This window comes from Astatotilapia calliptera, chromosome 15 (assembly GCF_964374335.1).
Source record: "Astatotilapia calliptera chromosome 15, fAstCal68.1, whole genome shotgun sequence".
NCBI classification, from domain to species: domain Eukaryota; kingdom Metazoa; phylum Chordata; class Actinopteri; order Cichliformes; family Cichlidae; genus Astatotilapia; species Astatotilapia calliptera.
Genome location: NC_137436.1, coordinates 5,532,343 through 5,603,273, shown reverse-complemented (window position 1 = coordinate 5,603,273; position 70,931 = coordinate 5,532,343). Strand labels below are relative to the sequence as shown.

Genomic DNA, 70,931 nt, shown 5'->3' with positions numbered 1-70,931 from the left:
TTTAGCATTTGACAGATATTAACAAAAAAACAAAGTGATGACAGGACGCATTAGGAGCTGCATCGATCGCGCAGAATTGGAACATCCGCATTCGTCTTTGTGCTTCTGAAAAGCTGCTGGTGGCAGCGGCAGTTGCACAGTAACCACTACAAAGTCCCCTGATAGTGCTGCTGTTTTCACACGCGCCACACAGATATTTATGGGCCTGAACGTGGTTTTTATTTACAGCACAGCTATCGCTAAAACAGTACAGACACACCAAACTGGACGATTTAGGCAAAGTGACTGGCACACGGCATGAGAAAAATGTCGCTAAGCCTGAGCTGCACAGTTCACAATTTTAAATGTCCTAAAATTGCTTTTGTATTTATGTCAACTAATGAGAGAGGCTCCACAGCATCCTGCAAAATGAGCTGTGATCAGTGGAATTCATTTCATATTATTAGCTTTTTTCACTTCACACATTTTCTTCATTATTAACATTTCTTGTAGTTTTCTGCTGCTTTGAAGCAAAATGAAAGAAAAAAAAAATGGACTGCTGGACTGTGGCTGTGTGGTTCCACTTAACATAACCACATTTATTTGTTTTCAAACAAAAATAAACCTCCATTCCTGGCGCCAAAGTCAGTATCAATAAATAAATTAAAGTGTCCAGATTTCTGCTTTTTATGACCACGTATATGATTTCATTAAGACTGAAATGTAAACAGGTCTCATATTAAAGCGATATTCATCAAAGCTTGTGCACATTTCAGTGAGAACGTGTGGTACCCCTCAGATATAGGCATGCATATTAAATGTTACACACACTGACCTGTGTGGCTTCCTCAACTACTGCTTTCTTTAGCATGTTGACATCGTCTAGCAGTGGCCCATCTGTCTCCATGTCCATCGGACTCCCTGATCCTATTGAGTCCACATACACGACAAACTGCAGCACAGGAAGAGAAAGAAAAGTTAACCACAAAGAATCGCATTATCCAATATACAGGTTTGTGAGAGGTGCTAGCTTTAAGCAGAACTTTTCTCAATGACTTTAATCCTCAGCTTTTGGACATACATTTCCCCACAATCCATCCTGTAACTTTCCATCTGTTGCTTCCACACATACACAAAAGAAAAAAAGAAGAGAAGAAAAACTAGAAACTCTTTTTCCTTTTTTCCCCTCAGTTGGAGTGTTTGTCAAAACACCAACTGATGTTCATCACCAAAACATCAAACCCTGCTTGATTCGCACTGAGATACCCTGCAAACCACTGAGGGTTGCAGCACTGTGAGAATTGCTAGGTTACTATTTATTTGCTCACCTGTGGGTTTGCCTTTGCTAGATTCTCAATCTTCACCCATGCTTCTTCTCTCTCTTTCCATTTGGCTTTCTCTCTGACACACACAAACACACACAGAGTCCTAAGAGACTTCTTCAAAACAGAGAAGATTTGCTGAAAGATAAACTCATGTTAAAAAAAAAAAAGTTATATACCCAAACTCTTTCAAGTTAAGAGATTGTGGTTTTAGTTTGTATCTACTTAGTCATCTTTTCCACTTCTAATGATGTTTAAACAATGTTTTCCATGACGTTTCTAACACTGTAATGAGAACAAGGAAACTGTAGCTTGCGCTGTATAAATGGGTGTGATGTCTCCCTGCATTACTTACTTGCTTTTTTCTGCCCTGAACTGCTGGGTGCAGTCATCAAACAGTTTCTGGTTCATCTCCATAAAGAGCTTCAGAGCATTGTAAATCAACCCATGAATCGTCCTACAGACACAAAAAGGTTACCACAGGTCACTTGCTTTGCTTACGTACTATCCTCATACACTTCATCATAAAGATAAACAGATAAATGGAGGGGGTGGGGGGGGGAGCCTCACTTGTTCCAGTGGGTTTTGGAATTGCGGTAAAGGGCCGGGAACATGATGGGGAGGATCTTGGCAGCGTTGTCGCTGATCAGGCTCATGATATACTCATTATTCCAGTAGTACAGCGCTCGCTCTGCTACCTGACAACACAGTTTTTCACAGGGTTACGTGCGTACACAGACAAACAGAATGCACACTGTACGATTAACTAAAACACGCATCAAAATAAACAGGGATGTGGTTCAGACCTGAAAGTGCGGGCTTGACACACATTTGGCCAGCTGTCTGAAGAGGGGTTCCATGACTTTGACGAACTCCGAAGGCTCAATGACATCCAGTATCTCCTCCAGTTCGTTGAGGAACATAACTTCTTTTGGACTGTGGGTCTTTGGCCAATACTTTAACAATGCCATTACCGTCTACGCACACAGACAGGATACCAGGCTTATTAAAGAGGAAGCAGGAATGTTTGGACAGCCGATTTTGGTCAGCTATTAATCTGCTGATGGTGGATTACATGAGCTTACATTACAAAAACTATCAGTAGAAGCAGAAACAGTAGTCAACATATTCATAAAGTAGTTTAGTTGATCTCAGGGCCTTAATGCAAGCACACAAAATCCAAAACACCTTCCAGCAGGTTTGTGAGGACTTGTGAGCGCGTTTATGTTTGCTCCGACCTTACCCACCATAAAACAAACAGAGAATACTGTCTTGAGGAGTTTGAATGACGTATGTCTGAAAAGAGCTTGAAGGTCAATCGATAATAAAAAATAAAAAAAAAGCCAAAAAATCAATATCAAAATAAATAAATCTTACCGGTTCTGTAAGGGTGCTATCCTTCTCTAAGAACTGTACCACACAGTAGGCCAGCTGGGAAATAAAAGGGAAAAACAGGAAACGGCATTTGTTTTCATTTTGACAAAATCAGAAGTATCATAAATATTATTGGGAGAGAGATTGCACTCAACAAACTACAGAATCTACATAATAAAGTAACATCAAAGATGGCGGCTGTCCTAAATGTTCTAATCAGGCAAAAAAATGTTGCTGCATTGGCACATGAGCACAGATGTCAGTTTTTGCATGTGTACGCTATTTTTAAACATTAGTTAGGGGTAAAAGGACCAGATTGTTAAGTTGAAATGTGCATTTTTATCTGGTGAACATTGAGAGTTAAAGTTGTGACTAACTCCACATTTTTTATCATTGGATACACGCTTCACTGACAAAATAACTGCTTTGAGGCATTACCTGCATGTCTGCCAAGTGAAAAGACTTTGCTCGAGACATACTTTTGTTACAGCGTTTTGCTTATAGCAGAGGAAGGCAGAGCAAGGCATAAGAAAATTCCTACCTGTGGGTGATACACACTAAGGGACTTGACTTTGTGCAAAGGCAGGAGGACTTTCAGCAGGAATATCTTGTGCTCTTCTTTCAAAGGTAATGCAAATCCATTGATTATGCTGTGAGAAAGACCGTTATTAGAGAAGAAATTACTCCAGTTTACAATAATTCGGCATCTAAATATTAATAAAAGTCTTGAGCCACCACTAATGCTCTTATACATTTCTTCCAAGGAGTCAGCCTGTCATTTTTGAAATGGTCTTGAACAATAGTTCTGCAGGATTTCTGAAGCTCGTTCAAAGACTTTCTTTGGACACTGTTCTTTCACTCATTTTCAGTCCTTGTACTTGAACATTATCAGAGAAATTTTTTTTCAGCACAGACCTACGAACACAAAATAATCTCTCAACTCATGGGATGAACCAGTAATATGTCCATACATAGCAACTTTGCAAATACCATGTGGCCTTTCAGGTGACCCATTATCTGTTTACTGAAGCCTCATTAGAAATGTTCTAATGAAAATGACAAATCACACAAGGACTGGACTGAAATCAGTGGCAACAAGTCTTATGGAGTGATGGCACCGAAATCTGTATCCTCCACAATACAACTCCATCTGGAAAGCATCTGATTGCCAACAGCTTCATTTTTCAATTGCATCCAGAGAAGTGCTTTGAATGTCCTTCAAGAAGCCCGGAGAACTATTTCTGAAGACAACTCAAAGAAATCACAAGAAAGCGCAGGCTGTGTTGAAGGATAAAGGTGGCGTTACTAAATATTGACTCTCAAACTTACTAAAACTATGCAAACTCACTTTTTGCCTCATATACTCTATTTCTACTTAAATTTGCAAATGGTATAAATCACTGCACCCTTTAGCCATTATCCTAGCAAACTACAAAGAAAAAAAGAGGTAGCTCAACACTTTTGCACATACTGTGTGTGTGTGTGTGTGTGTGTGTACGTACACACACATATATATACACACACACATATACACACAGGGGTGTACATAAGTGGTCCGCAGGTGCACTCTCGCTATCAAAATAAAAGACGCGCACCAGATCAGAAGTTGCAACGCACGTTTGCGTGCATAAGATTTTCTGGAGGAGGACAGACATTTGTTTAGAACTCTTAAAGATGTCGAAGAAGCTCCTTTAAGCAATTACTTTGGTGTTCCTTCACCTCCAAAGAAATGTCAGAGGGAGTCCGCAAAAGAAGCGCATATTCTCGGAGAAGTGGTTGGAGGAGGTGAGTTGGCTTCAAACAAATGATGAACGCACAGAGATGTGGTGCAGAATATGCCATGAAAATCCCACTCTAGTGGACCAAAACAGTGCCTTTAATATGTATGCAAACGCATGTTGAAACTTCTTATCTGGTGCGCATCTTTTATTTTGATAGCAAATGCGCACCTGCGGACCACTTGTGTACGTGTATGCGCACACACACACACACACACACACACACACACACACACACACACACACACACACACACACACACACACACACACACACACACACACACACACAAAACAAACCTATATTTTGAGCCCTATACTGCGAACTGCAGCTGCTTTAACAAATCTAAAAGTATCTTACCTGCCTAGTATTTCCAGTAGTTCTGCAATTCCATTATGATGCTCAGTCTCATAAATGAACCTGAAAAAGGGCAAACACACACAAGTTAGCAATAATGTTCCTTTAACCCTCAGGCTTTGTTAAAAATCACCACCCTTTCAGCTTGTTCGTGGCCACAAGTGGCCAGTATAGAGCCCTGAGGGTTAAAGAAAACAAAAAAACAAACAAACAAAAAAAAAAAACCCCATAAACAAAACAAGCACCATTAATGTAGCTATAGAAGACACACACTCACCTATAAAATATGTTATTAATCTGTTTTCTAATGTATGCTCGAAGGCCCAGGAACTTCCCATAGATGCGATGGAGAGTGGTCTTTAAAAAATCTCTTTCTCTGGGGTCTTCACTGTCAAAAAGTTCTAAGAGCTGAAGAAACACACACACACACACACACACAAAAGAAGGTTACTGGGACAATAAAATTAAACGTAACCAAGTACTACATACAATGCTCTTAAGTGGGCATGTTACGGTTTTTATTGTTTTGTCACATTGATACTATTACAGAAATGCAGAAATGCATGCTCATACTAAACATGGCTAAAGCTTCAAACAATGATTTCAGTGTATGTGCAACTAATCTGAAAAAGCCAAAACTTCAGGCCTTAGGCTGCTTTAGTCACTAAACTTCAGACAAACATTGGCCTCAAATGACGTGTAGGAGAGCAGATATCCTCAATATGTTCTTTCCAGGCATCTGTGCGCACAGTCAAAGCTGTACACGCAGATGCCTCACCCACATGCATAAAGGCAGAGGAGCTAAAACAGCTTGTTTTAGACAGTGCACAAACAGAGGGGCTGGACCAAGCACTGGTATGCGATAAACAAGGATTATTTTGAACTATCAATCATGCAAAGCTTGTCTAGTTAAGAATAAAAATATCAAGGTGGAAATGAGCATCATAGCTCCTCTTTACAGAGAAAGAAGCTGTGCTCTAGCAACATGCTCACCTGCAATACAAACCTCTGGTCAATATACTTTTTGGCTATGTTTGGTTGAAAGTCCGGTGACTCTAAGAATCGCAGGAAGAACTCGTAGACGAGCTGTGGAAGAGGGGCAAAGACTTTAAAACAACAGAAATAGGTGAACAGGCTCTTTCTGACTAAACCATGTATGTGGGTGTGATGCATGTACCTGTAGATGCGGCCAAGCAGCTTCTAGAGTGGGTTCATCTTCCTCTGGGTCAAACTCTGCACCCGTGGGGTTGGATGACGGCGGCAATGCCCTAAACATATTCACAGCAAACTGGGAAACAAAAACAGAGGACAGACAATCGGACATGCCAGATAAATATAAACTTGAAAAAGACATTTCCCCCACAGAAATCCAAACCGCTCAAGGAAGCGGTGGCCTCTGCCCTTTTTACTTGCATAAAAACACAATATTTAAAACATCACCATTTCTTTGTTTACGTAGGCTGCCAGTAACCTGTAGTAACAAATAGATCAAATCCATTGGACCATTTACTGTCCAAACTGCCTTTAAAAGACAAGTAAAATATTTCTATCAGCATAAACGTGTTTAAATGTTGCAGAATCCACTTTTTGCCATTTTTTAAAAATTGTCTAGATCCACAAATTATGAGTTGACTACATCCTCTCCTTCCTTTTCCTTCTTGAGCCCTTCGAGGTTAAAACCAACTGAGACGTCAAAACCTGATAAGCACCGCCCCCGGCTGTGAAGGAGACCTGCCTTATTAAATTCAGTATGAGCAGCTGCTGTGGCTAATGTTACCTTTAGGTTTGAGTGTACTCCTACGAGCCACAGTTATGTCAAAATTGGAATGCTGTAATGTAATGAAAATCAGATATTATGAAAAGCAATAAACAAGAACAGAGAACAGAGTGTAGGTTACTGTGTTTCATTTTTAATCAGCCTTTAGATTTGTTTGCTTCTCTCTGTTCTCTGAGCTCGTATCTTCCTCTTTTTAATATTTCATACATTTAACTACGATGAATGTGTGTATCTGTGGACTGACTGTGCTTTGAAATGTATCCATTTTTCATGCTACATCCACAGCACATATTAGGTATACTAGGCAAAACAAGGCAGTGAGCGTTGATTTGGGGATTGGTGTATATTCGTTTCTTCAGATTAAGAGCAGTGCTGTGAAACTGATTCATCACCAAAAATGTGCAATATGGATAAGTTAATATCTGCAAAATACAGCAGACTCTGTAAGGGGCAAAGACGTTAAAATGTTGTGGAAAGAAAGACCAGTGAAGTATTTTGAGATTACATTTTAAATACACATTGTGCAAACATATCAGACTTAAACTGTTTTTTAACAAGTTCAGTGTAATACATCAACTTTGAGGTATTGTTTGTATTAAAGAATTAATAAAAAGGTGGTAGGTGAGTGGATATCAACAGTCTCTTGCGCTAGTTGTCCATACTGGCCTATTTCTGTGACTGTACAGACCCCAGACTGTGAAGAATCTATTTTGCCTCTGAGACGGCGCATTCAGAACTCCTTTGGGATTCCAGTCGATCAGAGGTCAAAACACTCATTCACCATCAGGTTATTATTCCAAGCAGAAATCACTCCTTACTTTCAACAAATAGATCAGGACAACGAAACCACTGTTACAGTGCCATGTAGTGCAAATAATGCCTGTTTAAATAATGATGCTTGAACACTGAGATGTCAAAAATGCTCTGAAATACAGAAACCTTACGGAAGTAAATAATGTGCAAAGTTTTAGCATCAGAATACACTTTATTACCATAAAGGAAAATGTCGTGTCACTCTTTACTTACTTTGATCATAAAAGCCATCAGTGGACTTCAAAGAGCCCTTGTCTTTAAGGGGGTACGGGGACAGGCGCTGCCAGGAGTAAGAGTATATTTTTATGCTGATTTGACAGCTCAGTTGCATTTTCTGCCGCATTGATCAAATAAAGCCCAGGCAAAGGAGGATGGGGGGAAATTTGCACATTGATCATCTGCAGTTTACCATGTGGCATTGAGGCCGGCCTTTGATTAACATCAAAGGCTTTTTTAATTTGGCTTGGGAAAGCAAATCTGGCACCAGGAACACATTGAGACCACGACCTAAGAGGAACACCTCTCCAATCTACAGCAGGAGCTCCAACACAGCTGCACTGGCAACACCCTGATTAAATGAGCAGTTTTCAGACCTACACCATTGAGGGGTACAAACAATTTAGGGTGTGCAATACACGAACAATCTTTAGACGAATTCAAACAAGAGACATGCTGAAGAAAACAAACAGATCACCTGGTTGCATACGAATTATTTAAATGATCTTAAAAGATTTGTGGCAAAAAAAAAAAAAACTACCAAAATAAAAACTAAAATGGGTCAAGTGAAAACCACAAAATGTTCGTTCCATGCTGCGAAAATGAAACTGAAGAAAACAAATCAGCTTCATCACAAACATGAAAAAAAGAAAGAAAAGGGAATCTACCGGGTGAGATGGCTCTCCGAGGCCATGTGGCTTCCACTGAGCCTTTTTTCACAATTACAACTTACACAATTTTACAGTAAGAGAAGTGACACGTGACATCTCGCTAACACGAAATAAAGCAATTATAAAGGAACAATGCAGAGTTTGTGTAAGTGAATATTTTTAGACCTAAACTACTAAAACATTCCCCAAACCATATTACACATTGCATATTCTATGGGATAAAAAGCTTTATGAGAAATATCATCAGCTATAGAACCACAGCACTAGTACATCACAGGACATTACAGATTTTAATGTTCTATTCTAAATCATTTAAAGCTTTCATTCATGGAAACACTGGTGGCAGAGTTTCCTCACACTTAAACCTGACTTGGGTGGGAGTCCCATGTATCTTGGCAACATACTTTGCATTTTCTTCTAATTTTTTCCTCCATCTCCGACAATGATGTGACCTATTTACAACTGGAAAATTCCCTTACTCTTATTTTGAAAGTTAAGTTGACATAAGATGTAGCCTTTCGAGACAGAAAGTCCACACATACTTTTGCAATATGAGTAACCAAATCGCTTTTTATGCAAGGCTTTACTTTTTTCCAGGAGTTGAGTGATACAAAGTACAAAGATGGCTAACTAAGTTTAGTTAATTATGTTCACTTATACTCTCTACTTATTAAACATTTGCCAGGTCAAAATAAAATAATAAAATAAAAACAACTGGTCCAAGCTTCTCATTTCCACTGTTTACTGTAACACTGACCATGTGAACCACTTCTGGGTAGATCGGTTCGGTGATGACGTTCCTGTTGTGGGTGATGTACTCCACCATCTCGCTCAGCGCGGCTCGTTTCACCTCCTTCCATTTCAGGTCACTCAGTGGGTCTGAGACAAAATCGAAGAGAACGCAGCACTGACGCAACTTCTGGATAAACAGCTTCTCCTGCTCTGCAGGGGGAACATCTGTGAAACAGAGAGAAGAAAGGCTGGAATTAAATTCAAATTCTCTTCACAAAGCAAAATGTCAATGATTTTTAACATTAGAGCAGCAATGATACCGACAGGCTGACTTACTTTTAAATGTTTTGCTAAGCAATCTCTTCATTTTACAACCATATTTTATTTTGCTGTGATCCATCACAAAGGACTTATAATGTTATAGACTGCAAGGCATGTCTCTGAATAACTTTAGGTTTACTGAGCTGTGCTGTGCTTGTTTGAGACAGAACGGTTGCAGCTTTTGTGTGTGCGTTTTCATTTATTTGATAGTTCAGGAAATGCTGGATTTCCTACTGAAAACTCTTTAATAAAAACACCAGATACACATATTTTGTGCTTCTCCAGAGGAAAGAACATTTCGACTTGCTGGCTTTATTCTGGGCACGACTGCATTGTTTCTACAGACTTCACTGGAACTGTGAATTTGTGCACAGCAGCTCAGCTGTTTGCTTGGAGATAAGCATTTTGGTTGATAAAGCAGAATATATCCGGGTGGCACGTCACATGATAGATAATGAAGTTACCAGTGCCCCATGCATCAACTGTGCACAGCAGCTCTCTCTGTGCTGCCAGTGTACCCGGTGATGAAAGCCTGCTGACAGCCAAATAACAAATCACAGCTGCTTAAAGCAATAACCAATCACAGAGTAGAGCAGCCCTGCAGCTGACGTATCCGTGCGCCAACTGTTGTGAAATCCTTTGGTAAAAAATGAAAACTGTTCATCCAAATGATTTCAAACTCAACTCTGCACACACATACACACGTTCCTCTAGTTATTAAAGCAAAAAGCAACCAATTCAACTTAGTGAGGTAATGACTGCTATGTTATCGCCACATCAATGATGCAAAAGATCTAAATCACCCTCTGGGAATGTGGGGCCACACCTACCTGTGTATCATTATTAGCTTGCAATTAAAAAAAATTACATGTTTTTGCAGCCAATGAATTTTGCACAATGAGCTAACCTCCAATCAGTGTCAGTTTAAATGATTTATAACCACTTGACAGCTTCCTTAAAGATATGAACGATTAGAGAAAAGTATGAAAACATTTTTTGTCTGCAATTAAGTAATTAAGTGACAATAACAAAGCTTCTAAACAGAATTATTATATATTAAAATAGATCATAATTTCAATCAACTTTCTGGACTGCTCAGAGGGAACCTGAACAGAGCTTGAAGGGTTTGCACACTCCATACATCATAAGGTGTGCAACAGTGCAAGGTATGAAAGTACGGACGTTTTTATAAACAAGACCTACTCTAAATCTACAGGTAACCATTTTAGCAATTTTAGAAATAGCTATAATGTGTGCTCTCTCCCTTTATCAGCACTCAGGAAGAAGAGCTCTGAATAAAGTGCAACTTACTTTCACCTTTTTTTGACAAAAGTAGAAAGGACGCATTACTACAAGCAGCCTATATAGCACCAAATAACCCCAGCATTATGCACTCTACTGTGATGGGGCCTTCACTAGGACACAGCTATTTCCCTTTTCTTTACAATGATCAAAACTGTCAGTAGCAGCCTGTAATAAATGACACGAGTCACAGAAAGGAAGCTTCTCCTCTGAATTAGCCTGAGCTCATCCGATTCCCAAGCTCCAGAAAATACCATGAAACCAAGAGAAGTGGATTGGTGCTCATTCATTTTCATCCAACACGGGGATTAGTGTCTTAAAACAGAATGTCACCTTATAAAACCTACCTATGGGGCAGCATTAATCTCTTCATCACAGTCTGTGATTCTTGAGTCTTTCTTTTCTCCCCATTAACAATCTGCATGTGTACCCTACATCACCATGGTGACTGCAGGCAGAGACAGGACTTTGGACCAGGGGGTGACCACTGCTAATCAGAGACGCATGTCTGCTGCTTCTACACTGGAATCAAGAGACCGCTGAATTGCTGATCACATCAGCTATGGCTGAAAAAAGTGTCAGCCAAAGGCATCATGCAAAACATGAATCATGGAGTAAAATAAGTCAGTCAGCACTCCCTGCTACACTCAGTAATCTTACAGATACATTTATAAGCGTCCAGTGGCTTTCTTGAACACTTTGGAATAAAGAGTTAAAACAGCACGGTAATCTGTAATTATATATCTACAGTATTTTCTGTGCAGACCCTGCTTTGCATAAGTTGATACCAGACAAAATGTTAACAGCTGGCACCAATAAAATAGGTCAATTCTAAAAGATTCAGTAATGGAGGCAATGCTCACAGACTAGAACCTCAAATTGCGACTGACAGCACACCTCCACATTAGTCACAGAGGAAACGTTAGCATTTAAAACAGCATGAAACAAAGCTGTCCTTTGAGTTCTTTTAGGTAGACTACCCTTTTGAATCAATAATGTATTTGCTTTATAATTCCCCAACACTGTTACAGTGTCAAAGCTTTGTGGTGAAGCTTCCTTACTTTACTGTTGCTTCCTTTCTTATCTAATAGCTCTTTGTTGGCTCTTGTTTTACATTTGTCTGTTTTTATACAAATAGTTATACATGCCATAAGATATTTGGAAAAAACTGGAAGATTTTTGAATTTATATTTAGAAGACTAACTGCCATATTCAAACTACTATCCGCAAACAGGATCCAATTGAGCACAGTAAAAGGTCAAACATCAGCCAAGCTCTTGAGCTTTTGCCACAACATCCATTTTGTATTTCTGGAGCAAGTTTACATAAGAGTGTCTTCCTTTCCAGTGAGGTGCACTAACTGTGAAAGTAAAACTCACGACCACTTTTTGTGTTCATGACTAATATTCAGCTTGCTTCTGCTTAAGTGCGTACAGTGTGTTTAAAAATATATATATATTAAGCCTTGTTTGGACAGTGAGCACAAATACTTGTCAAAATGATGAACAATCCCCTCTAAATGCATGCAAGTTAATAAAAATATTTATAAGTGTTAAGTTAATATAGTAGCATCTGTTTTACTAGGAAGTCTCAAAATTTTACCCTTAACTCTTTAACGCTTGAAATCCTACAAGGACCCTTTAAGGTCTTTTCTGAATTGAGCTGCTTATAGAACAAAATGACTGGGTGTGCAGATTCGTGAGGGTGGTCTCTGCTTATTCAGCTACCCTTTGAAAAACCCAGAAACTATCATAATGGTCATCAAACAACATCTTTACTGATAAACACTGAGGTGTCAAAACTTGTCATTAAGGGTAGAGGGGAGGTGGTCAAATGTGGTGTTTATAGCGAAAAGAGTAAGATGAATACAGAAAAACGGTTGCTGAGTTATTTGAGGCTTGGTACACCTGCATCAAGTTTTGTTCCTATTACTGTTACAGGCCGACTCATGAGCACCTCGACTCATCAGCCTCTGAGTGCTGAGAGGTCTACCAGCTCCTGTTACACAACAGCAGTAGGGTTTCTGAACAGACCTAAAATATTAAGAGACCTGCTGTGCAACTGCAGACTTCACACACGAGCGTCTCTGCATGGATCAGTGAATAACCTTTACTCATCTAAAAGCTCCAGCATGCATACAGGAAGCCAGCCACGAACACAAATTGCTTTTAAGCACAACTCTTGACTCAGACATTCTGTACTACGGAATATGAAAATAACTGATTAATAAAGTGTCCCTAATGGCAAATGTGGTGCGCTTACCATCTGTCCCTTCAGACACAGGATATCCGAAGGAGGGACCGGTGGCTTTCTGCCATAACTTGCTGTAATTATCACTATGCATATAAATGTCACGAGACCATGTTAACAGCCACATAAGCAACACCATGATACTGACATCACTGTGACAGCAGCAAGCATATGAAATAATTGGCTGCATGTTAAACACACACTGCCACTTCATCTAGAGACAGCTTCCAGCTTCCTTAAGTTTGTCCGAATCAACGTCAACTCAAAAAGAACACTGGAGCTACAACAACATCAAACAACCTTTCTACTTATGTTAGTCACATTGCAACAATACAATACAGACATATACAAACTAACAACAAGCTTTGACCTCACTTTCTATGACATCAATAGTGTTGATGGGGGAGGGGAGACTCAAAACTACCAATCTTACACCCCCCCTAAACTAAAGCTAAGCTTTGCAATGTCTTAGCAGAACCCTTCCTTGCTGACATACAAACACAATCACCTCCTTTCTCTTTCAAAAACCCTCGTGCAAACAACACTAAAAAAAACTCTTAAACTCGCCTCCACAAAAGTAATGATACATATAATATCAAGCTTTTTTTTTTATTTTCTTTTTTTTTTTTTTTTAAATCACCAGCTGTGGCTGCTTAACACTCAAGCCCACCTCCTCTTTAAACAGACCAGTACACAGCAGCAGATTTCCTATTCTCACCTCTAAAATGCATGAGGGCCACAGGCTGGAAAGGCCCATTGGCGCTCGGTCCATCCAGAACCATCCCGCCGGCAGCTCTAGTACATGCCAACATCAGTGAGCTGAGGCAGGAAACAGGAGAGAAGAGGGTAGCCCAGGCTAAGGCGAGGAGCCAGCCTCCATTTTAGCACGAACACTGAGTAGAAAATGAAGCTCCCCTGCTGCTGGAGGGAACCAGCTAGTTAGTGATGTCATCCCACACAGAAGCAACCTGGTTGGTTAGCTGCAATCACATGGGCGGGCTGTCAGAATAAATAAACATGAGGAAAGAGACTGGCTATTGGAGTGGGGAGAAAAGGGGTGGGCCAGTTACTGTGATTGGGCCAAAAGAACCTACATCTGTCAAGGAGTTTTTAAAGCACAAACAACTTGCCTGAATTCCATTTAACCGGTTCTGAAATAACCACAAATGGAATAATAATACCATGGAATACAAATAACTGTACAACATGTAGGTTGCTTGTAAGAAGCAGAGGACAAAGGAAACCATTTATTTCTCTTTTAGTCTTTAACTCCCAACAACACCCACATGGAAAAGAAATAAGAAAAACTTATAAAAGACTTGCATCAGCTTTAGCTTGCTTCATATAGTGAATCATATAACGCTTATATGATATACTCATGAAAGTGGCCACTTTCTCATTACTTTCATATATTGTTTTAGGAAGTATCCAAAACATGGAAGTTTCATTTATATAATTTTTCAAGGGATCTTATATCTGTTTTCACTCTTATATGCTTTTCATACAAGTTTCACACAAGACAGATACAAACTTTAGAAGATTTATATATATCTTTTCCATATTGGCAAACCTAAATAAAACAAAATACAACAAGGTGTTCAATGCTTAATGTCACCTTACACTGGTCATCAACTAGTGGACCTTTTTTTAATGTCTGCTGCCATTTCCAGCATGCGTGCCAACTTTGTGCGCGTGTGTCTGTGTTTGCATGACAGATGGCTCTTCAGCAGCACAGCCTGAGCCCAGGTGTATGTGACAAGAGAAACAGGAAGGCAGGAAGTCTCAATGTGAGCAACACAGGATGTGCATATGCAGAAAGCCACATTTTGAATCAGCAGCACTGGGGAACAAAAGCCTGCACTGTAAACCTTTGCGGGCACATTGGTGACACAGACAATTAAAAGCAAGAAATCCATACTCCCAGTCACTGGCGTAGCACTCCCAAATATAGTAACCACTGCACCCTTAGAATACAATAGGGCTCTGTAAAACTCTGCACACAGACAAACACAATCAGAACATACACCGACATTTTTTTTTTTTGTGCATGCCATATGTGTCATCATACTGAAAGTACAGTAAGCACATACAGACAAGGTGTCGAAACAGTGATTCAGCTAAAGTCATAAGCATTCCTATGCACGAAGAATAACCACGCAAATACAGTGTAGATGGGTGTGAATTAAACAGATTTGGACTACAGTCACATATAATCTAATAATTTTTGCTGCATAAGAAAGCCACCGAGGAGAAAAGACTGCACAAAAAGACTTTGCTTACCCCATTAGAATGAACATTTCATAACCGTAGCTGTGTGACAACCCACAAACATTTCTATTAAAATGTGTGTATGGCATACTAGCCTTCGCAATTACTTCTCTTCTGTGAAGGACAAAAAACGACATTATTTTTTTGCACTATGATTGCTGTCATTTCAGTGATTGGCAGCGTTAGCTAAGATTACATAAAACTGGCCGAGCAACTACAGCAAGGCAACAGGGTTGTTTTTTCTATGCAGTTTCTGCATAATGTGCAAAGAAGGAAGACATTGATATACTCTTGACTGCTTAAAAGTAATTAGGGGAATCATTATTTGTGGATAATATTGTCCAGCAGATGTAACTCTATACAGAGGTTTGGTTAAGCTCGGGGCGATCGTGGCTCAAGAGTTGGGAGTTCGCCTTGTAATCGGAAGGTTGGACAGTCTTGGTCGTTGTGTCCTTGGGCGAGACACTTCACCCGTTGCCTACTGGTGGTGGTCAGAGGGCCCGGTGGCGCCAGTGTCGGGAGCCTCACCTCTGTCAGTGCGCCCCAGGGTGGCTGTGGCTAAATGTAGCTTGCCATCACCAGTGTGTGAATGTGTGTGAGAATGGGTGGATGACTGGATATGTAAAGCGCTTTGGGGTCCTTAGGGACTAGTAAAGCGCTATACAAATAGAGGCCATTTACCATTTAAGCTCAAAAAAGAAAAATAGAATACATAAAGTGTTTTGGAAGTTTCACACTTTCAAAAAAAAACAAACAAACAAAAAAACAAACAAACACTGTTTTAGGCTAATGTAATGTTTGTGCAAAATGCATTTTGTGTGGTATTTCATAAAGCACATAATGGTGTCACGGTTCCTCCCTGTGGGTTTGCACTTCTCCGCTGGAGGTGCAGGAGGTGCGGTGTGGTTCGAGTCCGGCTGCTGTTTGTTCTTGCACACTTCTTGTATTGCCACTGTTGCTCCTGCTACACAACCTTGAGCTTGTATACGTGTTTGTCTGCAGGTTAGAGGATGTAAAAAGTCTTACACTAAAGTCAACTGTACAAAATGGGAACAACTACACCCCTAATGGATGTAATACTTAACATCTAGTTTAGTTGGTCCTAATATATACGATAATGGAGCACTTCATCAGCAGGAACTAATCTGGGCATATAAAGGGCTCTTTCTTGCCATTTTGTACCTTAGGCATAGTGCATCCATGACCATGAGAAGAAAATACTGGATTACTCATTACAAATGCTACTTTGGCACATGCATTCACCAAACTCGAGCTTTCTGCTGTGTCTGTGCTATTTTTTAAATGCGAAGAAACTTGTGAGATTGCTATAACACAAGCATGGTTTCAGAGCTTTTTCTAAACGTATCATTGATATCAGCAGCACTGCCTAAAATACACAACGAAGTGGTTCATTCACAGGTCTGCTGATCTTCAATGTCACGGTCCTCTGTAAACGCTTAAGGCTCAGATCTATTTGGAGAAACAGACTGATCGACGCAGCTGAGGACACAGGCTCTTTCAACAGTGGCTGAACTTAGGCAGCTTCCAATGATAGGGACATCTTTATCAAGATCCAACCTATTTTTTCTTCTTCTCGTAACGCAAAGATGAATCACAAAGCGATGATACATGCTGATCTGTATTAGTCACATTAGAAGCAGATATATTAAGAAACAAAGCCCAGATTTGTTCATTGTGCCACTAAAAATGTTGCACAAGTGGAAAACACCTGTGGCTGATGACTACAAGATAAACACGCTTGGAGATCGCATTTAATGTTGCAGCTTAAACCTGGTAACTTGAGGAATGTGTTATTATAATATGTACAACAGTTTAAAAGCTTAAAACGTTTTTCAAAGTTCAAAAACAAGTTTTAGACCTGCAGATATAGTAAACGTGTGTGAATTAATTAAATACCATTTTCAATATTTACTATTCTTCCAAACAAAAGACCACCAATTCAGATACAGTGTCATGTTTTTTAGTAGGATCCTGTCATTTCTGAATGTTGCTGATGCATAAATGAAATATTCACTGCTTAAATATAGCAATGTGTCTGATTCTCTGACTTCTAGCTACAAAACCCTTCTAGAAGCAATGCTGAAAAGTCCAATCGTGCAAAACCAGTGCACAGCTTGAGCAGTTTTAACACCATGATCACTGCCAGTGACTTTTTTTTGTATTTTTATTCATATGAAATGTCTGACCCAGGAAGTTTCTGTCATGAGTTGTAGGGGCCTTTTTCTGCTCCCACATGTATTCAAAGTTAAAGACGTTTCTCTGACATGACATGACAAATAGTGATTTAACGTTAAGATTACTTCCTGGAAGCTTTAGAATGTAACTAAAAGACAACCACAGTAAAAGCAACATTTCGATTCATAAAAATAAAAACTGACTGACGTACACTTTAGTAGTTTGACTTAGACCTGTGTTTTCTGCTAACAGTCATTGACACCTACTAAACAACTGTATTACAGGTAGCAATAACAGAACTAAACACACAACTTATTTAGTTTTAACATCTTCACGTTTGCTGTCATTATCCTGTCTCCCTAGTGCTAGGCTGAAAAAATGCTTAAAAAAAAAAAACATAACTGCTGACCATATAACTTCTGTCATCTTTACTGTTTATCCCTCAAAATGAAGATGACTGTACACTGAAGAAGTCAAACATAACTAGCTGTTGGCACACAGTGTGACACCAAAAAAAAAAAAAATAGTCAGAACTGTCAGAAGCACTGCAGCTTATTAGACTTGGGACAGCCCACTGTCTCCAGCTGTCCCTGCTCCGTGCTTCGTCATTTGTGTCCATTGTGTCTTTGACTAGTGCTGAAGCCCGTGTACCGTTCTCACTGATAAGATTCATTTCAGACAATTAATAATTTACAATGAACTACGCTCATTCAACAGGAGAAACACAACAACGGGAGAAACATAACAATTTGTGACGCATAAACGAAATCCAAACTACTTTGAATACTAGTAGCTACATGTTTATAAAAGAGCAGAAATGTCCCAACTTAACCTGCGACAATAAAAATAATATTTTAGTACCCACCAGAATCTGCCGTGACATAGGCATTTAGCCTCGTCACTATCTGTAACATTTTACTCTACACAATTTCTCTCTCATCCAACTGTTTACTCAATAAAACATATCTCAGAGTTAGCACGAACTACTGTTCACAGACTAATAAACATTCTCGGTCATTATGATTTCATTATGTTGTTTTTGTAAGGCTTTTCCTGGTGTCCTTCTGTTTAAGTGTTTTATTTTCCTTATGTTTTCTTTTTTACATTGTGTACAATGTTTGCATATCTGCGGTCTGCCGACTGTTAGTTATATCCATTAAAGTGCCCCTTAAAACAGTTTCACATTATAAAGGAACATGGGAAAGTTTTGCATTGCCATTAAGCATAGTCTCATTAAAAAGGTAAGGACTGCAAATTTCATACACTATGTTAACTGTACCCTCAATTTAAAAAAAAAAAAAAAATCAGATTAAAAAGTATTATCTGTTTTTAAACTTTGGTTACAAGTAGATATACTCATGTCCTTCAACATCACCTCTCATATTTGACACTCTAGCCACAAGGTGGCACCAAACCCTGTGAGACCAAGGCTCCATGAAGGAGAGGTCCTGCTTTAAAAGAGAACCCATACAGAGGGAGCAACTGTTGTTGTTCTGTGCTTTTTGGCACATGTATATAACACTTGCAATGAGACAAAGAAAGAGGAATTAATCTCCTGTTTACTTGCCTCAGTCAGACAGATCTCCAGCTGAACATTATGCCAAACACAAAAAAAAACAAGTTTGGATTTGTGTATTTTGTCTTATAAAATCTACACACAAAAAAAAAACGGCAGCTCACCACATCGGGTTTCAACAGAAACCAAACTATCGTCCAAACAAATGCAAAAATTTGAACCATACAGTCAAAGAAAGCACACACGAATCTGGAAGTTCATGGGAAAGGCCTGCTTCTGGTCAGGGTTTTTAAGTCTCGCCTCAACTTTGCGGCTCTGCGGGACAGGCTCACGGACATGTGTTTCCATCAGGAGGTGGTGAACATGCCTGGAATGAAAACAGGCCAAGCGAGGAGCCTGTTTGGACAGGACTAAGTGATAACATCTACTTGGCCACTGTGGGATAATGTTTTGCAGAATGTTATCAAAGCTCTCATTGGGGTGTGGGAAGTGAGCAGGCTGTATCAGAAATGAAGTTAAGCCTATTGGTTTCCTCACACGTTACAAAGGTAACGGCTAGCTAAGATAAAGACACAATCATTTTTTTATGGCAGAGCATAAAGACACAATGAACAATAAATGGCCTGTTATCATGTTGCCACCTTAGGAAATCCAACTTTGCTCTACATGCCAAGGTTTCCATAGACAGAAATAACATTCGTAAATTCTCCTTGAAGAACGCTGCCTTTGCTCTACTGTGAGCTTACAAGCCTCCCACCGATGACGAAAAACAAAAACAAAAGCGCTCTTTTCTGCACACACGGCATCAGTGCCAGAACGTCCACAATATCTTTTACCAAATACAGAAACTTTTGAGCAAGTAACCCAACGAGACTGCATTCACCACCATTCGGGGTTACATCAGTTCCATAAACTTTACACTGCTGTTGCATCAACTGTAAATAATCTAACAATCCAGGAAATATCTGTCCTTGAAAGGAGATGGATAATTCTCCCTACCCACTCTGAAAGTGTCGGGCACATTTCCAATGTCCCAACTTTGTTTCACTTACTAAACAGAATAGTCATCTGGGGACCACTAAAATACCCTTTTCCTACGAGATTCTTATTTTTCCTGAGTCTGAACATTTAGAAAGAAACAGAAACAGTATAACCAATTCCTGTTGTGCCATTGCCACTATCAGTTATAAAATTGTTTTTGAAGTTTAATTACATGATTATTTAACAGCCAACAATGTCAATATAACTGTCTGTAAAGCATACCACTATGTTAGGTAACTATAATTAAAGTACTGAGAAATTATGCGTGCAGTCATCCATGTATACACAGGACAATGCTGACAATATGCATTTATTGTGTCGCAGCAGTGTTTGCTCGTTGCTCTTGGATCTGGCACTGAACTTGGACACTAAATATCCATATACATCTGTAAAGTTCACGAGGAAAGACAGGAGGAGGAATAGTAATAGCTGGCAGACATGTCTTATCTGCTCACTGGCAACATTCAGAAACACAAGGGCCGTGGAATTAAAGCTTTATCTCTGGATTATCACTAAATATAGATGCTTGGGTTAAATCCAGAGCAAAATCCATGCCATGCATGTCCTCTGTTTGTTTCCACATATTGCATAATGTCATGTTCAGCCTGGTATTAAAATGGGGGTGATGCAGCAAGGGATGCTCATGGGAACTTCTGTGGGGAAGGAGTGACTAAATAATTGAGTACGTGCTTGTTAGTACATATTTCTGTGAGGTGTGCACTTATCTAGATCTGCATTTGAGACATTTCTTACATATTAAACATACACAGGCAGACCAGGTAGTTTTCTCCACCTGCCAAATTTGGTTGATTTGATTTTTGAATTCTGTGCAAAACCCTGAAGCGTGAAAACATTACCTCAACTCCGTTCTCTATGAATATATAACAAATGCAAATTCTACCAAATCGAGCGCACTCTGTAGTTCATTATGTGATTACATAAAATGGATTTCAGACTGTCACACAGGTGAATACCTTTAAAAGCAGGAAGTTTCTGCAGTTCCCTGTTGTTGCTCAAGCTGAAGCGAGAGGAGCTCTGCCTCTTGTCCTTTTTGACAGGTGTCTGGGAACCTGGCTGCTTCCCCTTTAGTAGCTGAGTTGTTGGAGGAACACTATTGCTAGCCTTCCTGTTAGAGCTCTGCTGAAACAAGAGAAAACACACATTAGTTACACGGACATAAGAGCAAAGACACACTAAAAAAAAAAGATGCAGGTATAAAATATGGGCGAATGAACCTCTGCAGAAATCTAATAAAAATGTGTGCATGCAGCCACCAGCCAAGGAGCACAACTGGTACTTTTAATTATATACACTGAGTTGCCATCCACTTGACAAAATGCTCATTAAAAAAAACAAACCCGTTTACCAAATGTACAATTACTCTTTACAATAGTGCATCATCCTGATGTGGGATCACCTGAAAGCAGCAAGTTCAACTGATCCAGCCTTCCTACTAGGATCCATTTATCAGTGTGGACCTGATGACACAGAGCTTAATTCACCTGATGCAGCTGTGGAGTCTGAGTCACAAGAGATTTATCAAATTCGCTTAAGACCCAGACAAAGTTGGCCACAGTCTGAGCCACACTACAAGACAGACAATCAGTCTGTGCCACTAGAAAGCTGTTGTGTGAAGTGGAAAATGCCGCTGTGCTGACTTCTGCTATGAACTCGATTACATATTAATGTACTGGAAAGATCTGAATTAACTCATGTAAGTATATTAGGCCAAAGTAGAAACATCTGTCATCTATGGTTCTTCTCATTTAATGCTTCAAATTTTCATTTGTCAGTTATGGTTGCTGACAACAAGCCAAATGAAAGTTACATATATATTACATAACAGCCTTTACAGTTATGCATTTCTGGTTGACAGAGCATATGGGAAAAAAGGAAGGGTGGGGGCAGTGACAACAGCTTGCAGCCCAGCGATTTTAATTTGACACAGGTTGGTGCACTAGCTGATCTAATACATGGCTGCTGACACGCAAGTCTAATGCTGGCAGAGCCTGAAACTTTCAGCTTGAAAAAATAAATAAATAAATAAATAAATAAATAAATAAATAAATTAATAAATTTCAGTAGGTCGGCAAGGATGACTAATATATGTAATTGTTAGCCAGCTGTTAGCCAGCTGTTATTAAAGGACAGGTTTTAAAATAGAACAGATAAGGCCTTTATTGTAATTGTAAATGTACAACGCAAATGTGGAAAATAATAGGGATTATATTAAACTGGTAACTACATAAAGCTCTGAAATAGATATAAAGCTTAATGAAATTATCTGCTAACTGACAAGTGTGGGTTTTATAACTCAATAAACTGGACTGTGTATATAACACAAGGCAATAAAATAGTGTGTTTCCCACAGATTTAGCTTGTACAGTCATGGCCTAAAGTTTTCATTTCATGTTTTTATAATATGGTAAAAACATAATCATAGGCATTTGATAAGCTTTTGTTGTCAGTGTGACATGCTGGATGTCAGCTTCGGGGCTAAGTCCAGAAGCTCATAAAAATGAATCTGATCTCTTGGCACAATAACTCTGAACCAGTGTGAATGACTACTGTAAAAACTCAAGTTGCATATTGTATACAATACAAAATTTGTGCCATGACTATAATCTGTGTGTATGTGTGCCTTTGTGGTTTATATGCAAATTGGACACGGGGGGGGGGGGGGGGGGGGATCTCTTGAAAGGATGAAAAGAAAAATATGTAAATGTTAAAATGAGTCAAGTGTACTCGGACAGACTTCAAAAGACCTTGCCACCTAAACTCAGTCCATCTGTGGTGACACCGGAATACAGCCTGGTTGAGAACATTGTAATCTGTGCAAGAGCAGGACTACCTTTTGCTTTCTAGGCAGCACAAACAGCTGCCAGCTCTCATTCCACACGCGACATAACTGCATTCAAATGCTTGCCTTCCTTTAAAAAAAATTAAAGCGCCTCTAGTTGTTTGAGTTCAGTCATTATCATCATCCCATTTTACTAGTTTTATTAGTACAGGGAGGTCAAATGTAAGGCCAGCAGACCAGAATGAGCATGGCAAAGACTCCAATCCTGCACGCCAGACAGCTTTAGAAAATATGAAGGAGTTCATAGATTCCTATTGATTAATCACTCCCTACTCCCATTCATACTCCTACAAAGCCATTAAGTAAGAGATAAACAATTAAATGACAGAAAGTTCATGTTTTTCCAATATTACAGTAAGTCCACAGTTGTGATGGACTGAGATTTTCAAATTGAGATGGCCAACACAAGTAGTCCATACTCCCATATTTCACTATGGTGTTCATGTGACTCACATCCATCATTAGTTAGCTCGCTACAGCAAATTTGGTCACAAAGAAGAATTTTCCCCTGATGAGTTCAAAGAATCATGAGACCTAAAACAGAATAAGCTTTTCTTGTTCCACTCCACAGGAGGCTTCCTGTCCTTTTGCATGAGTACTTGCTGTCAAGTGAAAAATATACAATTTCTGCACAAGTATATAACATAGGCATCCTGGTTTGTGGAGGCCTTTGTGATGCATTTAAGTATTCTGAATCGGCACTTCAGGAGCAACATTATAAATTGTAATCTGCAAAACACTGAATTGATAACAAGACAATAAACTAGATATACACAATAAAACTTAAGCTTTATCGTGTCCCTCTTCATTTTTTTTAAATTGAAAAAATAAGTTCAGCATGTACGTTCATTTGTATTGCAACCACAATCACTAATACTGGAGACCACTATCATGCAGTAATAATCCAATTATAATGTAATACTCCTCTTGCAAAGCTGGTGTCACTAAATTCCATTTAATTTTAAATGACTTGGAGGTAATTACATCAAGTTGAAAAGGTTATCCCAACCCTTGCGGTCTCTGTTTGATCTGTGATGAGTCTAGGGTGTGTTGGTTTTTTTTAACTGCTTGTTTAGCTTTTAATATATCATTTACAAGTTTCTATTTCCTCTATCTAATCTAATGTTATATATCGCTCTGTGTTTAGGGTCTTTGGTAATGTATATGCTCATTCTATTTGAGTTGTTCTCTTGGGCAGGGGACTATCACAAACGAGATCTGACATCTCAAAAGTCCCAATTTGAGGGTTAAATACATTTTAAATAAAAATAAAGTTATGTGTTCTTAGAGTGGTTTTCCTTGTTAGCATACCTCATGTTCTGAATTCTCCTGTCCTCCACTCTTCCCCACTTTGCCAGACTTGGGAGACTCCTGCAAAAACATTTTCAATCAAAAGATTATAAACTTGATTTAATTAAATGAAGTTTATATTGGTTGACAACATCAGGTGAATGCAATTGGTGAATGCCGCCTTGCACAAATCCAAGCTAAATATAGCACGCCTGCCCACCCAGTCTCGCACTCCTGTTTAACCACACTGTAAAGTCTGCTGTTAGCTAGCTCACGTTACACGACCCGAGGTTTCAGCTTCTAAAAGTCCTTAAATTTACACCAAAATAACACACACGTGCAATGTAAGTATCACTTTAAGATAAGGGTACTCTATTTACATAACACTGCACAACGTGCCAAGTGCTAACATGACGGCAGGATAGGGCTAGCAGGTAATGATTGCAGGCTGGCTAACGTTTGTGTGATGGGACACTGCGCTGGTAGCAAAATGTCGTATTATACACCCGGCACGTTATCAATAAATTCAATGAAATGTAACTCGTGCAAAGTTTGTTCACTATGGACACGGCCTGCTAGCTTTTGTCTAACTCACCTTATCTTTTTTCGTTTTATTCGGCATTGTACAAGCGTAACCGCCCTTGCTCCCCTCACGGATACTCCACAACCAAAACCTTGACAACTCTCAGGACAGCACACTGCAAGGCGGTTCAGTCTGCCCTTACGCTGTGATTGGCTGTTTTCAGTCAGCTGACTCTGGCGCGTCACGCTAACGATGGCCAGTGTAAAGGCACCGAGAGCGCACCCTGCCGGTGACAGGACAGCAACACATAGGATTACAGGCTCCCGATACTTTGGATTACAGCCATCGACAGCATACTTCCTATGGTCATTCGATGGAAAATCAATCAGTGCCTCCCACATGACCCCCTCATAATGAGTTGGCAGTGTATATATATATATTTTTTATTACAGATACATGTTCAGGTACAGTTTTTATTTTACTTATTCCTTTTCATTCAATTTTTCGTCTAAAATCTTTGAGCATCCCAATCCTGGCACATACCATAGTTTCAGGAGCGAATCTGCTAAAAACTCGTCTCCATAGTTGTGTTTCCTTAATGTTTCTCCCAGTGTTTTTGGCTCTTGTTCTTCTAATGTGTTTGAATATGTAGAATTATCTTTAATAAGTGATTTTATCCAAACTGTGAAGCAATTTGTAACTAGGTTTAAAAAATCCTATATAAATAAAGTTGTTATTATTATAGTGGTAGTAGCAGTAGAAGTAGTAGTATTATATACTGCAGAATTTTGGGTAGACTCGGATGGTGAAAACAAATTATAACATTTTATACCAGGCTGAACCATCTTCGTTATGTGTCAAAATAATTTTCCTTTATAGTTATATTTTTGGCTAAATATATTCACGCACCTGTAAAACCAGTGGTAAATGGCCCGTATTTGTATAGCGCTTTTTTTAGTCCCTACGGACCTCAAAGCGCTTTACACTACATTCAGTCGTTCATACACTGGTGTGTGGCAAGCTACACAGCTGCCCTGGGGCGCACTGACAGAGGTGAGGCTCCGCCACCTACCTTCTTCTTTCAGCTGGTTGAGACCCCTACTAGGCCGGAGCTTTCTAGAATATTTGAACAGCTTGGTAGAACCTTCTTTGAATGCACAACGACTGCCATCTACTGGTAGTTAACAGGAACCCACACGTGTAAAATGACTTGGACATATAGGATAAAAGCAGTGCGGAATGCATGAAAATATCTAAATCGATGTTTAAGCTTATGAGTTTAAGTCCAAGGAGCTTGGGAAAAAAAGCGTCTGGACTTCTTTAGGTTGCTTGAAGACGTTTCACTACTCATCCGAGAAGCTTCTTCAGTTATAGGGTAAAATGGTGGAGAGTCCAGACTCTTTTCTTCCCAAGCTCCTTAGACTACAATGACCTGGATGACTGAGAACCTTCACAGACTTATGAGTTAAACATGTGCCTTTCCACAAATAACAAAATGGGTAAGCCTTAATTTGATCATTTGTATCTTAGAAGAAGCTTAAAGATAGATAAGCAGAAAAGTAGAAGAGGAGACAAAAAAAGGAAGTTATTTTTGGATGAATCTGACTACAGCAATGATGTATTATATAAACCTTTCCTTCCTCTTTAGGAGTTTCTCTGTCCACTTTTACTTTTTCAACACAAACATCTATATCCTTGTAGCTTCAATCTGGCAAGAAATATCAGTACTGTGGAAAAGACTTCAGTGAGGTTACGTAAAAATGAACAAATTCCCAAATTATAGCCAAAAAAAGAAGCCTCGAGTTCTTTTGGCTTTTCCCCGTTTGTCTTTCTTTCAATTTGTTCCCAATAAAGGCATAATTATCAGACTTATCTGCTATTTCTTGACTTCCCCTCAAGCATTTTGCTTTTTATTACACAAGATTTTTTGCTTTTTCCATGGAGAAACTAAAAAGGCAACTGGAGAGCAAACAATCTGCCCAAGGGCAATGCTTCATTCATATGAAGCAAAGAAAAAAAAAGGGGTGGTTCTTCTCTTTCTTTCACTCTATGTTTAAGCAAGCATTGGTTTGGTAGCTTATGATTCATAAACAGTGTTGACTTCACTGGTTTTAAATGAAAACAGTACACTTCAAACATGGAAATTACAATGTCACATCATCACTTTATATTTATCAAGATATAAATTTCTGTCAAATGATGGATAAAGAATGTCTTTAAAAAATCCTGGTGAGAAAAAAAAAAAAAGGTTCTAAAATAATGTTTGTACTTCATTTGAGCTGAATTAAGAAACCCTTTTGACATAGCTTTCTACTTGGTGAGAACAAAGTCTAAAGCAGTTCTTCGACTACAAGTGAACACTAAGTTTCATTGATTTTCTCGATAGATAGAAAGATAGATAGACAGATAGACAGAGTGGACAGGTTAACCCACCTGTCCAATCTAAAAATGCAGCATACTATACATAAAACACGAGACTTGTGTTCACTCATCAGTAACAATGACCAAATAGCTTAACATGGTAAACCTTTATTAATGGTTTTTGCACCGTTTCAAATAACAGTATCGTGTTTTGTTATATTTACAATAAAGAACAAACTTTGGAATGTCAAATACAAAAAGAACAAATGCATCAATACAAAAACAAAAATAACAATCTGAAAACTCTAAACATCTAAAGGAATGACTGGACTGCATGTGGTCAACGCAAGTGGAAATAAAGTTACGATGGTCATCAAAAGTGTTTAGGAACAGACATTCCAGGCTCATTTACAACATTTAACATTAATTTTTTTTTTTATAACATTAGTTTTGTTTTGTTTTTTTTAAATCTAAACAGGAAATGGAAGCTGATTAGTCCACCTCTTCCATCCTAGATGTGTCATCATCTTCCCCTTCAAGAGGGGGCATGTCCTCAGTGGGTGCAGAGGTGTTATCGTCAGATGTCACATCATCTTCATCAATACCTGGAAGGAAAATAGGAGCAGATCAGTCAGCAAAGCAGGGTTAACTCGTTTACTGGCAAACATACCACCAAAAGATACAAGATTTAACAGATACTCACCAAGACCTAGTTTGATCATTCTGTAGATGCGGTTGGAGTGGGTCTGTGGGTCATCCAGTGTGAATCCTGAGGAGAGCAGGGCGGTCTCGAAAAGAAGGATGACCAGATCTTTCACAGACTTGTCATTCTTATCGGCCTCTGCCTTCTGCCTCAAGGTCTCCATGATTGGGTGGTCAGGATTGATCTCAAGGTGCTTCTTTGCTGCCATGTATCCCATGGTGGAGTTATCCCTCAGCGCCTGAGCCTTCATGATCCTCTCCATGTTGGCCGTCCATCCATATGTGCTGGTGACAATGCAGCAAGGGGAAGAAACTAGGCGGTTGGAGACTGTGACCTGCAGAGGAAAACAAAAGCCACCGGTATCAATCAGTTGAACAAGAAAACAAATTCCGTTGTTATATTGTCATTTGGTTTCATCAGCTTACCTTTTCAACCTTCTTCTCCAAGATATCCTTCATGATTTTGCATAGGTTCTCAAACTGAGATTTCTTCTCCTCCTGCTTCTTCTTCTCCTCCTCATCCTCAGGCAGCTCCAGGCCTTCCTTGGTTACTGAAACCAAGTTCTTGCCCTCAAACTCCTTCAGCTGCTGGACACAGTACTCGTCGATGGGCTCAATCATGTAGATGACCTCCAGGCCAGCTTTGCGAAGACGCTCCACAAAGGCAGAGTTGGCAACCTGGTCTTTGGTCTCACCTGAAATGCAGGCATGATAATGTTGTTCATTCATGCCATATTGCCCACATGAGACAAGTTTTGTTTGCCGAACGCATGCTTTTGATTGGCAGTTTTAAAAGTGTCCTCACCAGTGATGTAGTAGATGTGTTTCTGGTTGTCCTTCATACGTGTGACATAGTCCTTCAGGGACACCATCTCATCTCCAGAGGCTGATGTGTAGTACCGCAGAAGCTCAGAAAGCTTCTTCCTGTTCTGGGAGTCCTCATGGATGCCAAGCTGTAATAAGGAAAACAGTCAACTGTAATCAACAGTGCAGATTTATTCAGCTGAATGTGCAAAAAAAAATTGCAGGCGCTACCACTGGCTGCATTCAATTGTTGTTAAGCTACTTTATAATATTCATACTGCTAGAGCTAAATTATTCAAGCAAAAGAATTAAAGACAAGATCTGGTAACCTTGCACCTCACTCAGTCAAGGCTGTGGATACTGACCTTGATGTTCTTGGAGAACTGCTCGTAGTACTTCTTGTAGTTGTCCTTGTCCTCAGCCAGTTCTGTGAAAAGCTCCAGGCACTTCTTGACCAGGTTCTTGCGGATGACCTTCAGGATCTTGCTCTGCTGCAGCATCTCTCTGGAGATGTTCAGTGGCAGGTCCTCAGAGTCCACCACACCCTTGATGAAATCTGATAGGAAGCAGAAAGGAAACTGTTAAAACTCTAAAGATTCCATTGTGTCATTTTCATTATGATAATTCTATTATTGTTAGGGAAATTGTAATCCACACTTTAATACTCACTGAGATACTCTGGGATGAGCTCCTCGCAGTTGTCCATGATGAAGACTCTGCGCACGTACAGCTTGATGTTGTTCTTCTTCTTCTTGTTCTCAAAGAGGTCGAAAGGAGCACGCCGAGGCACGAAGAGCAGGGCACGGAATTCAAGCTGACCCTCTACTGAGAAGTGCTGTTAGGCAAAAAAAAAAAAAAAAAAAATTAAAGTGATTATATATTGGACTACATTATATCAGACATAATTTTCCTCCTATAAAGTACTGCTACATTTTTAGGTATTTTTAAAATAACATCTCAAAAGCCCAACCTTAACAGCCAAGTGGTCCTCCCAGTCATTGGTGAGACTCTTGTAGAACTCTCCATATTCCTCATTCGTGATGTCATCTGGGTTTCGGGTCCACAGGGGTTTGGTCTTGTTCAATTCTTCCTGGTCAATGTACTTTTCCTTGATCTTCTTCTTCTTCTTCTTTTTGTCCGACTTGTCATGGTCATGTTCTTCATCTGATCCAACATCCTCAATCTCAGGTTTGTCCTCATCCTTCTCCTCATCTTTCTCCTTCTCCTCCTTCTCTTTCTCCTCCTCTGCCTCGTCGTCACTCACCTCCTTGTCCCTCTCTTTCTCCACCTGAAGGAAAATACATTTGGTCACACACTAAAGAATTTCCCTACACCTTAGCCTTAGGCATAGCTGGACAGGCCATCAGGCATACAGGGCATTTGCTTGGTGGGCCGATGGTGATTTTTCGTTTTTATGGGCCGATGATTTTTTATTTTTTTTTTTTTTAATAACAGTATAAACAATGAAAGGTGATGGATTGGCCAGATGCTGGCAGATGTGTAAAAAGAACTCAGTTGTTTGGTGGTGGCTATGGCGGAGCTGCCACAAGAGGCCAGGTGGATGAGGGAAAGGGGAGGCAGGAGGAGCAGAGACCCGAGGCGGCCGCCCGTCCGAGTGTCAGGTGAACTGAACTTCAGGTAAGAAGTTATGACCTGCAGTCTATCTGGATCAGATATAATCCAAGTTTAGGTGGAGTTTATTTTCGTTGTGCTGAGTTTTTACCGTCAGTTACAATAACTTGTACTGCGTACTAGCTAGCATGACGGAGTTTCTACAGCTGAGTGGGTGCTATGTTACTGATAGTGAACTTTATTCTATTCATAAGGTTAGTTAGTAGAGTTGCCAACCGTCCCCTGAAAAATGGAATTGTCCCGTATTCAGAGAAAATATCACGCGTTTCGTATTGAGCTGAAAAGGAACAGTTTGTCCCGGACTTCAGCTAGAATGGAAAAAGACACAAAGCTGGAGTTTTTCTGTCTTTACGCTGTCAGCTGTCTCTTCAGCTACCTTCACACTGCAGGTCTTAATGCTCAATTCCGATTTTTTGATCAAATCCCGATTTTTTTTGTCTGCTCGTTCACACTACAAATAAAATGCGACAGCGAACGCGCTCTAGTGTGAACGTTCAAAGTGGCCCGCATGCGCAAAAGAAGATGTCACACACAACGCGCTCTGTTTAGACACAGAGCAAACAATATCGTTTGACTGATGGCCCTTAATATAAAGACTTCGGACTTCATGTTTCCCAATTTTTGCTTTAAGTTATTTTGTTATTTCCATAATAATGTAAATAACTTAATCATTATCCTTATTGCTGTTTTAGAGGAGCGGTGCTTCAAGGGATAGTTGCAGATTTCTGTCAGAATCTGAAGATTATGCAGTACAAATAAAATGTTCACGTTTCTCCAACGTTGTCTTCCCAGCAGTTTCACCGGATGGCCAGGAAGCGTTCGCGATGTCTTATCGGGCGCTTCTCCGGCACTGATAATTGGCGTCTGTCTTGTGTCAGTGACGTAAAAGACGGATTTAATGTGACTTGACCGTTCACACAGCAGTCGCTTTCTGAAACATCGGATGTGTATCGGATTCAGTACCACATATGAAAGTGACCCAGATCGGATTTGAAAATATCGGATTTGTGCCGTTCACACTGTCATACCATGATCGGATATGGGTCGCATAGGGTCAAAAAAAAAAAAAAAAAAAAAAAAAAAAAAAAATATCGGATTTGATGCGCTTTCGCCTGCAGTGTGAACGTAGCCTTCTTCTCTCATTCAATCGTGAAACTGATCAATGATCAGCTGATCGGCTCTCTTGCTTGTTTATCGCCCACTTTGCGCCAGAAAGAGGAAACCAGCAGATGTCGCACTAAGCAACAGCAGCATGTTTAAGCTTGATCAGCTGTTGTTAGAATTTATTTAATATTAATTTCTAGTATCAGCTGATGTTTGCTGGAGTCACAGCTGTAAAAGCTGCTGGTCATTATGTCGGTTTGGTTATCTGGGGAGAGGGAAGCATGAAGTTGAAACCAGGAGATGTCCTTACTGAATCATCAGAGCTGAACAGGGGATGGAGAAACAGGTTTACCTTTTAGGTGACATGAATGAGTTGAAGTTATGAACTGTTTCTGAGAGACAAATAACACCAGGTTCCTTTTCTAAGTAGCTGACAGCTGGTAACTGTGCAGGGGCGGGTCTAGCAAAGCTTTGCCAGGGGCCCAGGTGGGGCATTAACAGGGAGAGGGGGGCACAAAGAAATACTTTTCTTTCTTATTCTCATTTAAAATATCTAGCTTTTATTAAATAATTATCTGAATCTTACAACCAAAGTTTTTATCTGATGTACAACGTATTGAAATCATACATATACCAACAAGACAGTGTACATCACTGTCACAACAGCGTTTGTTTTCATTCAAAGGCTTTATGGTTTTTCCTATAATACCTGGTGGGCCGGTCTGTAGTCAAAATGCCCGGGCCAATTTTTTGTCCCAATCCAGCCCTGGCCTTAGGGAGTCACTATTTTATAATATCAGTGTTTCCGAGATTAATTGAGCAACTTTCTCAGAAGTCTTAAGTGCAGAAGCTATCTGCAATAGTTACAAATTTAATTCTTCTATGGGATCATTAAATATGACTTAAGTACTTACAAATAGCGTAATAGGGTAGCCAATGAACTGTGAGTGCTTCTTAACAATCTCTTTGACCCTTCGCTCTTCAAGGTATTCTGTCTGGTCTTCTTTCAGGTGCAGGATCACTTTAGTTCCACGTCCCAGTGGTTCAGCTGTAGAGGAAGACTATAGGTCAGTATACTTTATAACCACTGGGTTAAATGATTAATAATTCACTTCAAATTCGGGGTTATATCACTTACAGTTGTCTACTTTAACTGTGAATGAGCCACCAGCAGATGATTCCCAGGCGTACTGCTCGTCATCGTTGTGCTTGGTAATGACTGTCACCTTCTCGGCTACCAGGTAGGCAGAGTAGAAACCCACACCGAACTGACCGATCATGGAAATGTCAGCTCCAGCCTGCAGAGCCTCCATGAACGCTTTGGTGCCGGACTTTGCAATTGTGCCCAAGTTGTTGATCAGGTCGGCTTTGGTCATGCCAATACCTGTGTCAACTAGGGTTAGAGTACGCTCCTCTTTGTTGGGAATGATCTCAATTTTGAGGTCTTTGCCAGTTTCCAGCTTGGAAGGATCTGTGAGACTCTCATAGCGGATTTTGTCCAGTGCCTGACAGAGCAAAACAAAATGTTAATTGTTTAAACAAATTCCAGAATTTATTCTGTATTGATAATAATATAATTAAATTTCTTAAGTGAAAAAAAGCATGTAATTTAATTAATTATTTTTTTTAAATAATAAACACAGCAACACAGACTAATATTGAAAACCTACATCTGAGGAGTTGGAAATAAGTTCCCTAAGGAAGATCTCTTTGTTGGAATAGAAAGTGTTGATGATCAGGGACATAAGCTGAGCAATCTCAGCCTGGAATGCGAAGGTCTCTGCCTCCTCCTCCATTGGTTGGTCATGCATTTCAGGCATCTGAGTGAAGACGGAGAACAAATATTGTTTTTTAGAAAACACATTGACTAAAGTGACTGGAACACAATATAAAATACTATTTTTATAACACTAAATGTTTGCATCCCAGCAATGTACACTTGAAAAACACTGCCAATCCTTCTTATGTAAGATGTTGCAGTTACAGCTTATCCTTATTAAGTAGCCTCGATGTTACATTAAGGAATTAACAGCAGTCAAACGAAAGCAAATTCTCTGTAGATGTGTAGTATATAGTGACTTTCCCGGGTTTCTTTCTTGCTTACTTTCATAATTTTGTATTAAAAAGGTACAAGGACCTTTTTTTCCCCCTTCTTGGACTGTGAATTTAATCTCTGCTTGGTTATTGGCTAATCAGAGATTAACACGTGGCTTGAATTGCATATCCGTGTCAGCAGAAATGACTCCACCTGCTGGTTTCCCAGGTGAAGTGCAGGTTTCTAGAAGGTACGAGGAGGCAAGAAGAACTCTCTAGCAGTTTCCATAGGAATCAAAAGCTCCGCCTCTCATACAGCTGACGAGATTAAAGGAATGCACACTCTGTACCTACTGATTTTGCACTGAATTAAAACCTGGTACAAGGATAAGGTGGCCCAAAAATCTTGCAGAAATTTTAGCACAGGAAATTTGATTAAGGTTCAAACAGTTAAACCCCTGCTTAACATAACACCTTCCTCCCAAATGCATCACTAAAGCATCCTGCCATGTGGCTACTGTCCCGCAGGTTTGAATTCTGAAATGAGGCACAATAGGAATCAAATTCTTATTACCGTTTATGAAGCTGACATTAATATTCTCAGAGCAGATATTAATACTTTTTAAATCAGTTTTTAAAGACCAAGTGCTGTAACTAGACTTCACCCTTTCTTCACTTTAGCTTCACTTTTTATCCAGACATGACAAAAATGTCAGCTTTGTTTATAAATTAATTTCAAATAAGCTAACATTTAGTACTATTAAATCTGAATTTCAGGGAGAGTAATATTTTCGTATCCCAAATGTCTGTGGTAAGGCTGTTAATGTATTTACCTTGGTTTGCAGTGTGCCAAAACCTCCTGAGGAAGATGTGTAGAGATCCTTCCTTATTCACAGGTTCGTTGACTGCTAATGCTCCTACGGAAACTGGTGTAACGGTGCGGTTTTTATACCCTCTATGACCATTCGAGAAATCCTCCTGACACAAGCTTCCAGAACCGTCTGGAATCCTCCTGCTCGGTGGTGGCCACTCACTGGCCCGGTGGCCTGTCAATCATGGTGCGTGTACATGCCTCTCTGCCTTTCTTGGCAGAAGGAGGCGGGATTAAGGGAGGGGTCGCTGAGCCTAATGAGTAAGGCATGTGAGAGCAGAAACTAAAATGAACCATGCTGTATTCACTGAAAACTCCAGAATACATGATAAATCAAACGATGTAATTGATAAATGTAAGCCAGCTGTATAATGCGCTTCTCTAATACAACTTTTCACCTTTCAGTATTATTGTTTGCAGGAAGCAAGAACAAGTGATAAAATAAAGTGCAGTAGATCAATAAAAAGTGACAGGTGTCATTTTTAAAATATATTTTATTACAAATTTGATTGCTTTTCATAAAAAATGTTACAAAAGAGATACAAGTCAAACCCCCAGTGACTCAATAATACTCTTAGTGATTGTCAGAAGTTTTACAAGTGGCTGATACAATATAAACTAAAGCCACTGTGGTCTGTATTAATTCCATCAACTTTTTCTGACTAGCACATTGTTTACTAACAGAAATTCTGCTAAAAAATAATGTACATTTAAATTAGGAACATAAATTACAAAAATAAAAATGAAAGCCAGAAAAAGTCTAGTAAATAATTTAGTCAACTTCCTCCATTCTTGATGTGTCATCGTCGCCTTCCAAGACTGGCATATCTTCATCAGTGGGCTGAATTATGTCTTCAACTGCAGAATCATCATCATCAATTCCTGTGTATAGAAATACAGCCATTAAAAAACAAATTCCTCAATTAATGTATAATAACCTAACTACTACCTGAATGTTTAAAGGAAAAGATATACATACCAAGACCAAGTTTGATCATTCTGTAGATGCGGTTAGCATGTGTCTGTGGGTCTTCCAGTGTGAATCCTGAGGAGAGCAGAGCGGTCTCAAACAGGAGAATGACCAGGTCCTTCACAGCTTTGTCGTTCTTGTCAGCCTCTGCCTTCTCCCTCAAGGTCTCAATGATTGGATGCGAGGGATTAATCTCAAGGTGCTTCTTTGCAGTCATGTAGCCCAAGGTGGAGTTGTCTCTCAGTGCCTGAGACTTCATGATCCTCTCCATGTTTGCCGTCCATCCATAGGTGCTGGTGACAATGCAGCAAGGGGAAGCAACCAAACGGTTCGAAACTACAACCTGTCAGGATAGAAATTCAGTATTTTTAGTATGTTTGAACACAGTCAAGCCAACTTCCCATCCCTAACAATGTTAACTAAAATAACTGTATCATTTTCTGAAGGAGAAAAATTACCTTTTCAATCTTCTTGTCAAGGATGTCCTTCATGATCTTGCAGAGGTCCTCAAACTTAGTCTTGAGCTCTTCCTGCTTCTTCTTCTCCTCCTCATCCTCAGGCAGCTCCAGGCCTTCCTTGGTTACTGAAACCAAGTTCTTGCCATCATACTCCTTCAGCTGCTGGACACAGTACTCATCGATGGGCTCAATCATGTAGATGACCTCCAGGCCAGCTTTGCGAAGACGCTCCACAAAGGCAGAGTTGGCAACCTGGTCTTTGGTCTCACCTGTTAAAGTTATTTCAATATGGTGTTTAATGAACTTAAACTACTGGGGAATACTTGAAAACAAAGGAAAATAAACCACACTGAATAACTTACCAGTGATGTAGTAGATGTGCTTCTGGTTATCCTTCATACGAGAGACATAGTCCTTGAGGGAAACCATTTCATCTCCAGAGGCTGAGGTGTAGTAGCGGAGCAGCTCAGACAGTTTCTTCCTGTTCTGGGAGTCTTCATGGATTCCAAGCTAAACATAAAAAAACAGCGTGTCATTTCGTGGTATTAAAATCCATGCAAGATGATTGGTATCAGACATTTTTTCTGAAGTTTTAGAGTTGAAGAAATTCAGATGGATGAACCTACCTTGATGTTCTTGGAGAACTGCTCATAGAACTTCTTGTAGTTGTCCTTGTCCTCAGCCAGTTCTGAGAAAAGCTCCATGCACTTCTTGACCAGGTTCTTGCGGATGACCTTCAGGATCTTGCTCTGCTGCAGCATCTCTCTGGAGATGTTCAGTGGTAGGTCCTCAGAGTCCACCACACCCTTGATGAAATCTGAGTAGGGAAAATAAACTGGTCAGCTTCCCAAAGCCAGGAGTTGAGTTCCAAAAACAATTACTAATAACTATGAATTTTGAGAGAATGCGTCAAGATTTATGCGTTACTTCATTGTTACTTACTGAGGTATTCTGGGATCAGTTCTTCACAGTTGTCCATGATGAAGACCCTGCGCACATAAAGCTTGATGTTGTTTCTCTTTCTCTTGTTTTCAAAGAGGTCAAATGCAGCTCTTCTGGGTACAAAGAGCAAGGCGCGGAACTCCAGCTGGCCTTCCACTGAGAAATGCTGCGGGGGTAGATATGTATTAATTAGCATAACATTATTGCAACTGGTGTTGGTAAATATGATCATCACAAGAAGATTTAGCTTACCTTCACAGCCAGGTGGTCCTCCCAGTCATTGGTAAGACTCTTGTAGAACTCGCCATACTCTTCATTGGTGATGTCATCAGGGTTACGGGTCCAGATAGGCTTGGTCTTGTTGAGCTCCTGGGCATCAATGTACTTCTCCTTGACCTTCTTCTTCCTCTTGTTCTTGCCATCCTTTGTATCTTCATCCTCATCAGAGCCAACGTCCTCAATCTTAGGTTTGTCCTTGTCCTCAGCAGCCTCCTTCTCAACCTCCTCTTCCTTTTCTCCCTCCTCCAGGTCTACTTCCTTCTCTCTTGTCTTCTCCACCTTAAATATGCAAAGGCATATTTACATTTTGCTTTGCCATGCCATTATCACAGTCAATGTGTGGTTATTATCAAGTATTGATTGAATAATTGTTCTTACTGTGTAATTAAAAACTTACAAAAAGTGTGATGGGATAGCCAATGAACTGTGAGTGCTTCTTCACAACTTCTTTGACGCGTTTCTCCTCGCAGTACTCTGTCTGGTCTTCCTTGAGGTGAAGGATCACTTTTGTGCCTCTGCCAATTGGCTCTCCTAAAATCAACAACAAAATTAGAACCGTGGCAGACAGGGTTAAAATGACTGATTCAATTGTTCTGTAAATGAGGGGACTAAGACATACCTGTATCAGGCCTGACTGTGAATGAGCCTCCAGCTGCAGACTCCCACACATACTGCTCGTCATCGTTGTGCTTGGTAATGACTGTCACCTTCTCAGCTACCAGGTAGGCAGAGTAAAAACCCACACCAAACTGACCGATCATGGAGATATCAGCCCCAGCTTGCAGAGCCTCCATGAAAGCCTTGGTGCCGGACTTTGCGATTGTGCCCAGGTTGTTGATCAGGTCAGCTTTGGTCATGCCGATACCTGTGTCAAGGAGGGTCAGGGTGCGAGCATGCAGATCAGGCCTGATTTCAATCTTCAGGTCCTTGCAGGACTCAAGTTTGGTGGGATCCGTCAAGCTTTCATATCTGATTTTATCCAAGGCCTGCCGAGAATAGATAACTCAATTAAAATACTTTTTTTTGGCAAAAAATATAAGGGCTTGTTTTACATTAAAAAAAAAAAAAAAGGAAAACATGATGCGGAAGTGTTTATTTCCCTTACATCTGAGGAGTTGGAGATGAGCTCCCTAAGGAAGATCTCTTTATTTGAGTAGAAAGTGTTGATAATAAGGGACATCAGCTGAGCAATTTCAGCCTGGAAGGCAAAGGTCTCCACCTCCTCCTCCATAATGTGTGCAGAGCTCTCAGGCATCTAAAGGGGGAGAACATATTGGGTAACATTTTTCAGAAAAACAAAATTGAAATTGTACCTCTATATTTTTTGTGTTTTCAAATAATTATATTTTCACCTGTAGTTTAAATTTATTTACTCTGAACTTCTTCGGTTACGTTTTTCTCAGGCAGCCACATGGCCTGCTGATACGCACATGTTCCTTCTGTCAATCAGAGAACTGGCATTTTTGGGGGGGAGGAGGGGGGGGGGGGGGGGGCTAATGCTACTGCATATATTTTTTAGGCCTTCTAAGAACATTTCATAGATTAAACAAAAGCTTTAATCCAGAATCAATAATTCCTTTACAGTTTACTAAGCTAAGATGCAAATGTGCTGCATCAGCTGTTAGAATAGATTCTGAGAAGCCATTGGTCCCATACTTGGGTCACCTTGCTTGCCATGTGCTTCATGCCTGTAACAGTCCTACTTAGACACTGATAGAAAAGCACATACACTATACCATTCTGATTCTAACCGATAGTAAAGGTTAAAGTTAATTACATTATATCACAAAAGCACCCAATATACTGTAAAAAGAAAAAGTTGTTTTAAATTTTCTAATTCTTACCTTGAATTCTAATTCATACCTTGAATATAATCTTTATTTTTTGTTACTTTGTATAGTTAAATCAATCACTGAGCTTGATTTCTCTTCTTCAAGAGCTTCAAGTGTGTGCTTGGCTGCTGCTCCTGTGAGCAGTAAGTGTCTTGTGAATTAAATCACTCACTTTACATAAAACCGTGCAAGCACCCAGTATACTCTAAAATTGAAATGATTGTTGCATTGATTCCATTCTTACCTTAGATTTAATCTTTGTCTTCTGTCACCTTTAGTAGACAAATGTATCACTGAGCTTGATTTCTCTTCTTGGAGAACTTCAAGTGTGTGCTTCTCTCCTGCTCCTGTGGGCAGTAAGTCTCTCTTGGTTGTGTTCTAGTGAGCGTCTTCTGACTCTATGCAGACCACACGACATGACAACGTGTTTTTATACTTACGGGATGGTTTCTCGAAGCTCCCATTCAGAAGCTTCCAGATTGTATGTTCACTACAGTCAGGGGGGTGCTGAGGAATGGTCTGGAAGGGGGTTGCGATTGGGACATTGGCGCTCTAAAGTTGGTGTGCCCTTATAGGGTTGCAGAGTCACAAGGAGTGCCTGTCAGTCACAATGAGAGCTTCGCTGATAGCTTGTATAGCTGTTAGACAGCATAACCCAGCACCACAGCTGTGCATTGCCTTTGCCATCAGCAGCTGCCATGGTGCCCCACTGCACCCACATATGCTCATATTTAAAGCCATTTGGGATGCTGTTTGCAACTTGCTGTCCATTCACAGTTTAGATTAGGCATGTTAAATTCATTTCATTGTGGGACACATACAGCCCACTTTGATCTTCAGTGGGCTGGACCAGAGAAAGACATTTACCTAAACATTTAATCCCTGAGATGTCTTTAATGCAATTTTAACAGTGTGTCTCAATTTTTCCACATCACAAACACATTTAAAATGGACTTCTTGTAAAAGAAAAGAAAAGAAAAGAAAAGAAAAGAAAACTAATAAAAGAAAAAACAAAAAAAACAAAAAAAAAACCCAAAACAAATTTATATAGTATATCACAGAAACAGGAACTTTTCTGCAATTTAATTGTTTATCTATTACTTAACTACTTTCGTATAATATGAATGGCTATGGGGGAGATTTTTATCAATAGGAAAAGTTGTAAAAACTAATGAAAATACAGTCAAAAGTTCAAAATCTGTGTACTCATTCACATTTCACAATCAGAGTGGTGTCTTTACTGGGCTGGGCCTGGTTTAGCTCATACCTTCATCCACTTCTGAATTTGTTCTGGGCTATTAATACATTTATTGATTAATACATTCACCAAACAGAAATTCTGGAGGGAAACCCATATGCTGCCTTATTTACACATCTATATATGCATATTGTCAGAGTTTAGATTACCTTTTCTTTATTTGCATAATGCATATTGCAGACCAACTTACTAGGAATGTCTAGAACTTTCCATTTAATTTCCTGATTTTCATTTGTGGATTGCAAACAGAATATGCCATCCAAAGTATTTGGTGATAGAGAGAGACTTATAGTGAAGCAAACTGAATTTTGACTATGCTCTGTGGCCATTGGCCAAACTTAAATTCTCGCAGAAATCATAAGCTTCCCTATAACACATTAATATGTGTATGCAAAGACACAGTGTGTTGATGAGAGCTTGTGATGGTTTAGCAAGAGGTTGCAAAAACCCATTCATCCCATAACACTTGGAATAGGCTGCACTTACATGTAAAAAATAATTAAAGTCAGACTTGTGTAAGACAGACGACTAGAATACTCTGGTCCGATCTGAGCGGTAATGGCTTTACTTACCAGAGGAGGGCAGTGTATCGCACTTTCTAGGGATCAGTTACATAATCTAAATGTTTCCAGCTGGTAGCAGACGTTACTAGAAGCTGAATACTCATGTACCTCAGTGTAAACTGATGAAAGAGAGAAGCCAAATTTCTCGGTGTTCCACTATTCTGTTTGAGTAAGACAGTGAGTCAGTCCTTTTTTTAATGAAATGGAAGAATGAGAATAATAGCAATGTTTCTGGAACTTAGTGCCAGAAGGTAGTTTTTACATCCTGGGATGGTTCTTACTTTGGTGCTTTGATTACAGAAGTGACCATGAGTTTCAGTCTTGGTTTTCTGTTTCAGAACTTTCTGTCTTTGCCTTGACTATGGAAGATTTTATTGCACAGAGAGATTTTCCCCCTTTGTTTTTATTTACTAATAATATTTATTTTTGTTTACTCTGTTTATACTCAATTGAAAGCTTTTTCACCATAGGTTTTCTTATTATTACATAGAATTTTTATTTGTATTCATTCAAAATAAATATAATTTATTTATTGCTTTGGTGGTCCATAAAAGTTGTAAAAAAACATTGATTTTAGCAATAAAAAATATTAAATAACAGCGAGTTATTTTAAGTCGATGTGTTTATTGTTTAAATTAATCGCGTTTTACACGCGCATACACTTCTGTTTTTCTGCTGGACTCTATAATTCACTGTACGCATGGCTGCGACCGCAACGGTTCAACGCATGCGCTCTCGCTGACATCCGGGGCCAGGACAAGGATGAACGGCGATTTCCAAGATGGCGGCGGAGGGAGGAGGGAAGGAGATGAACGAAATTAAAACTCAGTTCACCACACGAGAAGGTGTCTACAAACTCCTCACGCACTCTGAATACAGCCGCCCGAACAGGGTGCCTTTCAACTCGCAGGGCTCCAATCCCGTCAAGGTCTCCTTCGTCAATGTAAACGACCAGTCCGGCAACGGCGACAGGATCTGTTTCAATGTGGGCCGGGAACTCTACTTTTATATCTACAAAGGCGTGAGAAAGGTAAACAGTACTGAGCGAGGAGGCAAAGTAACCGCTGTTCGGGAGCAGTCCGTTAATTTGACATATTTAAATGCGTTGCAAACCAGCTGTCAGCTCTCTCGGCTTCTGTTATTTAAGTGCGCAGATTATCAAGAGAAGGCCATGTAGCAAACCGAGCTAAGTTAGAGACTGATTAGCATTCTTAGCTAACATCGCCACAGTTGTTTTTGTTGTTGTTGTTGCTTCGATTAGATTTGTGCGCCCTCCAAGGTTCACTAGTTAATTCGGCGAAAAGCTGTGACATGAAATTACCCAGTGAACTGTGCTATACGAGAAAAGGCTTCTCCTGTTCTGTCATGTCATGTGGTGTTTGTTTATCCTCGTTTCTTTACGTGGAAAGTGCACCTCTACACTGTCGGTGGCAATACAGACAGGAAACAACTTTGTTGTTCCTGTTAAAGAAGCCACTGACTGCATGTAAGCTTTAGACTTTGTAAGCTGTGGGCATGGAAGTGAACAGTGTTGTTTTTCATGGTGTAATGATGTGTGCACGCTACTGTCAGGACTGGGTTGTGATGCAATGTGATCCACTGTTTAGGTTGCGTGCAGTGGTGATGTCATTGCAGCAAGACACGTTTAAGCAGAGATGGTGACTGTGACAGCGGTGATCATGCTGGTCATGTGCTTGACCCGTAAGCTGGGTGTAGCGGCCAAGCATCCTAATAAGGACTCACACTTGTGTTCGTGTTTTGGTTTTCCACGAAAACTCTAACATTGCATATTGACGTTAATGTTAGAGCTGTTCTTCTGTCGTCTTTAACAAAAGTAAAGTGCAAAGAGGAACACTTATTTTGGATAATTCTAAGTTAATATGGTGTACTACCCTGCAAAGGGCAACCTTTAGGTTTGAAAAGTTATGAAGTCTGTTATTTGACAGCAAGTTAAGCTACAGAATTGTGTGGTTCGATTTTACATTTTTTGAACCCTGAGGCTAGTGTTTGACGTTTCCTTATGATTAAAAAAATCTTCAAATTGACTGAGCAACCGTAAAACTGCAATGTCAAAACATTTAACAACACTGCTGTCTATGGAAAAGAGATCCTAGAGAAAATTTTCGAATAGTGATAAAAATGCTGATACTTTTGCTACTTAATCAAAACTGCAGGGAGTAAATATTAGCCATTATAACTGTTTGCCAGTAAACAGCAATGTTAACCTGTTGATACAACAAAATTGAACCAGAGTAAATGCTGCATTAGCTTTAGGGACAGCATTTGTATTCAGGTTCATTTTCCTGATGTAGGGACGTCTCGGGTGGTTTTTAACATCAGCAATTCTCAAAACTTCCTCATCAAGTTTTGGAATCCCAGAGCACGGACTGAACTAGTGCAGCCACACACACACACACACACACACACACACACACACACAAAACCCCGTTCAGCTATCTTAGTGAGGACCTTCATTGACATAATGGTTTCCCTAGCCCTTTATCCTAACCCCAACCATTAAAAATGATGCCTAACTCTAACCCTTACCCTAAACCTAACCATAGCCTAATTGTAACCCTGACACTAAAACCACATTTTGAGCCTCAAAAAGGCCTTCAAACTTGTGAGGACCAGTGTGTGTGTCCTTACAAGTGACTGTTGGTTCTCACAAGTATAGTAGAATGCAGATTTCGGTCCTCACAAAGATAGCTAACATAGATGGATAACACACACATTACAAGGTGAAGGCCTGACTATCTCAATTATTTTGGGGTTAAATGTCTTGTTCAAAGACCCAGTGATGTGCATGAAGAAGGAGCTAATGGTCAAACCACTAATCTTACAATCAATGGGATTGCCACTTAACATCTCAAAGTTTTTCAGCCATATACAGGACAGTGGGTAAAAGAAATTGAAGCACAGCAACACATTTTGCACAGTTTCAGATTAGTGACAGATAGATCAAAATCACCATTTTGTCTGTTGACAAAAGTGAGTAAAACATTTGTCACCTGAAACCCTAACCAGGGTATGTCAGGATGATAAGTCACAGTGAGTTGTTGTACATAAAGTTTATTGTTCAAGGATTAGACAGATCCACTGCAAACAGTTGGGATCAAGCAAGTTTTGTTTGAGGTATTTATTTCTCTTTAAACTTAATATTAGCAGCTGAACATCCCTGGTAATATGTCTTCTGTGTCTAACCCAGGTGGAATATGAAGCATCCTTGTATAAATGATTTATGACAGTCTAGCCACAGCATCATCGTAGCACTTGTATTGTCAGGCAGCCATAGATGCTTATTTTATCTCATTTTATTTTGAGCTGCCTTTTTGACAACACTGATACCTTTAGAAGCGTTGCAACTCCTAACCTTTCTCTCTGACTTGTTTTATGCCCCAAAATAGACCTGAAGAAAGCGATAGACATGAAGCTATCACAAATGTTAGATTTGCATTAGTCAGGCTTTGTTGCTCTTTCTTTCTATTTCGGAATAATGACTTTCTACATGTAACAACATATCACAGTTTCTTTAATTTATTTTTAGTCATGTCAATGTGTTTGTAATTGCAGGCTGCTGATCTTAGTAAGCCCATAGACAAGAGGATATACAAAGGAACGCAGCCTACGTGCCATGACTTCAACCCCCTCACAGCTACAGCAGAGAGTGTCTCTCTGCTGGTGGGCTTCTCAGCTGGCCAGGTGCAGCTCATAGACCCAATAAAGAAGGAAACCAGCAAACTCTTCAATGAGGAGGTGGGTAGCAGTTATCATTGTTTTGAAGACAACTTGCCTCTCTTGAGCCTTGTACTATGAAGAAGGATTTGAGGCTTAGTAATGTAACTTCGGGTTTAACCCTGGATTTTCAGTGTTCCAAATGTGGTCCACTACTTACCAGGGTACATCGCCAACATAATTTGTACCGTAGACCTAATCTGCTCTACAGGTTATGTTTGACGTAAGAGATAAACAGGTATGTTCAGTTTTCTGGAATGAAGCATCACCATTCCTGGATGATCCTTGTGATCCAAGTGTGTAGCTAGTTAAAGGTTGTAAAAAAAAAAGAAAAAAAAGAAAATCTAAAATCTTTGTTTTTCTCTGGTGAGCATTAGTAATAAATATAAATTCTTCCTTTTGTCCAAGCTATCTGTAAGTCATTTTAAAACTTTTATTGTACTTTGAATAGACTAAACTTTATTAATATTGCTTTTTCAGTCTAGCTGGCCAAAGAAGATGAAGCTCACACATAATCAAGCAGCATCATGAATGCTTCGAAACAAAGGAACTTTATTTTTGGTTTATGAAGAGTTTCCCCTCTCATCGAAGAGGTTTCGTAAAATTCTAAAACAACTCATGGAGAATCTCAATGACTTAATCCCTAGTGGGGGTTGTCCTGAGGTCTTGTGAGCCATTGTTAATTATGTGAGTTGTCACATGAGCCAAGGTGTGAAACAAGGCTTTGGTCATTATTGTAATCAGGGCCAAGGTGGGAATCCTCTATGAGTCTTTGCCTCACTTTATCATAATATGAGGTATTTGGTGTTGTCCTGTCCTTTTCCTGTTGAGGTGGCTCTGTTATGTTGTGTAATGCATTTGTGGAGTGAGTGTTTGGTTCCTCCCATGTAAAAATCTGAACACTGCTTACTGAATTACACTGTGTTGTTTAGCTTATGTTAGAGTATTTTAGCCTTGGAATGTGCCAGTTTTTGTCTTGAGGGTTTTCCATGGTGAAACGTGTACTAGGATGTTAATGGTTGGAGAACATTTTTTGGAACTTATCTAAAAAAACTTGCCACATACTGGACAACAGTGTATTTCCCTTTGTTGTTCTCTATCCCTGGTGGATGTCTGAGGTTTGTTCTGGTGCATTTATTCTCATATTAATAAGGTGTCTCCAAAAGTTGATTCTGTTCATCTGGACGTAGCGTTTTCAGTGGGAGAAACGCTTCATCACTGATTAAAGTAGCTTCTTCAGTCTCAGCTGACTGCAGGTTTCCCCAATCTTATAAACAGTACATTTGCATAATGACTGAAACGACCTCCCAGCCCATTGTTCCTTCAGTGGGCTGGTTTCAGTCATTATGCAGGCTTCTGCTTTATAGGTTTTCTATTGTGACACAGGTGTCATCTGCCCATCTGATCTCTGAAGGCGATCAGACAGTGTTACTTTCCACTTCCTCTATGCAAAAATTGGTTACACTGGGGAAGCCATGGCGCATATTTAGTCTGTAGCAACCTTCATATTTGAATTATATGGTGGCTCATTTTCACAAACCACAAAAGATACCAGTTGCCTTCTTCTCAAGCAGTCCAGACTCCCATGACCTGGACATTCTCTGACTGAGATAACTACATAGACATATTTAGATGACTCTTTTTTTTTTTTTATTGTACTTTTGTCTCAAACACACAAACTCTCTGGTGTAATAGCTTTAGCCCTGATGCGCATGTGTGTGCGAGTGTGTGTTCATGCACGTGTTAGTTTAATTTTTAAGCCTCTATTATGTCTTTAAAATCTATTTTTATAATACCATAGTGTATATCACTCTGCTTCCCTTAGTCTTACCCCATTTCTGATTGGTCATATTCTTTCATATGAACATCCTCATAGCTAGATCGAGAAACCTGACTTAGCATGTTGTTAATCACCTTTGTGTGACCCCTTAGCTTGACTGCTGATTTTGGGGTAAGTGGTGACAAATAGAAAAAAGGTGTCATGGATATGATGAACTTTCCTTGTACAGGCTCCCAATAATATGTTTATCAGAATCAGAATACTTTATTAATCCTTAAAGAAATTGTGTTTATGTTTGATCTAGTCCACTAGCTGACCTGTCTCCTTGTTTTTTGCTTTGTTTTTCCTTTTTTCTATTCTTCTCTTTCCAGAGACTTATCGACAAGTCGAGAGTAACATGTGTGCGATGGGTTCCTGGTTCAGAGAGCCTGTTTCTTGTGGCTCACTCCAGTGGCAGCATGTACTTGTACAATGTGGAAAACACCTGTGGCACCACAGCACCTCACTACCAGCTCCTTAAGCAGGGTGAAAATTATGCTGTGCATACCTGCAAGAGCAAATCGGCTCGTAACCCTTTACTGCGGTGGACAGTGGGCGAAGGGGCGCTCAATGAGTTTGCTTTCTCCCCAGATGGAAAGTTTCTAGCTTGTGCGAGCCAGGATGGCTTCCTGCGGGTTTTTGGCTTTGATGCCGCAGAGCTACACGGAACTATGAAGAGCTACTTCGGTGGCTTACTGTGCGTGTGCTGGAGCCCCGATGGACGGTATATTGTGGCAGGAGGGGAGGACGACCTGGTGACGGTTTGGTCATTTTTGGACTGTAGAGTCATTGCACGAGGGCATGGCCACAAGTCATGGGTGAGCGTGGTGGCGTTTGACCACTGTACCACCAGTGTTGAGGATGGCGACTTGCCTGCGGAGTTTAGTGGCAGCGACGAGGACTTTCACGAGCAGAATCACTTCAGTGCAGGCAGAGACAGAGCAAACAGTTCTCATTCTCGGCTTTCTAAGAGAAACTCTACGGACAGTAGACCGGTTAGTGTGACCTACAGATTTGGCTCAGTGGGACAGGACACCCAGCTGTGCCTGTGGGATCTCACAGAGGACATTCTCTTCCCTCACCTCCCTTTGTCCCGCACTCGAACACACACTAATGTTATGAGTGCCACAAGCCCTCCAGCAACAGGACAACCTCCTTCTACTCTGTCCACGACCACCAGTTCCGGTGGCACCAACAGTAAAGACAATTTGAGCAATAGTAGCACTAGCGGCAACCCAACTAACTCCCTCCCCGGCACCTTGCCTCGGTCCAATAGCTTGCCTCACTCCTCAAATCCAGCGGGGGGCAGCACCCCCAACAGTAACACAGGCAGCAGCAACAGCAGCAGCAGCACCACCGCCACAACCAAGGCCAACAGCATCATTGACAGCGCTTTCATCGCCACCAGCGTCAGCAAGTTTGCAACACTGTCGTTACACGACTCGCGGAAGGAGCGCCACGAGAAGGACCACAAGAGAAACCACAGCATGGGTCACATCAGCAGCAAGAGCAGCGACAAGCTAAACCAGCTCAGCTCGTCAAAGATGGCGAAAGCTGACGCTGCTAAGACTTTAGGCACTACTCTGTGCCCACGCATGGAGGAGGTGCCGCTCCTGGAACCGCTGGTGTGCAAAAAGATAGCTCACGAAAGACTCACTGTGTTAATCTTCCTGGAGGACTGTCTGGTAACAGCCTGTCAGGAGGGTTTCGTTTGCACCTGGGCTAGGCCTGGGAAAGTGGTGAGTGACGGGCCTCATGAGAATACTCTCTTGTGACACTTTAAAGTTATGTTTTGTTGTTGTTGTTGTTGTTGTTTTGTTTTTGAGTAATTCTTGCATTCAGGAGCAGTTGGGTTTGGGTTTGTTTGGGTTTGAGTTCACACCTCATATATATCTATATCTATCTATCGCTATCTATATATATATATATATATATATATATATATATATATATATATATATATATATATATATATATATATATATATATATATATATATATATATATATATATATATATATATATAAATAATAAACCTGCATCATTTTTGATTATAAATAGGACAGTTTGTTTAAAAAAAAAAAAAAGAGAGCGCAAACCTCACGGCCTCACTGTTCTACCTCTCGTGTTACATTTGAGTAAAAACCTTTATTATCAATGTGTGTTATCTGTCTCTCCACAGGGATTGCTATCATCTCAAAACAACCCAGCCAATTCCCCCAGTGGAACAGTAGTATAGTCGATGCTGGTGCTGCTAATAACAGCTCCACGCAACAGAGACGTGGGGACGACCACGACCGAGGCCCTGCAGCGCTTCTTCACACACAGTCACACATCACATGACCTCGAGTGTTTCCTTTCATTCTCATCACTACAAGCACCCAGATGCTCTCTTTGTGTTACTGTTCATGTTAAGAATTTTGGCCAAGGCCAGAGTTAGAAACTTGACCCCCTTTGTTTTGTGTGTGTGTGTGTGTGTGTGTGTGCGCGCGCGTGCGCCTGTGTGGGGGAGGTGGAGTGGGTTTAAAGGGTGCTATTGGAAGTTAGATGGCAAGTTTTAAATCATCCAGGAGGCTTATGGGAAGGTTTGACTGGCTTCATTATTGCATCTATGCTCATATCAGAACGTGTCTAGTCTAACAATAACAAACTAATCCCCCAATCTCTTGTGCCTGTAAATCTTCAAAGACTAGATACGGTGTAAGCATTTGTGATGATGCCTCAACCTGACCTTTTTGTGTGGGTTTAATTAAATCCCTTTTTTAAAAAAAAAAGAAAGAGATAAAATAAATGTAATATATTCACAGATAAAGGGAATAAGATGAGGAACTGTTTTGGAGCGACAGCAGCATATCCCCAAAGCGAAGTCTCTTATTTTTCACCTCCTGGGTGATTCCTTGTGCAGTCACGGTTGTCAAACACCTGCCCAAGAGAGACTGCCTTTTACTTCCTTTTGAAACGTTTTTAAGTCCGAGTTGTCAAACTCAGGAGTTTATTTGCACAGTTTTGTTTTTCTTTCATTCTTTTTCTTCCCTTGTATATTTTGAACTCATGAGGGTGGAACAAGTTTTTCAAAACGCTTTGAAAGCACTTGGGGAAACGGCTTGTTATCGTTCTGTCTCAACGCTGGATGCTGCAATCATAGTTTTTTATATAAAAAAAAATTGTTTGCACTTAATAGTTAGAGGAGTATGGCTTTACATTTTGGAGTGTGTAAGGACTCCTTGACAAGGTTGTTATATAAATAGAATTTAAAAAAACAAACTTTGTATCTATTGAGCATTTATTTTAATATTGTTTCGGATGAAATGGGCTCTGTAATATATGTAAATATTGTACATCAGTGATTTATGAGTGAAATGATCATATTACATTAATTGAAAATCCTCATTTCAGAAAATAGTGATATTTCTAATACAGAAAATCTATACCTAATATTAAAACAAATCTTGAATATGCAGGTGAAAATGTTTCTTTTCTGTTGTACATAGAGAAATTTCAGGTGTATTTTTATTAATGAAACGTTTGGTATAGGAAATGTCTATCCTTTTGTCTAACAGGTAGTGCTGAATGCTAGCTAGCCTGTCGCTGCAGATTCCTTTTACTACGTAGACAGGTAGGCGCAGAGGCAGTGGTCTATAATTCAGCCATCACTTCGAGCTCAGGTAAACCACAGGAAGACCAACGCTGGCATAGTTCTCCTCACCCATAGGCAGCAGTCCCATCCGTCATAATACTTGTGAAACTCACTTTAACAAATAAGACTGACAACCTTGTTCTGCACACAGGACTGAAATCTGTGACTTCTGTTATATTGCCAGTAACTGATGCTGAACTTGTGAACAAACTTGACACTGTGTTGAATTACTAGCTGACATGCGTCAGCACTGGTGGTGTTGGGGGGGGGGGGGTTAGGTGCTTGAGGTGAGGGGTGCTTTTTCAGGCACCCACACAGAACTAAGGATTTTAACAGTGGGAGCCTTTTCCTCCATGTGACGCCTATTAAAACAGCTTTGACAGACTACCTGTTCTGTTTGTGTTCACTGTTTATTTACACATGAAACTACGCGTTCATGCAACACTTATTAGTTGGACATGCACCTCCATGCTTTCTTCTGCCTGGATAAGCGGTCAGGCTCAATACAATGTGAATTTCTTACATTGTTAACCTTTACTTTTATCGCATAGCGAAAGAAGTATTACATTTTTTCACTTCATAATGAAGGACTAGCACAACTAATAATTTCCCATGATGGCTTGGTTCCAGGGCAGGGTTCTAGGGCAAACTCATTTGACATTGTGAGCCACTTTGATCTAAAGCAACCTGGATGAGTAAAATTCCCTTTTCTTTCGATTTAATTGCAGAGATATCTTATAAGCTTTGCAATTGTAACAACATCTCAGTTTTTCAACACGACAAAGAAATCCTGCTGCGGTAAATGAATGAAATCTGGCTTAAATAGTGAGAAATAAATGTGTAAGATAGCAGGAAAACTTCTGGTTGCTCATCACACAGACTGTCCTGTCATTGCAAAACAAAGCTTTTGTTTATTCACTGCAAATGTCCCTTTTTGTGGACCAATTCTAAAAAACAAAACCAAATAAAGAGACATTTCTGAAATAATTTGTGAGAAAATAGGAAGATTTCTGTTATTTAAATGTTAATGAATTACTCTGGTGTAGCATGAACGAATGAACAGCCATGGGGGAGGTTTTTATTAGCAGAAGAATCTGTGAAACTTACGAAAACACAGTTAAAAGTCAAAAATTGATGCCCTCCTTCACATTTTCCAAAACCATCCAGTGGACCGAATTTACCGTGTGAATTCTGGCCCCCGGGCCTTAAGTTTGACACACCTTATATAGGAGATTTCTAAAATTTCCTTTTACTTCATTTTGAGAATTACCTCCCTGACCACTGAAGTATTAGTATTGCAGCTAACCAGCAGGTGGCAGTCTTGTTCAGGCAAATGAGAGCTTTTGGAATGTTTTTTCAATAACAATCACTTGATCAAACGGGGAAATTGCTGTCTATGTGATATGTAGCCTATATCCTGTTGTCTCTCCCTTGGTCTCCCATCACAAATGTATTGCTTCCACTTCATATATATTTTATATTCAAAGAGCAGAATAAAACTGCTTCTCCATAATTTATGAGCTACTTTTAGGAGAAACACAAGCACTCATAGCCATTAAACCGGCAGCCTGTGGCATCGCTGTTATGTGAGGGGAAAAAAGGTGTGATCAGCAGGATAGACTGGCACAATCATCCTGTCAGGCTGTCACTAAAACAGCTCTGACTGCATTACTGATCTCTTCTGGGCTGGCAACATCAATCTTGAGCAAGTGTCAATCAGAATTAGTGAGATATTTACATTTAAAAAACAAAAACCCCACTGATTGTAATATATGTGCTATTATTGTGCTTTCTGTGCTGTTTACAAACCCTATCACCTTTGAATGGCAATCAAACTACAGTAGCGTCGAGCACAGGCTTGAAAAGAGCTGCATCTATCTTACACCTTCAGGGAAATGGGCCCTCTTTGATAGGTATTCAATAGCTTGAAAACGAATCCCACTGCACAATCCCTCTTTGACCATCTTTTCACACTGATGCAATTCCCTCGTCTGCATGTCTCCATATATTGACCCAGAGTTTTGTTTACCTTCAATGTGTGCAACGTCTATGAATGATTAATATTGCCTCTCGGGGGCTAGAAGCCCAGACTGAGCAACATTTCATGTGATGCAGAAACTTGACATCTTAAGATACTGTGAGAAGGGAGGGAGGGGAAAAAAATTAATTCATGCCTTTATGTCAGTGATAGATTTGAACGTACACGTCTAGTCAAGTTGGGGAAAGGATCACATTAATCTAGTTTCATTTTCAAGCTCTGCAGGGATGTTTATTTAACCCGCTGCTAAGACCTGTGGTTAGTTTAGACATTAAAGAATGAGTTATATTACAAAGTCGGGATAAGAGGGTGACAAATTAAATGCAACATGGAATACAAAGTTGCTTTATTAGGATGGCTGTATTGACAATTGGCCTGGATTCTAGAGTGGATAGGCAGTTTTTTCCTCTGTGCCTTTTCAACTGCAATTTAGATAACTGTGTATCGGGAATTTTTAGGAGGGGGAGAGGTATGGATAATGGTCTTGGGCTGTACAGACCTTAAATCCAACACATAACAGTTTCTAACGCTCCAATGTCAGCTAACCATTAGTCACCACGTATCAAGAACAATGTGCCACTTCTTCTATTCTCAGTTCTATTCTAAGCCATGCTTCCCTTGTGGTACAGGCCCAATTTCTGAGTATGCACCATCGGAACAGCTGCACAATTTGCCAGTTGCATGACCTCAGAGAAGCAGCAGCAGTATGACTGCATGTCTTCACACTGCATTATGAATTGAAGTTTACTAATAAGAAATTAACAGGAACTGCTTACCCTGCAGAGATTGCATTGCTTTGTTTTTGTACCGAAGAGGAACATTTGAGAGGCTTTGTGTCAATCTAAATAGAAAAAAATCACACTAAGGAAACAACTTCCTCTACATACATTAAAGTATTTCATCTTTAATTCATGTGGTGCTTTATGCTGAGACTTGTGTCACTGAAAGGCCACCGGCAGAGTCTACCAGAGGAGGCCTTAAATGTGAACTGTTTGAAGAGTTCAGTCACTGATAACTTATTCCAGATTTTGAAAAGTATGCAGAACTGATTGTTGAACACTGCCAGGAGGATGGTTGAGGGATGGAGTGATGGAAAGGGAGTAGGGGATCAATGCAGCCAGAGAAGCCAGTGAGCTCGGGCGTCAGCGGAAACTATCAATACTGAGCTGTGGCCTAAGCACTTAAAATGTAAATGCATCTTCAATAGGAACAACAGAAAACAGAAAGTAGTGTCAGAGCCTTGGGAGCTCTCCAGGTGCATCGCGTTTATTTCTCTGTGAGAATCTCTGCAGATACAGTAGCACAACGTTATACTACATTGGGTAGGGGCAGTGATGCATTGCAACAAAACAATGGCCTGCAGTTTTATTTAGCTGCAGTGCATCACCATCACTTCTGTCAGATATAACACGATGAAAACTGTAGCTCTGCGCGCCCCCGTTACTGAAAGCACTGATGGAATTGAATTCCGAACTGCTGCAGTCACTTTAATATCGAGTCTTCTGGTGTTCTCTAATAACCTGTTGAAGCTAAATGGAAATTATTTAAATAGAATGAGGTGTCTCAACGGATCTACTTTGATCTCAGCAAATTTGTGAGATATAAATACCTTCAAACTAATTATGTGAGCACAGCGGGACCTCCGAGTCCATAGTTTCGCCAAACTCGTGACTGCACCAGTGAGCACTTGCCTGCTCTTCCCAATTTACCACCTACTGAGATACAGATGGGTGACAAATTACGGGAACACCTGAATGCGTAAGTGCCATAGTGAGGGGATGCTGTAGCTCAGTTATGCTGCAAGGGTCACTGGTCAACTTAAGAGGAAGAGATCCCTACTCATCAATAAAACGTTGTTCTGAGCAGTCACCTTTATTCCACAAACATTTCCACCCTGATGAGCAGAAATTGAGTGGTCAAAAGCACAGGATGTGAGAAGTTAGGGTTTCTTCAGAGTATTTAGGGCTTGACAAAAAATTTTTGACCGGAGAGATAACGGTGGGCAGTCACCAGGCTTCAACTCAAATTCCTAAGCCAGATTTCAGACATTTTTAAGCTACTGTTAATTTGGACCCAGTTCTGCCTTGGCGCCTTTTGTAGGCCAGATTTTCATAGGTTTGAACTTATCATTTCTTAGTGTGTACTATAAGATGTTGGGATCATTTCCTTGTATGGAAAATTAGGGCGGATAGAATCCGTGGGCTGCCTTTCAGTCCAATCACTGGTATATTTCTTGTGATAGCTCCTTCCATACCCACTGACACCAGTTTTTGGCACTAGCAACAGACGTTTATGAGTTAGAAACTGGCCATTGATCCGTGGAAAAGGAGCACAGGGTAGTGCTGGTCCTAGTTTCGCTTTGGTGCATTTTTTTAAACGGACCGATAAGCTGCGTAGGAAAAATTTGTGGTTCTTTCTGTCATAAGAAACTCCCGGCAACCTTTAGGCAATGTTCTGACCTTTTTTCCAGTGTATGTGTGCAGACTGAACAATAGCAACAGGTCAGTGGAAACCAGTGGCTTAAGTTATGTTGACATTACCTTTAATTTGTTTCCCATCAGTATGTTTTTAGACTTTGAATATCAAATGATGCATATAATAATCTTAAAATCTTCTTATAGAAAACACAGCAATATATATTGTTTAGTATATCAATGATACAAAACATTGCAGACTTGTTAGGAATTACTTAAATAATTCAATGTAAAGACATATTTGTGTTAAAGAAGCCAAAAATCCAACATTCGTCTTTATTTGGAACAAGCCAATAAAACAGGCAATATTAAGAATAGTCCATAAAGATTTACTTTTTCTTTATATAGGATGCAAAAGAGACAATAATATATAATAGTAGCAATTAAGGTCACTGTAATCGAACATAGCTCTTGCAGAGTTCATGATCCCTGATGTCTCCCCAGCCCCCATTTTTCACATGTGGGGCCACTCCTCCTGCACCGTTGGCTGGCAATCTCTTTGTGATCAGGAGGTTTTTTGGGAACAGCTGGTTCCCACTGCTCTGTAGGATGTTTTCTATCTTGGTTTTCTGGTTAATGGGCATGCAAGAAGCCTTCTTGTGGTGCATGCCGCAGTCTCCGGCATGGAAAATCCGTGGTGCCTCGCTCACCATGACCTTCCAGTAGGAGGGCAGGCATGACACAGTCAAGTGTTGTAAAGACCAATCCCAGTTGTAGTCATCATAAGTGCAAAAGGTGTCGGTGCATTGGATGAGTTTCTGGTACGTCTCTCTACTCAGAGCCATCCCCATGTTGTGCTCGGTGGACTTCCAGGCTTTCACCTCCACTTTATTTGCTTTGCTGGAGTAGCCGATGTGGCTGTAGCTCCCCAGTGAGAGGATATCGCAGTCTGTGCACTGCTCCCTTTTCAGAGCAGTCATTTGCTTTAAGAGATGGATAAAGTCCGGAGACAAGTAGTGGTCCTCTTCGATCAGGAGAACGAGACCCTTATGGTCTTTGAGAACTCGAACTCTGTCCCATACAAAGTGAAGCTTCCACCACCAGTGGTGCTTGGTCTGGGAAAACTTGGCCTCCCGGTAGTGTCCAAACGAGTCAGGGTACTCTGCGTTAATGCAACCCAGTTTTAAGGCGTCTTTTTTGGGGATGTCTCTGGGGCAGTCCCTGGGGTCATTTCCAGGGAACTCCTGTGGGTACAGCTGGATGCTGAAGGGGAAGAAAATCTGGAGGACTTGGCAGAAGTCAACAGAGGCAACCACTTTGTTAATCTCAGGGGACCAGTAGTCATGGCTGAATATCAGCAGTATGCTATCCACACCTCTGGCCTTTCGTAAACTGTCTACCAATAGCTTTAGATAGTCTGGTCGGTTATGGACCTGAACTACTACAACCAAATCGTCCTTCTTTCGAGTCGTCTTAAATTTCTCTTCATTTCTTATCGTCTGATCAAAGTTTAGCTGGAAGACAATGCCACGGTAGACTAAAGTGGTATTATCCACATCTGGCTTGGATATTTTGGGTTTGTCCTTTTCTTTTTCTTGGTGTGTGTCATTTGCTTGTATAACAGGTGCTGGGACAGGTGCCCGACTGACCGCTGGCGTTGCTTGTTCCTGGTTATGACTGTTGACGCTATTACTGCTGCTGCTGCTGATAATGTTGCTCCTCCGCACCGCCTCCACTTCCCTGGGTAACGATCCACTGTCGTTCTTCTTCTGCCTTCCACTGCTCCAGAAAGCCAGGCCACATATGACAACCACCAGAGTCAGTAACACCACCTTCCTCTTGTAGATTCGGAATCTCATGATAGAGGGTTATCCTCTTGTAAAGGGAGAGAAGTTGATAATTGGGACTCAAGATGCAGCTGTATGGGGGGCTTACGCTTTGCACTGAGAACAGGAGCGATTTAAAAAGAAAGTGCTATCAGGCTAAGTGTTGGCAAAATTAACTGTTGTTGTAAACATGGATCCCACTGGAATGTCACTGGTGCTGAATGAATATTCCATAAGGCATGGCGGTTTTTGAGAGGCAGCAGAGTGGCAGTGTGCGTGCACCACCTGAATGAAAAATAAACCAGAAAATAAAATTAAGTGCATTGTGACAGGTGGGGGTAAGGCAATGTTACGAAAATCTTGACAGAAATTTGTTTCCACAGTATATAAAGCACATTGCCATGCTGGAACATGGAAAAAGACATCAATTGATGTTTAAGCATATACTGTTGCAAATTACGCAAGACCAAACTCGGTGCAGTAATCATCACTCATTAGCTTTTGCCATCCCACACACATAAGGTAGGTCACTTGGTAACAACTGAACCACCTACACGACAAATGCGCAAAACTAATATGGTGATAACTGTAGGAAACAGCATCAATCTCCGTAAATGGCTAATAATCAGACCTGCAGTTTAAGTTACCATGTCAATCGGTTTGAACTTCTTCTATTCAAACATACAGTGCAGTACTATGAAAGTTTTAGGTACTTCATGCAGAACACTGACCAGTCTATCTGTTAAAGTGCTGCAGCTGAGTTTTGACGTGCACATAAAAGAAAAGCATTGTGCTGTATTGTTAGTGATACTTGAATGGCTTTACCTGGCTGTGAACCAAAAATATCTTGGTTTTTTTCTTGTTTTTCCAACTTTACTGCCAGAACCCACTAACTATGGAGTGATTTCACTCTCAGCTCTGACATCTGACTTCCAAACCAAATGTAAAGCAATACTCACAAAATAATGTTATCAGGGTAGGAGATGCCAGGAAAAAATTCCTGTTTAGGAACTATTCCCTAAGAGCGTCTCATTCTATAATCACAATGGACAAATTTAACATACACATCGCATAACAACCAAGCTGAATTTTTTTTCTTATAATTACAAGTAAAATGATCACTCAGGAGAAAGTTAAATGAAACAGAGTCTATCCTTCTTGAAAATGTTGTACTTGGTACAGAGACAGTTTTTTATCATATAGCTTTGAGATCAGTTTAGTTAGAATTAATCAGATTAGATTATTAGACAGGGGCTACAATCAAGGAAGACAAAATTCAAATGAAAAAGAAGCAGATTTTACAAAGTGCTTAAAACAAGCTACCTGCCAAGTGCCACCAAAAACTGTCAACATAACTGCTGCTGTTTTACAGGCAGAACATTGACCATATCAAATACAGATTTCTGTATATTTACTGTACTTTGCATTGAGCTAATACCTGAAAGCACCTCCAGTTTACTTATCTTCCCTTATCTGCAGAGTACAGTTAACATATCCAATAAAATGCATTTAGTCTGATGACAATGTAAAAGTATATATTATGGTTTCACAGACATTCAATAAATGATAATCACCGAGCTTTATTAGAAATATACATGCAACTGGCTGCCAGCCAGCCCCTACAAAGAGTATCACAAACGCCACAATTGTGATTTCATCCAATCCTCACCCTTACCCCATACTTCATCTTCGCTTATATCGTTAATGTTGGTTAAAGCTCAATGCTTCTAATTTGCCCTCCATTTATTTTCCTCCTTAACTGCATTATCAATATTGATCGCTCATTTCTGCTGAGCAAACCTCCATACTTTATTCGTTATTAAATTAGTAGTCTCTCAGGCTGACTACCTGACCATTTATTCTGTTTTCTGGTTGCCTGAAAACTCTACTTAATGGTAGCATCCAGTCCAGACTGCAGTGTGTCACCGACACTGCCTGAGAAAGGTATCTGATACCTACTAGAGTCTGTGATAACAGAAGTAAACACATTCCCTGTAACTGCCCCACACAGACATATACATTAAAGTAAGCCCCAAACGCTATTAGTAAATGTGCACAGAAATGTATTAATATGTGATGTGTACTTTAAGGAAAGCAGCTAAATGCAGGAGTAAAACGATACAGCTCTCTAACCCACATTCTTCAAAATATTGTAATTTGCATGCCCACATTCGGCTTTTCCGTGCTAAATGCTTTCCACACGCCTCCTGCCAAATCAACTCAAATATTTGGTCTGCAGCTTAAAGTATTTCCCATTTTAATCCACTTAATTTCTTTTATCGTGACCTAAACCGGTTTATACTAGCAGTACAAGCGCCTATCATGTAAATGTGCAGTTTCGTCTTGGAGCCTACAGCACAAACCCCATCAGTTTTTTTTCTGTCCTAAATTGGCCGCCGTTGGACAACACCGAGCCAGCGGCGGCTTCAATCGATTTTTTTAAAACCACGAGATACAGTTTTTAGCATTTCGCCGACTGACACAAAACCCACAGAAAGCAGCCGAAAACAACGGCGGGCGCCTCGGCTTCGCTCTTTTATGACAGCCAGCATCACGGAAATGCTAATAGCAAGTTAGCAACGGCGTCAGCTAGCAACTTGCAAGTAACCCGCCCGGACCGAACCACCGTCAACACCGTGTCGAACCACAACAACCACGCTCACAGTAGTTTACCTAAAACCGCAGAATCCGTGCGGAGCTTTCACTGTGAAGAGTCAGTACGGTGGCTTCCCATTCTCCTCCATACCGTTCTGCAAAATGCACGGCAAACGCAACTGTCGACTAGCTGTGTGAAAACACTGCCTGTCGCTGTCCCACAATGCAACGGGCCAGCGGGGGGCACCAGAGATACCCGAAATATCTTGAATCCCCGCTGCTGCTCCTGCTGCTGCAGATACTCTGCTCTCTAAACTGACCTGATGAGGTTTGAGCGGCTAGGAAAAGTTATTGGGCCTGTTTGAAATGTGATTGACCCCCCAAAAGTAATTTCCCATGTTTTTATGTGTGATTTGCTTTTTTTGATGTCTAAAATCTGTGCTTGTTGGGGGTAAATAGTCTGTGGTAAACAAGATTTACGAAGGGGTTATATATAAAATAAAGAAATTACTTGTTTTTTGTTTCTTTGTTTATTACCTTGCATTATTATACCTACATTATATTCAGTCATTTTTGACTTTATAGACTTTATAAAAAATTTTAATGTCAGTGTCATTTTTAACCTGGATGAATAAAGGCTATATCAAAGTTGTTGTTGTTTTTTTAAGTCGCAGACTAGAATGATCTTTCTAGCTCTAAATGACTTGATGTCATTTACAATTAAGTTCAGTTGAATTCAATTCAGTGTGTTTAGTACCAAGTCTTAACAATAGTGTCCTCAGGGCACTTTATATTGTAAAGTCCCTACAATAATAGAGAGAGAATTCCAGCAGTCAGATGATGAGCAAGCACTTGGCAACAGTGGAAAGGAAAAACTCCCTTTTAGCAGGAAGAAACCTCTGGTAGGACCAGGGAGAGGCTGCCATCTGACACAACCTCCTGGGGTTGAGGGGAGGGAGACCAAAAGGTGCACTGTGAAAGAGGGTCCAAGTTTAATAATCACTACTAATAATAGCTATGTTTGACAGATTGCAGGCCAACAACTCATTGACATTTTAAATGCTGGCAATTATTTGTTGGCAAATACCAGAAATCACTTTTTGGCACAACACTGGGATTTCTTGATTATTTATACAATGTGTTGCAAATCTACACAGACTGCCTTAATTGCTACTTTTTTGTTTTTGTTTTTTTCTTCTTCACTGATCACTCACAGTGCAGACCCAAAAAAGGGAAGTGTTGAATTTTGTTAACTCGTGGAACCTATTTCAGCAATACCAACCTCCATTAGATGCTACATGTAGCTCCATGTAGGATGTGTACAACATAGAAGAGGAATTTTGGATCAATCCTCCCTAGAAACTGTTCCCACAATTGATCTTGATTGAACATCCCTCTTCGAGTCATCCCACAGCATCTCAATTGGTTTAAGGTGAACATATTTATTTTATTTATTTTATTTAGGACAGTGCATGTTAATGAACATAAATGTAAAAAAAAAAAATTACATGAATGTAAACATACCAGATTATAGCCAAGGGCTAATTTCCATCTGTTGTCCTTAAGCATAAAAAATAGACATAATAATTCATAAAAATTCATCATTCATTCATAATAAAAACTCCATCACCAAACTTACACATACACACCATTCTGTTCCCAAATAAAACATTAAAACTATACAACTCATACATGATCACACACTTGATTTGTCCATAACCAGTTTTTAACCTTTGCCTTAAACAAATTGAGTGTAGAGCATTTTCTAATGGGTTGAGGAAGACTGTTCCACAGATGGCCTCCCTTGACAGACATATCCTGACTTTGCCATTCAAAAAACAGTTTCTTATTTCCCAGCTATTCTGCTGAAGAATTACCTGTGCACTTTGGGCCTTTGTGTAGCTATTGTCCCATCACCTAACCTCTCCCAAGATAGGTCATGGACAGCTGCCATAATAATCTCTTGGTAAATTTTCCTGACAGATTTATGCATTGTTCCCTCAGTGAGGACATGGGGTTTTGGTACTAAGATGCAGTGCATTTTCCTTATAAACCTGCTTGTTTCCTTCTTCTTCAGTAGTTCAGTGTTTGTCTCCTTTATTGAGAATAAAAGATGATGCCAAAGATGTTATGAAACAGCAGGGGATCTTCTGCAAATTTGAAACATACTATTAAAAATACAAAAAAAAAAAAAAAGATTCTTTGCCATGATAAAAATGACACAATAATTCTGAGTAAAATGCAACTGAAATATATAAAATCAAAGGCTGAATTATTCAAAGAACGAATCATGCAAAAATGCAAGGTGCAAGCTCAATGTACCAATCAATATTTTAATTTAAAGCTGACGTTGTACCTATGTCACGAAATTACTTGGAAGATTTACATATAATGAAATTATTTAAAGTTTGTATTTGCTGTATATTTCTTTCTTTCTTTCTTTCTTTCTTTCTTTCTTTCTTTCTTTCTTTCTTTCTTTCTTTCTTTCTTTCTTTTATTTTTTAGAATATACAATAACTATGTATCTGTTTGTGAATAGCTTTTTAAGAAACTGGAGCTAAATACATTATTTGTTTAGTCTGATTGCGTTTGGTTATAATCTTAAATGAAGATTAGACCGCATTTTGTGGGTAATCAATGAACAATTTCAGGCATTTGTGGTTTGCATGGTCTCTTGTGTTCTGGGGGGCCTCTGGATGTCTGGAGTTTTGATCTCCTCCATACCCGCTTCACACCCTGGAGGACGGGGCTGTGGCCCCCCCACACTCCCTAGCAGATCATTACATGGAGAAACCTTTGGAATGCAAGCATGCTGATCCACACAGGTATGCACACATGGGTATTCACAGACGCGGACTAAAGCTTTCTTGGCTGCTGCCTCAAAGCACACTGTGCGCTGTCTATCTTGCGTGCTGCACAATATCGTTTATTACTTAGTAAATACTGATATCTATGACTAGCTAGTTTATTGTGATGGTATGGTGCTTTGTTTTCTCTATTATTATGTTGCTCTTTGTTGTTTGCTGTCTCCTCTGTTTGTTTTTGTTTGTTTGTTTGTTTGTTTTTTTTCTCCATACAGGTGACCCAGGAGTTTTTTTTTTTTTTGTTTTTTTTTTGTCTCTCTTCCCCCCCCTTCTCACCGTCTCTTCTCCCCTTTGGTTTTCTTTCTTTCTCTCCCCCTCTCTCTCTCATTCATTCCCCCTGTCCTATTTATTAAAAAAAAAAAAAAAACAAAAAAAAAAATGACAAAGGATGAACTGAAGCTCTGCCATCACGTAATGTCGCATACTGCTGTTTCTGATGTCATTTAAAAAAAAAAAAAAAAAAAAAAAAAGAACGAATCATGCAAAAATGCAAGGTGCAAGCTCAATGTACCAATCAATATTTTAATTTAAAGCTGACGTTGTACCTATGTCACGAAATTACTTGGAAGATTTACATATAATGAAATTATTTAAAGTTTGTATTTGCTGTATATTTCTTTCTTTCTTTCTTTCTTTCTTTCTTTCTTTCTTTCTTTCTTTCTTTCTTTCTTTCTTTCTTTCTTTCTTTCTTTCTTTCTTTCTTTTATTTTTTAGAATATACAATAACTATGTATCTGTTTGTGAATAGCTTTTTAAGAAACTGGAGCTAAATACATTATTTGTTTAGTCTGATTGCGTTTGGTTATAATCTTAAATGAAGATTAGACCGCATTTTGTGGGTAATCAATGAACAATTTCAGGCATTTGTGGTTTGCATGATTTTTTATTGCAGTACATTTGTACATGTCACGAGTTAATTTGAAGGATTATGTGTGCAACCAGATGCTCACGCTAAACAGAAAGAGCCAGCACTTTGCTGTTTTAAGTGCTTATGGTCAACAGACAATTGTTTCCGAGATGAAGACTGAATAGTTTAATATAACATGGTTTTATTTAAATGCAGGGCTTAGAACTGTAAGAGGGTTAAATGATGTCACGGTTACCCATTGGGCTGTGGGATTTATTAATTCAAATTGATTAGTTTTGGCGATGTACAAAAAAATTAGTATTTTAAATTTAGTTAGGCGCTAGGAGGCGGTACACAACAACCCGACGCCGGAAATAGAGCACCAGAAAGCCTATTTGCGCACGCGCGCCCGTTCTTCTTCCTTTCCGACACTCGAGCGAAAAGAGACAAGATGGGCCATCAGCAGCTCTACTGGAGTCACCCCAGAAAATTCGGACAGGGATCCCGCTCCTGGTCAGTGTCTACTTTGTTGCGTTGTTTATCGGTTAACGTGATCAAGTTGAGGTGCTATAAGGTGTTTCTGGCCTCCCCATCTTTAAAAAAAACGCTACCAAACGTGCACCGCATGTGCCCTGAACCTGAGCTAATATGGCGGAGGCAAATACTCTCTCCTTCCCTATTAGCATCAGCCTTGTGTGTCTTTTGACCGGATTTGGTTTTATAACGGCTAGAGTTACCGAAAGCCCTTAATGCATATGAGTTAGGCGTGTAATTTCTTCCGTCGCTTGATCGGAAGAAATTTAACAAATGTTTAACGTTATTGAGAATAGCATTATTACAGGACTGTTAAAAGTTAGCCCCGGTGTTCAGAAGAGCACACCAAATGCACACCGGCTCATAGTTTACGACAATCGGCGCCAGGGTTTTGTATAACTGGTACATAAAAGCGTATATATGCGTTGACTGATCCTACTCTGATGTTGTTGCAGCCGAGTGTGCTCTAACAGACATGGCTTGATCCGTAAATACGGGATCAACATGTGCCGCCAGTGCTTCAGGCAGTACGCTAAAGACATCGGCTTCGTTAAGGTAAGTTGTATTTTTCTGTTGCCTCTCAAATTGATCATAACTTTACATCACAGAACATCAACTGAATTTCCCACTGTATAAAGTTTCATTAGGACTGGCTTTACTGATTTGAGGATGAAGCCCATGAATTAAATGTTGTTTTAATTTTGCATGAGTTTCATGCTGTTTTGCTTTTTGCTCCTCACAAGCATGCTATATGCCCGTCTCTTTACAATAACTAACACCTGTTTTGTGTTCTTACAGCTGGACTAAGATGTCTTGTGCTGATGTCCTCGGATGGGTCAAGTTGTCAGAAGTCTGGCCATGATGGGATAATTAATCATTGCAAATAAATTTTGTCCAATTGATTGATTTTTGCGTGGTTATTAATTGGCATGAATTTGATTTTTTTTTTCCACAATGGATAAAAAGGACTTTTAGATGAGCGATCAAACACTGTTAATGACCTTTGGTTTTGCTCAGCAGCAAAGTCATGTTGGTCAGGCAGTTAGAGGTTTCCATTTTAAATAAAATAACTTAGTTGGTCACCTACTTTGAGTTGCTGTTCATTAAGAGTTAAGCAAACAGGTTTTATATAGCAAGAGGTTTTAAATATGAGTAAAACTGAAACTTGATTGATATTAACTGGGGTTATGGCTACTCAGCAGCATTTAGTGACTTCATGTCATTAGATTATAATTGTGTAGTAAACCATGAACATTGAGTTGCAAGCCTTATAGCTTTTTTTTTCATTTAGGTGAAATGTAGACATCCTTGTAATAGGTAGATAACTGCAGAGAAATGGTTTGTATCCATGGAAACTGGTGCGTGGGGAAAGACTGATGGGAAGAAAACACAATAGGAATGGAATAGCCTTGATAATTTGATAATGGGGTGGGGAAGCTTTTAGACAGGTCGGCTGTGCCTGTCGTTTGAAAACAAACCAGGAGCATGGAAGTAAAATATTTCAGGTGGAAACTCAATTTTAAGGTTGCTTTGTGGTTGAGTGGTCACATTTCTTTGTTAATAACCTTTAATGGGACATCCGCTGAGCTATTTTGCAAGAAGTCAAGTAGTGCAATTAATCCTCACAGTTGTGCATCATGGCAGCGGCGTAAAGTGCAGCTGATTAATTTTTAATTCAGCGTGCCTTCACGTAAAACAACATACCCCCAGCTCTCATCCAAGGACTGCTAACATGCTGAGATAATAGTCTTGCTCAAAGTTAATGAAATTTGATAAGTCCCCTGTAGTGTGCCTAATTGCTTAGCGCCTCGTGACTGAAGCTACCAAAGTGAAGCTATTTGTTTAAGGCTGTTCCCAGGTAGATGGGATTCTGTGCAATCTGATATTGAGTTGTTTTTCTGTTTCTTGTTTTTTTTTTTGTTTTTTTGCCAGGATTTACTATAAAATATTTGTCATTATTGTTCTCACCTTTAAAAAAAATAGTGTGAAGTGTTAGGCACTAGATGGCAGCAGCACATCATGCTCAGTGCCGTTGATGATGCCACTGACTGCTGGTAATGCTATTTATGCTGCTGCCCCCCCCCCCCCCCCCTCAAAAAAAAAAAAATCTTTCATTCATCATAATTATATACCTTTTGCCATCAGGTACTAGAGAAGCTTCATGGGGTCTAAAGTGGGCAGTTAAAAAGATGTTTGTGGCAGATTGAAAAGTCTAAAAATACATTGTAGTTGTGCAGCTACTTAGATTTTTTAAAAAGCATAGTCAATCTACTCCTTTATGCTCGAGGTTCAGATTTTAATCTGTTTAATCCAAGGCAATAACTAAAATATGGTTGGGAAGTGCTAGCGTATCACAAATAATAAATCTGTTTTTGTTCAGCAGGCATAAGATGAAACTTTAATGCTCCCATTGGGGAAATTGTAAAAAAGAAACAAAATGACAAAAAAATGAAATTGACACAAACACTCAAACCTATAATTCTAGCAACAAAACAAACTGCTTAGAAATAAAAGGATGAATGAATAGTGATAGAGATGTTTAAAAGTAGAGCAGCACCCCTCATTATAAAGAGTCTTCGGAAGTCCAGTACAGACACAAAATGAACAAGTGAAACTTTTTAAATGAAGGAAATAAAAGGTACTTCCTGCCAAATGCAGTAAATATATGCGATATAGCTACTTTAAACAAATGTGGCCATAACTGTCTGACTGAACTTTAGAAATGGAAGCACAGCGTGTGCAAAACATTCTGCAAGGCTAAGGCGTATTTTATGGGGTGTATTGATGTCTACCTCAGATCTGTAGGTATTTTAAAAGTAGGCCAATAAGTTATGCATAAAAGGAGCCTGTGTGCAGGAACGGGCAGGCCAGTTTGGAGCTGAACACACAAGCGCTCCTTGTTGCATCACTGCACCATGTTGGCGGGTGGAAGGTGTTGTCTTTGATGTTCAGTTCAACTGCCTTTTTTTCTTCTTTGCACCGCATCAATGTTCTCGCTGTGCTGTCTCCTCAGTACACAACTTCCACGACAACTGACTCAGTGAAAAATCAGTTTCATCCAACCTGAATCTTTTTCAAAAAGTCTCCCATCGTTGTTACCGTTCACTGGCTTTGTGTGGTCACACAGTTTGCTCCAGCTCCACTTTCTGCCTTACACTGTGCTATTTTTATATATGTAGCCTACATATAGTTAGGTTCACATGTGTTTGGGAAATAGCTCTGTTTAAGTCCTTTGTCCTCAGTACACAGTGGCTTGTGAATCAGACAATCATTTTCTGAGGTACAAAAGAATTTGGGCAGTTGACTTAAGTGAAAATAGAGTTGTTAAGAAATTGCCTCCATGTCCTTAAATAATTATAGTTTTTACTTATTTTTCACATTTTTATTTTAGTTATAAAAGTTAATGATTCAGGAAGTAAACCTTAAATCTTATCAAATCTGAAATATTGTTACCAGAAATGCTGTTTTGACATGACGATCCACATTTTAACTTTGACTATCAGTCCTTTGTTGTTAAAATTTGTAACAAACCAACTGAGTGGAAACCTATTGTTGGTCAACTCTTTGTCCAAATGTGTGAAGAGCTGGAGTTTCCCCAGAGACATATGCAGTTTTGGTGACACAGTGAGTAGCAGTAACTGGGTAGATATCTAAATTTACGCATTTATTATCAAACAGTAATGGTTTAGCACATACAGTAGTTCACTTTTCCTTTTGGGCTACTGCTTCAACTTTAGTCTTGCATTTTGTAAAGGGAGGAGAACCACAGAGGCATATTTAACATAGACAGTGTTTAAGAAATGGACCTGGTTCCCTGGTCTGAAAAGGGAAGCCCATGCAGATGTGCCTTAAAGCTGCATTTATTTCCTGTAGCTGGCAGGGAGAGAATCCTGAATAAGCACAATGGTTATGCTCTGCAAATTATGCTCCCGTTTTGGACAAAATAAATGGTAAAGCAGGGTACATACCTACCTTGGGACTTGCACCTTGCTACTGTATGAGGATGCAGTGTCCCTCTGTTTCACACATTTGGCCAGAGGGGCCGATGGCGCGATATGGCAGCCTCGCTTCTGTCAGTCTGCCCCAGGGCAGCTGTGGCTACAACCGTAGCTTGCCTCTACCAGTGTGTGAATGCGAGAGTGAATGAATAATGGAATTGTAAAGCGCTTTGGGTGCCTTGAAAAGCGCTATATAAATCCAATTCATTTATTGCCAATGCTCAAACTTAGACTTCTCAAATCAGTGGTGTTGGCAACATCACAAAAGCTATGATCATCTTTCACATAGATTTAAATAAAATGGAAAAACTGAATCCACTGAAACTGAATGGATGGATGGATAACATATTTAACTGGATCTTTAGTAGCTCATAATCACTGACTTCTTTTCTTCTTTCTAGGGGTTCCCCTTTAGAAATTATTTAAAAAATCTACTCAGCAAAGTTATCAACTATAAAACCAATATAACTAAAATATGACAATAAGGTCAGTTAACTGTTTACTTAGGGGGTAAGGATACGTTTTCTTTTGATATATTGTTAATACAACTAAACTGAATGAAGTTAAGAGTTATGGGTTTTATTAGAAACAATGTTGCAAATAAATTTGTGAAGTCTCTTTTATTTTAGTGACCTGATGAGATAATTGCATCTGTACATGGAGGGGCTGGTCGACAGTTTACTGGGAGTAGCAGTTAATATTATTATCCCTAAGTGATGTACGTGCTGGTAAAATCGACTGTTTGTGGCTATAAAAGACTCTGTGATCGCTCATGTGTGCCATGCTTGTACACACACATAAATATGTTATTGTGTGCACTTTGTGGTCACAGCCAGATCTTAACGCCGAAAGCAAACCTGAATGGAACACTAGTTTGAACAAACCAGAAGGGAGCTGTTGGTGTGATGGCTTGGGACCCAAAGTCTCTGAGCTACTGTGACTGACTGCCAGATACATTGCAGAGGTCTGCCATCCATCTCCTAGATTATAGCGAAAAATAGGTGAATTGAAAACGTTACAGCACACTGTTGGCATGGAAACATTCCTCTGGGTTTACCTGCTTTTGATTGTTAGACCAAGAGGCACTTCTCTCTGCAAGGTTACTCCAAACGGCTGTGGGCAAACATGCAACTCATTCATGCTCCCCCTCTCCCAGTTTCCACAGATTGGGAAAGATGTTGACTGAGGGATGGCAAATGAAAAATATGAAGAAAAGAGCAGCAGCCAGAGACATAAAGAAAAAAATAGATTAATTGAAGAAAGAAGCAATAGTAAAAGCAGAACCTGTGAAATTATGCAATGATTAACAGGCTATTGTGTAAGACGCCCTAAGAATAATAGCTGATAATTACAGGATGTTTTGTTCCTGATATTCTCCTTTTCTTTATGTTATAGTAAGCTGGAGGACTGAAGATAAAACATATTTGTTATTATTTTCCACAGTTGCTATAAAACAGCAATATATTTACCCACAAACATCACCTGACTACATTATTATCTCAGATATTTTTCTGTTTCAGTGTACTCCCTTGAGACGTGAGCTGCGCACTTCACTGAGCTTTATTACAGTCCAGTACGGAGCACCTGGCTGACTCAATCGCTCCAGTCAAACAGAAGCTAATTCTCCAGCCTCCATGGAATAAGCGTGCTGCAAAGCCCCAATTTAGGCTTAGATGACTTCAGCAAACATTAATTTCTCCATAAATTTCAAGGGAATTGCCTCAGCAATGCAGACTTTGTTTACCTAAAGTCAGCTGTGTGGCCAATATTAGACTTACAGAGATATGTGCAGCCTATAACGTCGGGCAGATATTAAATAAAACCAAAAGTAACATCAGCTGGCTGTGAAAGTCTCCAAGGCTAAATGGAAATCGCATGCTAAGCCCATGGCTGACAAGTCACCACAGGAAATGCGCAGGTGTAATTATTAATGGCCGTCATCCATTTAGATGCTGTATTGCCAGAATCCTGCTGCAGTCTGGCTCAGAGCTGTTGCTTAGTGGGACATTTAAATGAACAAAGCCGTCATGAGCGCCGCTGTGAAAGAGATCAATTATGGTGTTTTTGCTAGGCCAGAGGAGGCTGATAGACATTCACTTTGTTTTCATTGCGACTCCGGAGGTGGGCAAGATCCACACGACACCTCATGAAAGAAGATGGTGCTTAAAATAATATATATATATATTTTCACTTTCGGCTTTCAGTATTTCTATGAACTGGACAACACAAATTCCTAATTAGAAGTCAGTGAACACTGCAGCCATGCCCGTGCACAGCACAGCTCACTGTTATAGAAAGGAACGATGGTTAATGTTATTTGTAACACCTGCGCTTTCCCAATGACAACTCAAACGTGCTGTTGAGAGGAGAGAAGAAGAGCAAGTTGGCCTGTAATGAAATACGTTGAGAAAATAAGACAATTCGTGTTTGAAACGACTGATTTGTTAAAGTTTTGTGACAATCCTCTGAGCTCACTGCTCACTTCAAACATGATATAGCGGAGGGGTTCAAACAGCAGGCAGAGATGCACTGACATGTCAGAGTGGGAGCACCGAATGCTGCGTTTGCCGATGGAGCGCAGCTCAAACTAGCCAAACTTAATCCAATTACATGAGCGTTTCTATAAAGACAATGAAAATCCAAAATCTTCAGGAAACTGATATTTCCAAGCTGAATGATGCACACTTCTGATCAGAAGTTCATATACACTCATGGGTATGAATCCTAATCTTGAGCTTTTAATTTTTTTTTAGAACTATTTCTTTTTCGAGGTGAAATGATTATACAGCATACATCTTTAATGACTTTATTAAAAAGGAATTCAAGACTCAAAGATTCAAGATTCAAAGTGTTTATTGTCATGTGTACAGAAGAAATAGCATTTCTCTGTGCAATGAAATTCTTCCTTTGCTGTCCATACACAAATGCCAAGTTAGGTAGGGTTGAGGGAACAAAGATAAATAAGGATAAAAATCAGACAAGATATTAAGATAAATATGGTAAAAATAAGGATAAAAATAATGAAAGATAAATAAATAAGCACAAAAATAAGTAAATGAAGACAAATGAGGTATGCAGTTGTCAATGTAAAAGGATGTACAAAGGAGCTTAATGTGCGAAATGAACTTAGTGTGCAAATTGCAGTTGAGGTAGGTCAGCTGTTCAGGAGTCTGATAACAGTGGGGAAGAAGGAGTTGGAGAGTTGGAGAAGGAGGAATTGAGTGCACCCGATTTGCTCTAACCAAACAGGCTCAGATATATATACATACACCCTATGAACATTTGGTTAAATGTCCCCTAGCAAGTTGCATGTCAACACTTTTGGTAGCTGTCAACAAGCTTCTGGCATAATTCCAGCTGGACCACTCTACTTGGCAGAATCGGTAGAGTTCATTTAAATTGGTTCGTTTCTTGGCAGAGACTTGGCTTTTAAACACAGTCCACAAATTTTCAATAGTCTAAGGCTGGAGGTTTGATGGTTCCTGGGTTGTTCCTGAACATCCTAACCAATTTCCTCTAAGTGACAGTTTGGGTCTTCTCCAGATATTGGCAAAGTGGTGACACATCTGAATAACTTGCACTTACCTACAGTTATTTGAAGTAATGATCCTGAAATATGCAGTTATTTAAAAATGTCTCCAATATAAAAAATGAGAATCATATAAATCTATGATTCTCATTTTTTATATATTCACTGAGTTCCTTGGCCTTTTGCTTTGTTCTAAGTATCGGTCAGTCCAATGAGAGCAATCAAACAAATCCTTTAAGACTAGCAAAGAGAAACTACCAGTTGTAATCAATTATAATCACTAATGAAAACATGAAGGGGGTTGTCCAGTTAAAAGACACTGTAGAATCTCGAGCATAATAAACAAGACCAAAATTCAGTCATGGGACAACAGCCTGTTGTTGTAATGCCAGTTACAGAAAATGTGAAACAACATAAAAATAGGCTGGCTGAATATTAATAACCAGGGTCAAGAAATATGTCACCTCTCTGCAAAGGTAGGTGTATGATCAGCACTAACTTTTTTACTTACTCTGTAATTTCAGAGCTGAAATACAGAGCCAGACATGAAAAATGTGTTGCTTACCAAATATGACAAATACAAAAGACGGTCTGGAAAAGGTTTATTGGTATTCAGTCTGTACTGTATTGGCTGGCACAATGCTGCATTTAATGAATTACACTATACATGCATCCCATGGGATTCATCAAACATCTGTG

General features: G+C 39.8%; 5 protein-coding genes across 7 annotated transcripts in view; 1 reads left to right on the top strand and 4 right to left on the bottom strand.

The window, feature by feature from the left end:
• ppp2r5cb (protein phosphatase 2, regulatory subunit B', gamma b) overlaps positions 1-24,794 on the bottom strand; it is a 25,859-nt gene extending 1,065 nt beyond the window's left edge. The window contains exons 1-15 of one of the 3 annotated variants that reach the window (XM_026194756.2): positions 24,659-24,794; positions 24,085-24,144; positions 20,888-21,053; positions 9,045-9,244; positions 5,988-6,098; positions 5,804-5,896; positions 5,088-5,218; positions 4,814-4,873; positions 3,217-3,325; positions 2,679-2,732; positions 2,108-2,278; positions 1,872-1,999; positions 1,657-1,758; positions 1,308-1,380; positions 815-931 (exon numbers count right to left, since the gene is read on the bottom strand). In XM_026194756.2, the coding sequence (XP_026050541.1) occupies positions 815-931; positions 1,308-1,380; positions 1,657-1,758; positions 1,872-1,999; positions 2,108-2,278; positions 2,679-2,732; positions 3,217-3,325; positions 4,814-4,873; positions 5,088-5,218; positions 5,804-5,896; positions 5,988-6,098; positions 9,045-9,244; positions 20,888-21,053; positions 24,085-24,144; positions 24,659-24,685 (1,602 nt within the window). In that variant the 5' untranslated portion in view covers positions 24,686-24,794. Of the gene's footprint in view, positions 1-814; positions 932-1,307; positions 1,381-1,656; positions 1,759-1,871; positions 2,000-2,107; positions 2,279-2,678; positions 2,733-3,216; positions 3,326-4,813; positions 4,874-5,087; positions 5,219-5,803; positions 5,897-5,987; positions 6,099-9,044; positions 9,245-13,610; positions 13,857-20,887; positions 21,054-24,084; positions 24,145-24,658 lie in introns of those variants that run through there. The other 2 variants (XM_026194757.2, XM_026194758.2) reach the window with 2 other exon arrangements.
• A 2,301-nt stretch (positions 24,795-27,095) lies between these two features.
• Positions 27,096-34,247, bottom strand: hsp90aa1.2 (heat shock protein 90, alpha (cytosolic), class A member 1, tandem duplicate 2). The gene is made up of 11 exons (XM_026194213.2): positions 34,057-34,247; positions 32,860-33,009; positions 32,328-32,694; positions 32,104-32,237; positions 29,424-29,741; positions 29,123-29,288; positions 28,819-29,009; positions 28,455-28,602; positions 28,076-28,344; positions 27,651-27,984; positions 27,096-27,552 (listed from the first exon to the last, which is right to left on the bottom strand). The coding sequence occupies exons 2-11, from the start codon at positions 33,007-33,009 to the stop codon at positions 27,440-27,442; spliced, it is 2,190 nt and encodes a 729-aa protein (XP_026049998.1). The 5' UTR covers positions 34,057-34,247; the 3' UTR covers positions 27,096-27,439.
• A 323-nt stretch (positions 34,248-34,570) lies between these two features.
• hsp90aa1.1 (heat shock protein 90, alpha (cytosolic), class A member 1, tandem duplicate 1) lies at positions 34,571-39,121 on the bottom strand. Its single transcript, XM_080290081.1, has 11 exons — positions 38,820-39,121; positions 37,849-37,998; positions 37,363-37,729; positions 37,141-37,274; positions 36,717-37,022; positions 36,465-36,630; positions 36,149-36,339; positions 35,885-36,032; positions 35,523-35,791; positions 35,074-35,407; positions 34,571-34,976 (listed from the first exon to the last, which is right to left on the bottom strand). Exons 2-11 carry the CDS (start codon positions 37,996-37,998, stop codon positions 34,867-34,869), a joined length of 2,175 nt encoding a protein of 724 aa, XP_080146207.1. The 5' UTR covers positions 38,820-39,121; the 3' UTR covers positions 34,571-34,866.
• Positions 39,122-41,113: 1,992 nt separating this feature from the next.
• Positions 41,114-48,724, top strand: wdr20b (WD repeat domain 20b). The gene is made up of 4 exons (XM_026142785.2): positions 41,114-41,426; positions 43,970-44,152; positions 46,283-47,689; positions 48,133-48,724. Exons 1-4 carry the CDS (start codon positions 41,178-41,180, stop codon positions 48,187-48,189), a joined length of 1,896 nt encoding a protein of 631 aa, XP_025998570.1. The 5' UTR covers positions 41,114-41,177; the 3' UTR covers positions 48,190-48,724.
• A 5,421-nt stretch (positions 48,725-54,145) lies between these two features.
• mgat2 (alpha-1,6-mannosyl-glycoprotein 2-beta-N-acetylglucosaminyltransferase) lies at positions 54,146-58,690 on the bottom strand. The gene is made up of 2 exons (XM_026143097.2): positions 58,539-58,690; positions 54,146-56,150 (listed from the first exon to the last, which is right to left on the bottom strand). The coding sequence occupies exon 2, from the start codon at positions 55,896-55,898 to the stop codon at positions 54,489-54,491; it is 1,410 nt and encodes a 469-aa protein (XP_025998882.2). The 5' UTR covers positions 55,899-56,150; positions 58,539-58,690; the 3' UTR covers positions 54,146-54,488.
• Between the last annotated feature and the right edge of the window lie 12,241 nt (positions 58,691-70,931).

What these genes read in the sequence shown, in the direction of transcription:
- hsp90aa1.1 (XM_080290081.1), bottom strand. Translation starts at nt 37,998, where the DNA reads ATGCCTGAGAGCTCTGCACACATTATGGAGGAGGAGGTGGAGACCTTT. An exon ending in CACAGTCAGGCCTGATACAG is followed by an intron (nt 37,275 to 37,362) that starts GTATGTCTTAGT and finishes TGTTGATTTTAG; the next exon opens with GAGAGCCAATTGGCAGAGGC. An exon ending in AGGACCACCTGGCTGTGAAG is followed by an intron (nt 36,631 to 36,716) that starts GTAAGCTAAATC and finishes CTACCCCCGCAG; the next exon opens with CATTTCTCAGTGGAAGGCCA.
- hsp90aa1.2 (XM_026194213.2), bottom strand. Translation starts at nt 33,009, where the DNA reads ATGCCTGAAATGCATGACCAACCAATGGAGGAGGAGGCAGAGACCTTC. An exon ending in CACAGTTAAAGTAGACAACT is followed by an intron (nt 32,238 to 32,327) that starts GTAAGTGATATA and finishes CTTCCTCTACAG; the next exon opens with CTGAACCACTGGGACGTGGA. An exon ending in AGGACCACTTGGCTGTTAAG is followed by an intron (nt 29,289 to 29,423) that starts GTTGGGCTTTTG and finishes TTTGCCTAACAG; the next exon opens with CACTTCTCAGTAGAGGGTCA.
- wdr20b (XM_026142785.2), top strand. Translation starts at nt 41,178, where the DNA reads ATGGCGGCGGAGGGAGGAGGGAAGGAGATGAACGAAATTAAAACTCAG. An exon ending in TCTACAAAGGCGTGAGAAAG is followed by an intron (nt 41,427 to 43,969) that starts GTAAACAGTACT and finishes TTGTAATTGCAG; the next exon opens with GCTGCTGATCTTAGTAAGCC. An exon ending in GCAAACTCTTCAATGAGGAG is followed by an intron (nt 44,153 to 46,282) that starts GTGGGTAGCAGT and finishes TTCTCTTTCCAG; the next exon opens with AGACTTATCGACAAGTCGAG.
- mgat2 (XM_026143097.2), bottom strand. Translation starts at nt 55,898, where the DNA reads ATGAGATTCCGAATCTACAAGAGGAAGGTGGTGTTACTGACTCTGGTG.